Source organism: Haemaphysalis longicornis, unplaced genomic scaffold (genome assembly GCF_048455015.1).
Source record: "Haemaphysalis longicornis isolate Haplotype H1 unplaced genomic scaffold, Haemaphysalis longicornis Haplotype H1 scaffold_5, whole genome shotgun sequence".
NCBI classification, from domain to species: domain Eukaryota; kingdom Metazoa; phylum Arthropoda; class Arachnida; order Ixodida; family Ixodidae; genus Haemaphysalis; species Haemaphysalis longicornis.
In genome coordinates, this window is record NW_027526385.1 from 44703502 (window position 1) to 44775590 (window position 72089).

The 72089-nt window shown below is 47.1% G+C and overlaps 1 protein-coding gene and 1 long non-coding RNA gene across 2 annotated transcripts; both read right to left on the reverse strand.

Annotated features, from left to right (window-relative positions):
- Window positions 1-21242: 21242 nt before the first annotated feature.
- On the reverse strand, window positions 21243-33883 carry LOC144139203 (uncharacterized). Its single transcript, XR_013316097.1, has 3 exons — window positions 33762-33883; window positions 22989-23233; window positions 21243-21414 (listed from the first exon to the last, which is right to left on the reverse strand). It is a non-coding gene; the product is annotated as an uncharacterized LOC144139203 (long non-coding RNA).
- Window positions 33884-39859: 5976 nt separating this feature from the next.
- Window positions 39860-49308, reverse strand: LOC144139667 (deoxyribonuclease-2-beta-like). The gene is made up of 4 exons (XM_077671958.1): window positions 49138-49308; window positions 44406-44478; window positions 42063-42242; window positions 39860-39915 (listed from the first exon to the last, which is right to left on the reverse strand). Exons 1-4 carry the CDS (start codon window positions 49261-49263, stop codon window positions 39860-39862), a joined length of 435 nt encoding a protein of 144 aa, XP_077528084.1. The 5' UTR covers window positions 49264-49308.
- Window positions 49309-72089: the final 22781 nt, after the last annotated feature.

Here is a 72089-nt window from a genome sequence, read left to right on the forward strand (position 1 = left end):
GGTCATTGCGACGCGATTAATTGCCCTGCGTGACATGGCGTAGCGGAGCTTTCACTCTACAACCTAGGCGAACGCACCGGCATGAAAAAAGGAAGTGTAGCGACAGACAAGAGAGCACGCCGGCTAAGCCATACGGAGGCGCTTCTCCAGCTACATGCAAAGCCTACAGTTTGGTTGCCAGTTTACCACATCCTGTGGCCCCAACGGAATCCCTGTCGGCCTTGACGAGCACAGTTGAGAGCGAGCACTTGCGTTGGAAAGCCTGGTTCGCAGTGGCGGTCCCAAGGGGGGGGGGGGCGAAGGGGGCGATCGCCCCCCCCAAAGAGGTCCTCAGCTTCTTATTTTTTTTTCGAAGCATTCCACTTGCGCGAGGTTAAGTGCCACTTGCGACGTCGCAAATGTGTTGCGACCGTCAGCAATACGGGCTCGAGTCAGCCGTTGCACCGCCTACGGGGAGTCAAAAACCACTGTGTCGCTAAGTGATTTGTGCGCAAGCGGGTTACACCACATACGAGCACACGCCAGCATTGTTGTCACCTCCTCCGCAGAACTGGCGCAAGGAGAGAAGCGGTTCTTATTCGCCACCACAAAAAAAAAAAAAAAAAAAAATCAAATCGCCCCCCCTCAAAAAAAAAAAAAAAATCGCCCCCCCCAAAACCAATCTCTGGGACCGCTACTGCTGGTTCGGGACAGCTGGATCACACCGGCACTGTCACGACGATCCGAGCAAGGACCGCCCGCGGGCGGCACGGGCTTGCTTGTTGGCTCTGGTTCGACATTCAAAGCCGTGTGCATAGAAATATCGTCCTCACTCATTGTGTCAGCGTCAGGGTGTACTACGGCTTGGCGCTTGGGAAGCGGCTTGTTGTGAAGGAGCGTTGAGTGGTGCGGCAAGGGTGCGGTTCTTCCAAGAGCAGTATATTGTCTTTGTTGTTGTTGCTCCTTCCCGATCGGCGCATACCCACGAGGGGGATTTGTGATCGACTACGAAATATGCTTTGTGAGCGTAGACTTTGTGAAAGATGCTAGGCGGAAATTTGTAATTCGTTGAGAAACCTAACGGTATATGTCGATAGAATCTCCCAGAACGGAAGCTGAGGTCTGCTGATGTTTCGCTCCGATCACCCACATGATGATTTCAAGACTGCCGTCGCGGCCCCAAGTGCCGGTGACACACGAGCGTTGACTTGTAACTACATTGATAAGCACGCACACAGGTTTATCTCAGACTGGCAGAGTATCTGGAGTGCTCGGGCGTTGCCACACTATCCATCGGCGAGACCACCTTTGTATTGCATTGCTTGTGTGCGTGTTTCAAAGAATGTACGTTTGTATGAGCGTGTGTGCGTGATTTTGTGTCTATGAGTGCGTATTTGTTGATGTAGACGTGCGTGCGCGTCTGAGTAGCGTATGCTTCTCGCTGTGTGTGTTTCAGTACAGCCCCACTTACGCACGAACTCGTTCGGTTCCCCTTTTTCGCAGCTTCTAGGTACACGCATTTGGCTGGAAACATTTATTTCAACACGATTTGCACTAGCCTTACCCCAGAGACCTTGGTTAAGTAGTACACCCCAGAGAGAGAGAGAAAGACTTTATTTATGGCCAGCAGGGAGTGGGAGGTCGGGATGCGCAGAGCCTCCACATCCCACCCACGTTCACGACGTCTTCGGGACTAGGCCCCGCCGGCGTCACCACTGCTCCATCGATGCTCCTGTTGCACCTCCACCCGCACCCCTCAACGGTCAATCTCCAGCAGCTCATCTGGCACTGTCCCAAATTCACGCGATTCAGACCCTTCAACCCCCTCGGAAATGCCTCAACCTAATACATCGTCTGTTATACATTGGACCCTTCCACGGTCACTCTTTCTGCACACTATTCTATATTAAGCAGTCTCGTGCAAGCAGGTTCGAGCCGTGAGGCTGCTGTCTTCACCCCACATGGCCTATCACATATCCCCAAAGGGCCTACGTACCAATCTCACACTTTTGGATTATACTACAAAAGACTTAAAAATTTCCCAATCCGCATACACCTCTACCATATAGTCCCATTTCCCGGTTGATCTGCAGTCGTCTTACCCGAATAAAATCTAGCTCCCTCTATTTTAGCACAGAACTTTGCCGTAGCTCGCGCGCACCGGGCAACCGCGAAGCTCTTTGCGTTGATTCGTTACACTCATCATTCGCAAATAACCATGTGTCATTTTCGATAAGAAAAAGAGAAATGACGACCTAATGCCCTGACAGGCATTATTTTTTGTTTGCCGCGAACATGAACTGCGACTCTGCTGCCCAGTATCCTTTCGTTAAAATGTCATGGGCACCAACGTAGTAACATCACGGCTCTCGCGATGATCAATCTCGTTGTCCGAAGAGCTAGCGCACGCTGCACTTAATACGTATGGTTTGACACACAAGTGATGTGCCAGAACGTACCGCCCACGCAAAACCTCCGGTGTAATAGAAACAACCGCGTGTTCCCCTGCAACTTGAGTGCATTTCCTTCGTTCTTTTTTCAGGGGGAACAGACACACACATTTCCCTGTATGCTCAATCGCAATCAAAACGAATATAATGACCTGTTTAGTTAAACTGCGCCAAGTAATTTGCTCTATCCGACTAATTCACACGCAGTACACACAAGTATTTCAAACACACTTTTTTTTTACCTGCGGTAACTCCTTTATGCTTGATCGGAGTAATACAAAAATTGGCTCCAATCTTCTCTGTGAAGGTGGTTTTAAAGCAAAGCTTTAAGCGGCACCCACAACAATTGCCCATGCGACGTCACTTGAATTCCCACACGGGGCTCTACAACGAGTGAAACCAGAGATTCTGCCTGCCGTTACCTGGAATTCGCCAGGGCGGCGTCCCGAACGCAGAAGCGTCGGCAACGGCCGGGCTAGAGCGGCGGGCGCCACCGCCGTTGACCGGACGTGAGTCGGCATAAAGAAAAACGGCGAGGAGTGTTATTCGAAGGGTGAGACAGCGGAACCTAACCATCCCGATGTGCTAGCTCTGGGCTACATCATCGCGCGACACAAGCGCGGACACGGAAACAATTCGGCATGTGAGCTTAGCGATTCCCATTTATGCCGATTTAAACTAGTTAGGTTAGTAGGATTGAGAATTGCGAGATAGCTGAGGGAACTTTTATAATCTCTGTTTATAAGAACCAGTTGCTCCTTTCGCCTTTTGTAATACCTGTTAAAACAGAACCAAATTAGTATTCACCAATTTAGAAACCGGAGTACCATTTGTGACATGTGTGCGCAAAAGGTAGTTTGTTTAGCGGCCAGATGTCTTGATGCGGTTTCTAAATTTTGTTTTTGTGCCCTTCAAACCAATCTTTACCGTAACTTTGCCGTACGACCACTTAATTCCGTCGTGTCCGGGTTACCCAGAAGGTGCTATCGAACAATTTAATCAAGCCGTGCGAAGGAAGCGCGCAATGGGCGCGAAGATGTGTCTAAACAGGCCCAGAACAACTGTCGCTAAATCTGACGATAAAGCCTGGTCACGCCGATGCGCCCGTCGAGGTGAGTGCGCGGGGAACGCTGCGTAAATTGGCCGCGCCATCTACATTGTGCTCCGTCAGTGAGAACCACCTTTCCCTCCGCAGTCGCGTTGGTAGTTTCTTGTCCCGCACGGCACGAAAGAACCGTTGGCTGGTAGAGGTAGAAAGCTTTTCTTCCAAATTCCTGCAGGAAGAGTCGTGTTCCATAGAGTAGGTGGAAGGCTCATGAGGAATTCTTTAAGTGTAAGAACTCTCGACTTTGGACTCGTCTTAGCCGTGATCAAAGTTATTTTTTTTATTCAAGTGTTTGGTGAAAGGCCAATTTTCTGGTCCAAAAATATTACCGAAAGAACGCAAACGTTGCTTGTGATTTTTTCGGTTAACATTTCCCATTAAACTTGACGTTATTCCTCAATTCTTCATTTTGAAAGTTCATTCAAGTTGAAATTTCCCGCGCAGAAGTGGCTATGAATTTGGACAAGGTCGGAGCCTCGGCCCGGTGACAACGCTTCGACCCTTTTCCTGGCTAAAGCCAGTTTACTTTTTGAAACGTTGGCACCGGACTGACGCCCCTACCCTGTTCAAAGTTTTGTCTCTTGTTTGCTTATCTTCCGAGTTTCATCTTCCTGCACACACGCACGCACGCACGCACACACACATGGTTAGAAACGAGTGGACCATTCAAGGAATACAAAAAGGAAAGCGGGAAGGCCAGAACACCAAGGAAAGCACAGGGGAATGGTTCGACCGGTTCTCCTAATTAGCATATGATAGTGAAATTCCCATTTTTAGCTTAATCAAAGGAAAGTATATAAAAAAAACTACCACCTCCCCACGCGGGAACCCCTGTGTAGATGCGACGCATAGGGGGTTCCCGTTGCAGCGTTGGACAGCGGAGGAACGGCGCAGGAACGATGGAGCGGAGCGGCGCAGGCACCGCGTTTTATAGCGCGCATAACCGTGAGGGGACGCGCCGGCGCCAGTGTGTCTGCCGCAGCTATGACGCAACACAATCTAACACAATCCACTTTAATCCAATCCAACCCAAATTCAATCCAATCCAATCCAAATCAAGCCAAGCCAAGTCAAGCCAAGCCAATCGAATCGAATCCAATCCAATGCGCCTCGCGAGAGAGTGTTCGCTATCGGAGAGGAGAGGGGGTGAGCGGCGGAGAGCGCAGCTGGCGCGGCGAGGAGAATGGGGGAGGGGTGGACGCCGACAACGCCGGATGCATGCAGGGACAAGGCGAGTGAATGAGATGCGTTCGCATCTAACACGCAACCACAGTGGCGACTGAACCCATTCCTTCCGATTACATGTCGGATGCCTAACCAACTCGGCCATCTGGGCGACTGTGTTTTCCGCCACTTCCTGGGGTACAAGTGCATCCTGTGCCTGAGGGTGCACCCACTTTATTCCTGTACATCTAAACTAAAAAAATTGGCCGCGTATCTGCTGCTTTCGTTGCAAATGTCGTCAAAACACGATAGTCTTTGTACACATTGGCAAGGAAATGTCCCTTTTTGCTTTCCCGCTCACCTCTCATGCTGATTATGTTATGTCGAGCTCATCCCAAGGTAAACACACTAAAGGTTTTCTCAATGCGATTTGCATTTACCGCCTTCCACTGCTGCAGGCGGGGTTCCACGATGCCAGCGCAGCAGTACGGCGGAGACGCGCGTGAATCGAGGCGGCCGACCTCAAGGTTTATAGATCCGCGTTGCCGTGCTCCATGTGCGTTCCAAGCAGAACGTGAAACCTAGCTAGTGGAACCTTCTTTGCTGTTGCCCCGTGATTTCTCTTATGACGCCAGGAAGTGGCGCGGGCAACAGAACACCAGGCGGCGGCTTTCTGCAGTAGATGTAGAATATCATTTGCTATCGAAAAACCAAGCATCTAGGAATTTTTTTAATCAAGAAACACTGCAAATATCACTTACGTATTGATTTTATGCCTCATATTTGCGTAATGACATGTTCTTATTCAACAAAGTTGACAAGTATGAACATATAAACCGGGCTTAGACGTTTACATTTGGCTGTGAGCATATAAGACTATTGCGCAGCAAGCATTTTACTTTCGCCGGGTGGCTGAATCGAGTTACAGACAGACAGACGGACAGACAGACATATAGACAGACCAAAATTTCTGGGTTTAAAGTAGCCCAAGAAAGACTATCGTCTTTAAAAAAGAAGCCTATTTGTCGTCAAGCACGAGCCGAAAGGTATTCAATACGAGTATCCTTTCACTCAAAGCGTCACTGTGTGGCTTCCTCATTTGCGGCATAAATGATATCGGAGGAAGCGGCAGCGAAATATTCCCACTTTAATCATTTACTTCAAGCAAAGCCCGTTCCTCGTCAACAAAATTTGAAAGCCCTACGAATGGAGTGAAACTTCAGTTGCAACCAAAGGTAATATGTGGCCTCCTAGCTTTGTCCCTTCAAAGAAGTCAAGGTGGTCTAAACCAACCCGTAGTCTTCCATTACCATCTGCCCTGTAGTCATGGTGTAGCTTTGCCACACAAAAGTGCCATTTGAGCTTTTTATTTTAGAGGAATTCACGTGGAAATGGCTTTATTTTAACACGAAAGTGTTTGATTCTGGAATTCACGAAGGGGGGCAGAGAGAGAGAGAGAGAGAGAGAGAGAGAGAGAGAGAGAGAGAGAGAGAGAGAGAGAGAGAGAGAGAGAGAGAGAGAGAGAGAGAGAGCATCATTTTTATTGAGAGCCTGCAAACGGTAGGGCGACCCTATCATGGGGGCCGAGTTACCGCGACGCGGCCTGGATGTCGTCACGTCCGCGCCGGGTACTGTCCGCGGGTTGAGGAAGGCTTGCGCCCGAGCCAACCCCGACCTAACCAGGGAGGAAGCGTCCACGTTCAGACAGCTGCAGACAAATTCACTGATGACCCCGGTCGTTATGAATCACATACAGCCAGAACTCTATACGGACGACACGTGCGTGTTGTGTAACAATGTTAGGGCCTCGACCGCCCACTTACTGTGGGACTGCTAAGTGCGACCTAACGAGGCGGCAACCAGGACACACCTACCGCCGTGGATCCAAGAAGCAGTGCGCAGTTGTGATAAAGACACTCAACTATCAGCCGTCCAGCAGGTCCTGGCGGCCCTCGAAAAGCAGCACCGGAGCGAAAGCTGCGGGGCGACGCCCTCCCTTACGGGGCAGCGGCGTCCAACCCCGTAGCGAGTAGCGAAGGGGTGGTCCGAGTAGGGGTGACGTCGGGATCGACGAGTGGCTACGTCCGGGCGCAGTGCACACACAGTGTCTGTTGCAGGCATTCAACAAAGTCTTTCTTCCTTCCTTCCTTGCGCCCTCCCCCGCTGAGTTCCCCGGTCGCTGTCTATCGAGGGCCGCCGCGACCTACTAGACGGCCTGAAGTTGGTTGTCTTTCTCAAAACATTATTCACTCTGCGCTTTCCGAACTCCAAACGACACCCTCTGCACTGATTCGTTAGTTGTTTTTCAATGCGCTCCTAAGGCCAAACGGCCTACCATCCTCTGGTTCCCTTCAACACCTACTAGATTATCTCTTTTTAAGCAGAGTACTGTATTCCGAATGTGAGACCCGGAACCATTATTCCTGTCCACATTCCTCTCACTACTTCATATTTGCTGTACTGCCACAGAGCTAGATGCTTTATTATCGCTGCGTTTCGCTTTCCTTTACCCTGAAGTTGCTCCTCGTGAGTTCTTAAGTAGTTATCCCCTTCATTTATCCACACTCACAAATAGTTATATCTCTTGACTGTGGGTAATCCGTCATGCTGGATTGACACTGCGTCAGTGCTAGTGTCATTGAAAACCATTATTCCCGAGTTTTCTGGGCTGAAATTTAACCCGAGGTCAGTGGCTTCCTGACCGCTAATATTTATGAACCGTTGAATATCGATCTGGGTATCAGCTAAAACTCTGGCTATCACCTATCAACTGGCTACCAGCTGGTTATCAGGCAATCCGGCTATCAGCTATCAGCATGATGATGATGATTAGAGGCCCTCCCTTTGTATCGGGACGTGGGTTGTTACCAACCGACTTGCTTGTGTTATTCTACTTATTTGCCCTACCCTTAACTACCCTAATTTGTTAGCCCCCTCCCCCCCAGCCAGTTTTAAACTCCCATTGCTTCCCCCCCCCCCCTTCCTGCCCCTGCACACCTGTTTACCCCCCCCCCCCCCACCTCGTTTTTGTCTAAACTCTAATTTGTTATATTACTCTTCCTACGTTCCACTCTCTTCCCCACTTTTCTTCCACCACCCCTCCAGCCGCCTCGTCGTCACCTGTATAGCCCTGGAGTAAAGGCACCCCCTCATGCCAAATCCCAAAGCCTCCATCAACGTCGTTTCTGTTTTAAGGACGGTCGCAGGTGTGCGCTGCAAACTGAGGGCAGACCCAGAAGCTCCGCGTCAGCACCAGTTTATTCCAAGAACAGTTCTAGAAATCTCCTCGCGCTTCCCTTTCACGCGCCTTGCCCGCGATGTAGCTGCGGATGCCACGTGACCTTGGAGGTTGACCGCACAACATCTTCCTTCGAAATAAACGAGTGAGGGAGGTTCAAGCCGTATACTTCTTCGGTCGAGGGAGGTTCAGGCCATATACTTCTGCGGTCGAATTGCACAGCGTGTGCACAGCGGCAATGTCTATGCGATAAATATTGGCACCTTGTTATACTTACCTCCCCAATTGTTCCATTTTGTAGTGCAGCTCCTTGTGCTTCATGGGTTGACCCATGCTCAGCTTGAGGGACAGGAACAAGGTGTGTTTGATTCCTGCGCACAGCTCCATCTTTCGTGTCGACGATGTACGATCGGGGCTCGGGTGCAGCCTGTACGCTTTTCACTGGCGTTCCTTGCCCTGTTCGAACTTTTGGAGAGCACGAAAGTCGGCAGCCAAAAAAACAAACACACAAAGGCGAAGAAAGCGATGCAAATGCAATGTTGCAGCGAAGAAATTGTAAATAAGTATCGCCAGGCTTTCGCTTTCAAAGCATGTAACCAGCTTGACTGAAGGAGGGAGTTTGAATATAGGCTAAGTTATCGCGGATCGCAGTAAATTTGAACTGTTGACTGACAGGGCCTTTTGATGTAGCCCGAAGCTACATCGAAAGGCTGAGCCCGATCATAGAGGTGCCGTTTAGGTTGTGGGAAGACTATATGTGCCGTACATGTGTCTATTGCGGTTGATAAAAATGGAATTTGTGAAGAACGCTTCTAGTGTTGAAAAAAATTACTGCTTCATAAAAACAAAGACCAATCTCACGCATTGTGGGGATCTACGTGAAGCCAAGCTCCGATTGCATACCGTTCAGAATTCATCCCTCACAAAGCGGTTTTCGAAGTGCAGTACACTCCCGTTAATGCAAAGTCCACGTGGACATCAAAACACTTCGAAATTAAGAGATCTTCCAATTAAGGAAAAAGCACAAGAACAGCAGTGCTTAAAGTCCAGAACTCCACTCCCTTCTTGAGTTACTTCACAATCTCTGTAAGTCACCAAGTTAATCGTACGACCCACCGCAATGGTTCGGCGGCTAAGGAGCTGTGCTACGAGGCCCCATTACCCAGGTTTGATCCTGGCCACGGTGGCTGCTTTTCTCATGGAGGCGAAAAGCGAAAACGCCCGTTTGTCGAGATTGAGGCGCACGCTAAGGATCCCCAGGAGGTCAAAATTAATCCGGAACCCTCCATTTCGGCGCCCCTAATAGCCCAGGTGCACCTTCGGCGCGTTGAACCTCCAAAATTAGAAAGCAAAAAAATTAACAGTGGCTTAGCTCGGCTATGATAGGATATACGTAGCGTGAACTAAGGTCCAGCTGGTTATTCTTAGCTTTCCTGGTTGTCTGGGATTAGCTTGATAATGATGCGTACTGCTGCTTCAATGACACACACGCGGTATAAGCATTATGTGACACGCGTATATTCATCAAGCGGCTCCAGCGCAGCGTCACCAATCACCCCAGAGCTAAGCTGGTTCCACAGGCGCACGCCGGTGTTGCTGCGACGCACGAGCCATCGGTTCCACACCGGCCACCGTTCGCATGATCATCAAGTAGACCGGGCCGCACACGTGCGGAACGGATGTCGGCGAACACGCTGGGCGCGTGGGGTGTGTGAGAGACACCGGGCAGGGAGCAATGTTCTGTGGGCCGTGTGACGTCACTACTCCTCGCGCATGCGCAGCACGGCTCTCCAGGAGCCACGCGCACTGCTCAACCTCGGCCAGTGTAGCTCACGCTACAAAATTGAAGCCAAGCGTACGACATGGGTTGCCATGATGGCTGGGACTTTTCACTGAAGTAAAAGCCTGAAGCGTCCTAAACCCAAACTATCCACACGGAGCTGTGGACAACAAAGAAGGTGCAGCAGTTTGGGTGGCCTGCCGCTGTATGAACTGTGCGCTGCCTCACATGCGATGGCGCCGACATAGTACACGGCACGGCGCTGTTTTGGTGCTGGAAAATTTTGAATTCATCGAGGAGTGACGGTCACATGGATAGTTTTTATTCGAAATGACTTCCAATAAAACGATAAAATGGATTCTAGCCTCAAATTATCCAGCGATTTCTTCCGTTGAATTGCGTATAAGATTGCCGGGACCACCGCATCACTTCTAATTCTAATGAAGCAAATTCTAATTAAGCGAGCTCGAATAATTGAGAGGCGACTGTATATCCGTGCCGACGAACAAGACGCACTGGTCTCGAAAGGACACGAGACGTTCTTCTGACTAACACTTGTGACCACGCTGTTCGTCTCCTACGGCGTCGCAAACGTGGCCAGCACACTGTTTAGACCTTATATCAAAGCACTGTCTTTACTTTTGCTTTGACCGGTGAATACAAGCGACCGTGGCGACCGCTTTTGTCGGCGCCGCGAATAAATTCCGTCGGTGGCCGAAGCGTTCGGTGGCGCTTCCGTTGGAGCCGCCAAACATCACGAGGCGCTTTCTTGACCTTGGCTGAGCTTGAAGGTTAGAGGGACGCCACCAGGTTTTTCCTGAGTTCGTAGCTAGAGTATTAACCTTCACTAAAATGGTCCACTCACCCTCACGTGCCGCTGTGGAATAAAAAGCTACAAGTGAGTTCGTGTTATTGAGATCGAGAACACGAAAGTCTGGGTTCTGCAAGCTGGAAAAACAGTTGGCAAGCTAGGCGTTCAAGCCGCGCAAAAAAATCACGGTTGATGTGTGCTTTTACGCTACGCTTTAATTGGGTGTGGCGTGTTAAAACCGCATATACGAAGGTTACCCCAGATCAGTTTGGACTTCGTGAGATTGATCATTGCAACAGCCCTGATGGGGTCACGTTGTTGTCGAGGACATTTTAGAGAAAAGATAGCCAAGAAATGGGTGCAGCCAACGAAAGCGTGTAGTGCAGAAATAGAATAAGAGCTTGTTTTGTGATCTTAAGGAAAATACCGTAGGTCGTTGCACAAGGAGTCCGGGCTTTTTTTTAGAAATATGACGAGCTGTGAGTTAAGAAATAAGCCGAAATCGCACGAGTTTATTTTGTCCGAGTTACTGATGCTGTCTTGAAACATGTAAGCACACGCACGCACGCACAAACACGTGCGCGATGATGCCAAGTTTTTCAGTTTACAGTGTTATGCTATGAATAAAAAGCAAGCACCAATGCTTCCGAACCATGCTTACAATGAATGACTGGGGCACTAAATGGAGGTTTGGTGTGTCAAGGAAAGTATGTGAAAGTTCCATGAACTATGTCAAAATAAAGGTCTCAGCGTTAACATGTCAAAATTCTCAATTTCAGACGTCATGAAGTTGATATTTTACAGTTACAAGGGTTTTTTTTTTTTTCGAAACTGCAGAAACTGAATTCTGCTCTGCAAAATCTGTCAAGAATATTAACCGTAAAGCAATTCTTTTTTTGCAGGAGAATACACTGCAGGTTGGAATAAAGCCTCGGAGTTAACAGACGTCATAAATTTGGGCCTTAGGAAATCAGCTATATGTTTTCCTATCAATCAAAGCGAATGAAATCAGTTCATTTCAACACAAAGCGTTTATTTCATATGTTATTCTATAAGAAAATATAAAGATTTTTTTAAGAAAGGAAAATCTTTGGTTTGCGAATGTCAACAAGACGTTTGCTGAAAACAGGACAAAGCACACAACTAGAGTCGAACTAATTGGTATGTATTCAATAAATGCACAGCTCGTGATTGCAGTAATGACTTTCAGGTCACCAGGTATTGAAATTGAAAATAAGTTTTATTATAACCAACATAGCCGGGCGGAGAATCACTGCACTGCCTCTGTAATTTGTGCTGCCAAAAAGAGCGCAAGGTTTCTTTTACAAGACAATACACTCAAGAAAAAAATGGCGGATCCACACAAAGATGGCAACCGACGTAAAGCGAAACTTTGTACATGTGCTTGTACACTGCATTTTTCTTTACAGTGGGCGTCGATTTCCTCGTCGTCGGGAACGTCGCGCGGAGGAATCGTAGTCACGTGGTCGGCCTCGACCATCACGTTTGAGATTCGTGGTTTGCACAGCAAAAACGCTCCTGCTGGTCAGCACTCTAGACGCCACCAGCTCCAAGTGCAGAGAACGTGATGCACGCATTCACGGGGGCATCCGCGACGTCAGTCACTTAAGTGACTGGCAAAATTGGCTTTTTTTTTCGTGCATGGAACTTTTCCGGAGCCATGGCTTGGGAAGTCTGGCGCCGCGTGCGCGATAGTCGGAGTCCAGCGTTATCTGGTGTAATATAAAACCCAGCGGCACGTCCCTCCAAAAAGCAGCAGCAGCAGCAGCAGCAGCAGCAGCAGCAGCAGCAGCTTCCGAAAAACATAGAGAAGAGCGCAAGAAATCTGTGCTTTAAAAAAGGCAGAACTCTGCAGAGCTATGAAAAAACGAATCAAATATAACACATTTTTCTCAAGGTATATAGAACTGCTCGGTGTGCCCCCCAAAACTACGCGTCGCAACGCATAGCGGAGTGCTATCGTGGCATGTTGCGTTTAAATTCCATGGTGTACGCTGCTTCGAGAATGCTACTCGGAATAACAAGAGTGCGTAAACCTGATTACATGGTGCATGACCGCGCACAGAAAAACGGACCAGAGAAGAGAACATACACGACGCAGTTTTCAACTAAATTTATTATCAGAAAAAGTACACATGTGTAGGCTCTGTCACATGAGTCGTAGGGACACACATGCGCACGGGGACTCTGCATACACGTTACACGTACGCCGCTAGTAGGTTAATCTCCTTATCTAGTAAGACCAGGGATGGGTTGCATACACAGTCATCTTTTTGAGAAGAAACATGGAAGGCTTCCACCAACTCTCTTGGCACCTGTATCTTGTGAGAATATAAAATATCTGTGTTATTGATGTGCAACCACATTCTGCGCAATGGAGGGCTAAGCGAGTGAAGGGACGCGCTTGGATGCTCCACGAATGCTCTCTTAATCTGATGTTAACGCGTCTAGTTTGACCCACATCGCACGTCATCGGAAAACGGTACACGACGTTTTTCTTGTATTCGACAAATTGCCGCGAATGTCGTACTATACATTTTTGTGTACCTTGGGGCTATTGTTTAAACTTAGTTCGAACAAGTGAGCATGCACTACCGAGCTTATTCTTCGCCGAAAACACCACCTTCACACCAAATCTCGCTGCCACTTTCTTAAACCGATGTGATAACCCGTGCACGTACGGAATTACCGTTAATGCACCTCACGCATTAAGTTCACTTTCTTTTAACACGAAAGTGTTTTATGCCGGAGTCCACCAAGATCTAACTTTATTAAACGGGCTCACGAACTGAAACCCTTCCCGTTCCACCGAGGTATAACGGGTACCAAGATCTAACTGACGTCATATCCGTCACGGAAATGACATTGCCAGAAAAACTTCGATTAACGCGGCGCCGCAGAGATTCGAGCCACAAACGCATTCGCCGCTACGGGAGGTACGAAACACGTTCCCGACTTCGGTATGAACAGACGCGTGAATAGGTCGGCAAACGGGCCTGATAGCCTTCCTTTCAGATGGTGCTGCCATCTAGGAGAAGCGAAGCAAGTAGTGCATCATGACGCTAATGAGCACCAACAGCTGCGCTTCGATGCAAGCGCCTACGTGTACGGGGGACGCGCAGCGTAAGCTGCGGAGAAGCCGACTTGCGGATGTCGCGCTCGTGACGCGGTCCGCTGCTCCTTTCGCTGCAGCGGACCGCGTGTTCACCAAACGATTGGCTGACAACCCGTTTGGTTTCGTTCGCACGGACGGTTTGCGAGCGCCTGTGGTTTGAGTCGGATTTACGCAATGCTCCGACGCGTGTAATCCAGTGTCTAACGTTGATGTACCTAACGGTGCCATAGCGACGAAATATAAAAAGTGACATGGAAGTTCACATTAATGCACAATAAACATTCAAGTGCTCCAGTGAAGGCACATTTCACTTTCGTACTTACCGGTTCCTATGGAAGAGGGAACAACCATAATTTTTTATCAGTTCCACTGCCCCCCAAAATGACAGCTTTTTGCACTTTCTTTCTCGCCACGGGTAACACCGCCTCAGAAAAGCATGTCCTCTTGATTCGCGATACCTGCTCATTGAAGGACTGTCCCCCTCCATGTGAGCAAGATTTTAGTACTGGCGACTTCAAGCAGGCCACTACAATATCCTGCTTGGCTATTTTGGGGTGGTCTGAAGCAAAACTAAGGAGTGGCTTCTCTGAACGCGGTGGAAACATCCAACAGGCACGATCCTTTTCAAAAGTGAGTTTCAAGTCCAGGTATTGCAAGCGGTTATCAGCCGGACCTGGGAGGGGAATTTCAAGCCATTCCCTCGTGTTTAACCCGAAAAAATTGGGCTTTGAATTGAATTGAGCGAGAGCAGCACCTGCCTTGATCGCAATATTTGTGGGTTCTGTGGATAAGAAACAGGTAAGGGACATCCAAGATTTCACTATCAAAGTTTTCAGGTACGCAGACGGTTATTTGCTGTTGACAACTGGCCCCAACTTAACAACGGTTAAAAAAAAAGAATAAGGCTTAAAATTCGGTGGCGTAGAGGTGGCGTAGAAGTAAAACATCCAGCGGTGGCGCAGAGGTATAACATCCGCCTCGCGTGCAGAATGTCCGTGGTTTGAAACCCGGTGCCGCGCCATTCCCACCGGATAAAAAAATCCACGTTGATGGAAATTTCAGAAGTAGGCTTGGGGTGCGGCCTGATCCCGGCGGCCATTGCCGGTAACACATCGCCTCACCAGAGCAGGATTGGCCACCCTGGTGTAGTAATAACCACAACGTCCCATGATTGCGCCAATCAACACTAAACCCTCAGTCCCTAGCTGCTGCGAAGCAAATGACTACGGTTGTGGTCAGACTGGTGACGCAGCAGTAGGGGCTAAAAATCCATGGAACAGGACAGGCCCCCATTGCATTCTGATCCTGACTGCATTTAACAGAACTTTATCTGCGAGGCGAGTCTACAGCTGTTGTTCAAGCAATTAGGGGGAATTAAGTGGAGTGTAATAAGGCTTAGGGAGTTGTTTGAAGGAAAGTTTGACATCCACCTGAATGCAGCCAAACGGCTACAAAGGAAAGCTATACAGGTTTCTCAGAAACTTCGCAGTTGAAGAAAAATACGAATTTTTCTTCAACTGCGAAGTTTCTGAGAAAGTTTCTGAGAAAGCTGTAAAGCTTTCCTTTGGAGCCGTTTGGTTGCATTCAGGTGGATGTCAAACTTTCCTTCAAAGAAACTTACTCCACCTTGGGGTTTTCCCCTAAATCTGGCTGATTACAAGGCTTAGTGAGGTTAGGAGGACAGGTGAAGCCTTTAGAGTCCTGAAAAATGGACACGACCTATGTTAGCGTGGTCTAGTGGACAGAAGAGAAGTAAGAGAGGGGACTCTAGTCAATAAAAGCATAGCTGGAAACTTAGACAAATACTATAGCATTAACGAAAGGGTATCCGGTCTTGTAATTAGGCCTAATAAGAGGTACAAATTCCAAGTGGTACAGGGCTACGCGCCTAGATACAGCCATGACGACCAGCTAGTTCAAAGCTTCTGCGAACATCTAGAATTGGCAATAGCTAAAGTAAAGACAGAGTATACCATGGTTATGGGATACCAGTTGCTGAGTGCAACTTTTAACCCTATTTTACGCCATAACGTGTGCGTTTATGGCAACAAATAAACAAACAAACAATGCTAAAGTAGGCAAGAAGCAGGCTGTAGACAAGGCAGTCTGGAATTATGGTCTTGGTTGTAGGAATAACGAAGGGGACTTATTCGCAGAGATCGCAGAACGGAATAAGCTGCGCATCCTGAATGCCTTTTTCCGCAAACGGCAGAGCCGGGAGTGGACGTGCTCTGCCGTTTGGGAGGAGCATGAAAATGAAATCGACTGAATACAATGCGATGACCCTGGCGTGATGCAGGATGTGGAAGTGCTCGGAAGGGTGAGGTGTAGTGACCACAGGATTGTAAGATCTCGAATTACACAAGCTATGATGAGGGACCGTGACAAGCTAGTAGAACAGAAGCCGATCAATTAGCTAACAGTAAGACGGAAAGTTGAAGAATTCAGGATCGCACTGCAAAACCGATATTCAGTTCTGACCGAGGAAGCAGAGTTTACGATACAGGAAGCGAGCGACAGTCTCACACGCATTATCACGGAGTGTGCAATAGAAGTCTAGAAGTCAGAGGTATTATCGCTAGACAGGATACTGTCCTGCTCTTTAGTCGTTTAGTCCTGCTCTTTTCCTGCTCTTTAGTCCACAGTGAGCTATAGCCAATGACGTAGCTTTCTGCTCTTTTACTTCCCTGTCGTAAAAAATGTCAGAGAATAACAAGGGCACGCTTACTTGACGACGTACTCGCGCGTTAAATAAAAAACAACAACACCACTGATTTACGCATGTTGTTCGTAGTATCATTTTGTCACCCCAATAACTATAATGCTAGAAGAACCGCTGACCTGATGTCCCAGAAAACACGAATCTATCGAGTGAGCTGACGGGTAGTTGCTACGCTAGCAGTGGCTATTCTAATAGTCGTTGATTTCTTTCGCATATATTCTTTTTTTTGGAACGAACGACCTGACACTTGATAAATACGAACCAACGCATTTTTGCTAAAAGTTTGAGTAAGGTCATTGCCCAGACTGCCATCAAATGCGAAAAAAGCTCCGTTGCAAGGCTCCATGCCTGGATCTCTGTTTAGCTTCCAGCTTCGATTTGAGGATAACAGATGTGGTCCTCTCGACTTTGTCCCTGCGCTGAAGTATTTACCAGCAACGTTTAATTACGGTTTAGTTAGAACGAGTAGGTAGCTGCTTTGTGTGTGGTCAGACCGTAAAATAGCTGATCGGTTCATACCTTTGGCGACATAGGTAAGGCTGCGAGTCGAACGTCACAGAGGGGTTTCAGTGCAACCAAATCCACGAAGGGGAGAGAGAGAGAGAGAGAGAGAGAGAGAGAGAGAGAGAGAGAGAGAGAGAGAGAGAGAGAGAGACTAAACATGTTTATTGTTTCTTATTAAAGAGTCTTTAGGGTGGCCTCCTCATTCCAGGAGTCCGTTGGGAGAGCGCCTTGGCCAGCTCTTCCCACGAAGGGGCGACCCTGTTCAGCTACAAATAAAGCTGTCGAATGTATATTTAGGCTTAGCAGCATGTCCAGTCCATTGCGTCATTATACAGACGAGGACGAAGGTTAATTTCGGCATCCACTTGGCCAGTTCCTTGCGTGCAGGAAGTTGACAATGGAAATAATCTTCCAGATTTAAACTCTCTTGACCGTCTGTTGTGCCCATAGCGAAGAAAGAAATCGATGAAGATAGTGTCATCGGAGCTTCCGCATAACCTACGCGTGGCTCTGGCGAGACATAGAGCGTGGGCTTTGGCATCACCTACGCGAATAGGTTACACCAACCTCGCATCACGCATGCGCTAGGGGACTATGACGAATTCACGCTGCTGGGGTGTTGGCGTGATACAGCTTCAACTCCTACGCCTCACCTGTGTGAGTTCCAGCCCCTTTCCGCCCTTTCCTGCCATTCCTCTGCTGCTACGCAATTTCGCGTGCGTTGCGCAGAGAGCGAAGACGCCGAGATCTCCTGTGAGCGTCCACAATGCATCTGACATTGCAAAATGTTTTAAATATAAATGTTTATTACTACAGGTACAAACCCATAAATCACCTCGTTCCTCGTAGGGTCAATCCGACCTTCAGATTCAGCCAAGGTCAAGCCAGAGACTTATGCGCTTCCGCAGGGAAAGTGCCTCAGATGTGATAAGAGGAAAGAGTAAGGGAGTGTGCCGCCAGAAGATATTACTAGGAGGCGCTGTCCGCATTCAAGTTCACTCCGCGTTCGCGCCTAGCGGTGTCTATGTTTTGTATTGCGGTGCAATTGTGTGCGCGTTTGCTGTGCGCTATTACAGCGAGAACCGAGCTATCGCTCGACACACTTTGTGTACCCGCTTTAAACCAGGCATTTTTGTTTTCTTGATAAGGCAGCAAACGGGTGACGGCGCGTCGGTTTTAAACGACGAGGAATCCGCAGCAATTATCGCTCGTGGAAAATATTTTACATTGCCCCAACTATTCATTAGTGCATCACGGTCGCCTGGTAAATACGTGCAGCAGATGGCTATGTAGTACGGCATCCAAGCTAACGGCTTGCCAGTTTTAGATTATACCAGAATCAAACCTATTTCTTTCAGTTACCCCGAACTTGATATCTTGCTAAAATAAAACTAAAATCAGCTTGGCAGAGGGCCTCCAATTCGGGTGTGATCTTTTTGCCCTTCCCATCTCTGTTCTTCATATCCCCTCCCTTTCCTTACCATCTTATCTCTCTCTCTTGTTTTCATTCTTCATATGAATCCTATCTCATTCACCGCATGAAAAAAACAACTTCAGAAAACGTCTCCAGCTGCCTGCGTTTGTCTACTAATTGGAGGAACTTCGCCGTGTGCTTCGTGGAGCTTTTGTAAGCAGTCACTGTTGAATAATGATACTTTCTGAGAACGAAGCCTACCATTCAAAAACTGTTTTCCTGGGTTCCTGGCAAAGGCTCCTTTTCTTCATACCTTATCCCCCTCGTTACAAAAATGTTTCGGGCACTGCATTGTATTATATTTTTGAAAATATTTCTAAACAAAAACTAAGAAAAAGATACGCCCACATATTCGAAAAATAAATTACACCCCAAGCTTCCGGGGAACGAAAATCTTGACTATGCCTCCGAGTAGATTTACTTAAAAACACCTTACAGGCCCCTATTGCAGGGGCATTGAGTAAGGGGGTAACAAAGAGTATGTGTCGCGACAGAATTGTAAGATAAGAGCAAATTTCGAATGAACAAAAAATCGGAGCAACAAGTAACCCGGTATATGTGAGTAAAAATAAAAAGAAGATAACGTACAAAAAAGGTCATTTGATGTTGCACATGGGAACATTGCAGGTGGAAAGAAATAGTGATTTGCGGAATACAACTCAGTAGAAAATATCTTGTACACACGCAGCCAGACTTTTTCTATAGCACAGCGCACAAAGCAAGTTGTTCTCGTTTTGAAAACTCAGGATTGTAAAGGGCGATAAAAAAAGCGATGTTATCTCGTACTTATACCTTACAAAAATTCAAGTGGTCACAAAGTGTGAAGCTGTAAAAAAAGCGCATGCTGCTCTACCAAATGACACAGACCCTTATCTGTAAGTGGGAGGAAATGAAATAATAACATATAATTATAAACACATTGGAGCGACACAGGAGGTGGGGCAAAAAGTTGTAAAAAACCGTCTAGAGTTTCTATGACGAAAAGAAAGAGTGCAGAAGTTGCCGGAATTTTTCGGGGTCTGATTGAGATGCGATGTCCTTCGGGAGGTCGTCCCACACGCGGATGACGCGAGGAAGAGGAGATGAGTTGAAGGCGTAGGTTGACCCGTATAATCGCGTGATAGTTTCTATGCAACCTGCGAGATGTAATGGTAGGTACATCGAGTTGAAGTGGGAATGGTTTAGGGAGAGAAAGAATGCATTTAATGGCAAAAGCGAGGTTAGCAGAGCCATATCGCTTAGCATGCTACACCATATGAAGGAACGAAAACATGAGGGTCTGTGAACTGAAATAAATAAATAAACAAATAAATAAATAAATAAATAAATAAATAAATAAATAAATAAATAAATAAATAAATAAATAAATAAACGAGTTTATTCCTGTAAGCATTCTTATGGAAGACGCATAGAAGAGAAACATCCCCCCGCCCAGTACTCAGTGGTTGAAGAGAAAGACAGAGCTTAATTTCCGTTACGCTGCTATGGTAGTCATACATTCGCGAAATAAATCGGGCTGCCCAATTTTGAATCGCTTCAAGCATGTTGATTAGCGAACAGTAAGGCAAAACTCATTAAAATGTCTCAAAGCCCACAATCATTACCCCTCCCTAGAAAACAAACCGAAGACCGCCACCAAAATAGCAGACAGCGTTCAGCGAGACTCTACACGAGACCTTACCTTCACTACACACATAAAGAAATCACCATGGGCGGTAGCAGACGTTAATTTCGGCAATGATCACTTTATCACACAAGCAGTAAGTCCAATCATATTAAAACGTTCAAAGCACAAATGGATTACCCCTAACTAGAAAACGAACCGAACCAGGATAGGAAACAGGATAGACAGAAAACAGGAAACAGACGGTCCCCGCAACCAGGATGGGAAACAGCATACAACCCGACTCTAAACAAGACCTTACATTTACTACAATGTTACCAGTTAGAAGACAATATTATGAGTTTGGAGACGGGGAAGAATGATCTCGCAGTTATTCATGTCCGTTCCGGACGAATCAAAACCTCGGCCCCAGGCCGATGCGCTGTTTCCAGCAGAGAGCATACAAATACACAGCCGTTCAGAGCGACGTCTCCTCCTTCAGACATTTTTGCCGATGCTACCCAGTCTTAAAAACTAGAATATCGTCAGGCAGCACTCCAGCCATATGGCTGCAGCGCTGAGCTTGTGCAGGGATTTATACGCACTTCCCAACACTCCCGGGAGGATTTCCACATCTCACCTCCAAATAGATTCCACAAGCGCGACCACCCTCCCCCTCAGGGATTTATACGCCCCTCCATCCCCCCAACACCCCTCCAGGAAATGTTCGACACCCCCGAAATCGAAATTCAGGATAAACTTCTGAGCTAGAGTTCCGTCGGACGGCACTTCAGACACTTCTAAGATGGAAATCTGGCTGGTGATCGCGAGAATTCGTCTCGCAACGCTAAGGAGGTCCTTGTAAATACACCCCTATTGTGTCTGTTTTCTGTTACAGTATTTATTCCCTGGTGCAGATTTGCCCAGGTGAATTTCGGCGTGTAAAACCTCAAAATTTGATTACTGAAGAGTGACCGTGCAACAACAACCACTTTAGTAAAAATAGCATCCAACTCTGTTGCGAACTCTCATGAGACTCAATCCTGCCATTATCATGTAAATATCGGTCGTCGGCGTCAAAGCAACGTGCTCCGTGTTGCCCAAGGTGACGCTGAAACAACACAGCATTCCACTCGGCAAAGCCTATAATCTAAATGCTGCGCTCACTAACAACATGAAAGCATCAATATTTTAAGCGTTGTTTACTGGCACTTCAATAAACACGATCGACTGAAAAAATAGAGGAACACACGTGAACATATGTGAACACGTGCACTTATGGTTGACTACTTTTGTAGGCTTTTATTTGGCGATCTTTAGCCAGTCAAATGGAGCTATTCGGCCCTACTGCCGCAAGTGGTTCTTTTAGCGATGCTTCTTCTGAACAAATTAGCCAAATGCCTGCTGATCAAGCAAGTTACTTCACCGCCTCGCTTGAATTGAGAGACCTGAAATAAGGTGAGGAACACACGCATGTCATTACACGATTATTAAGGTTATCTTTTTAGATGTGATGCAAATCTCGGAAAAAGAAATTACTACTGATCAAACCTTCTACAGCTACTTATATCGGTAGTTTACATTGTGTAAATTCTGTGGCGGTAATGGTGAAGGGCAATGCCCTTACGTGTGAGCGTACTGTCGCAGTCGAACCCAATGGGCTGAGGTGTTTCTGTATCATGCTAGTAGAGAACCCACGTTTCATCATTTTGTTAATACTTCCTTATTAAGCTCTTCGTTATCAAATTAGCCACTCCTCGTTGGAAGTACAAGACGCTATATTTGGAGCAGTCATGCATGTTCTGGATTACGGTATCGTACTGTATAGCATGCATTTCTACAACATACCCAGTCCAATGTTTTTCCTCCAGTTTTTTGTTTCCCTTCTAATTCATTCTTTTGTCAGATTCGCTGCCTTTTCCACCTTCGCTGAGCCTGACAGTTAAACAGAAGAATTAATGGAGAAAAATTTAGTGGAGTCCTGTAATGATCATAAGGACACCATCCGAACCAATCCGGGATTTTTAAATTTAGCTATTGAAACAAATTACAGTCGACTACCGTTAATACGAAGTCTATTATCTGCTGTTTTCTCTCTACTATTTCTTATCTTTACTGCTATTTTTACCAACTACTAGTTGCATGTTTTCAAAACTGTTTCGTGGGTTTCTCACGTTTTTTCATTTATTTTGTGTATTACTGTCATTCTTTTTATGAATATCTTGATGTAGAATTTCTGTTGTGGGGCTCGTTGAGTGCAACATCGATGCCACTTTGAACCCCGTTTGTTTAGTCCTTTTTTTTTTTTTTTGCTATGGTCTCGCCCCAGTGAACGATAATAAAAGCGCCCGCATTGATATGCTGCTTCCGTTTTACAAGAAGACTGTAGTTGATTTGTGGTATCTCTTTTTACTTGTTCTCGTTTGTTCTCCGCCTATGTTTTATTTATTTGATGTCGACCACTCTAATTATGTGCGGTTTGTTATCTGCTTGTTCGTTGAATATTTTTATTTTATTAGTCGTGCGTCAGCTCCATCGCTGTTACCGGGCCCGTAATAAAGATTATTGATTGATTGACTGGTTGATTCATATCGTATTACTACTACTGAAGCCTCAACACAATTTATACACGTTACCCGCACTAAAAATACAAGATAACCAGACCATCCGTTAAGGCACTCAAAGAACGCAATTTTATAAACATTTTCGAGTTATCTTGTATAGCGCTATAACATACAATTTCCCGCAGCACCAAACCGGGAAAATAGGGGGCGCGTCCATTTGCCAGTACATTAGTGGCCTTTTGAGCACCCACTGTACGCGTTGGTGTATAGATATCGTTGTACATGTCAGTACGTCCCGCACGAGGCATCCCGCTTTGCCGAATAGATAACATTTTAATTACTAACTTCGCCAGCACTTCCTTCACGGAACGTATTCGGTTTAAAGGAGCAGAAATATTTCTTCGAATAATTGCGCATATTTTTTGCGGCGCCAATGCAACAAATTATTACATTCTTACCATGCGGTTTAGTGAAGAGAAACAGAAGAGTCCGTTGTGCCGGGCGACGTACCACTTGCTGTGGTCTTCCCGGCTCACAAAGCGGTTTTTTCTGCCGTCCGTAGAGTCGACGGTTATCTCATCCACGTCGTTGACTTCATAGCGATCACCACACTGTGAATCCAGTACTCCACCGGCCCCATTTCTCCAGGTCTGAACATCGATGCTGTCATTGGTGCGTCTAACCATCTCTTCGCTGTAAACGTCTGCACGAATAAATGCGCTCATCGTGAACATATAAAAACAGGATACAACTACTGTGAATAAACATGACGCAGTTTGACACTTGCTAAGAGCGTTTATGGATAATTCAACGCTAAAATGCGCTAAGTAAGAGCGCAGATTGTGAACCAGGGTGACATGTGTTGCGCACGCACATAAGCAAATATATATATATATATATATATATATATATATATATATATATTTACACATATATATTTATACATATATATGTATATGTATATATATATATATATATATATATATATATATATATATATATATATATATATATCTACGTCGTTGAGCTGAATATATGCTAGGAGCGGAATATATCTATATATATATATTGAGAGGCAATGCCAGGAGACTTGGCGGACGACGTTTATTCAGCGAGCGGTACCCTGGCCAGGACAGGATCAATCACGATGGCGATGATCGCGCGTCCGAGAAAGACGACGAGCGATGAGATGATGATGGACGCACCCAATGCAGCGACGACGACGAAACACGAAGGCGGTATTGGCCAGTCATAATACTGAGCTATGGCCTGATGACGGGACGTTTAAGATTTGCGCTTACAATATTATCCCCCCTCCGCGGAAGCGGCCATCCTGGCCGTCACAGTCAGGTAGAGGAAGCCCGTCGAATAAAAGGCTTGATTCGGGAAACATGAACGATCTCAGTTCCACGGCACCGGCGGTCACTGACACCGGAAGTAGGGGTTACGCGGTAGTTAACTGGTGAGGTCTGCGCGAGGATTGTGTAGGGGCCAATGAAGCGGGGAAGGAACTTCTCGCATAACCCAGGGGCACGAAGAGGGGTGCACAGTAGGACTTCTTCCCCAAGTTGGTAGGAGACAGAACGATGGCTCTCATCGTAGCGGGACTTGCGGCTGTTTTGGCAGGCTGCTGTGTTCATACGGGCAAGGCTGCGGCAGTGCGCAAGTCAGGAAACAAACTGGTCGGGCAGGCTTGCAGTAGAAGATCCGGGTGCAGAAAGGAACGATGTGTCAAGTACCGAAGAAGGGGAACGGCCGTAGACAAGGAAGAAAGGAGAGAATCCTGTGGTTTGTTGTACAGCGGTGTTGTAGGCGTAGGTGACAAAAGGTAAGATGGTGTCCCAGTTGGTGTGGTCCGGTCGAATGTAAAAGGAAATCATGTCGGAAAGAGTACGGTGGAAGCGCTCAGTGATGCCATTTGTCTGCGGGTGGTAACTGGACGTAGTCTTGTGAACGGTTTCAGCGGCACGAAGAACTTCGGAAAGAAGAGTAAAGAGAAACGTTCTTCCGCGGTCACTAAGCAGAACGCGAGGTGGACCATGGCGCAGGAAGATTGCTTGCAAGAAGAAATCCGCAACCACTGAAGCGCAACCCGTGCGAATAGCCGCTGTTTCGGCATAGCGGGTCAGGTGGTCAACCGCGGTGACAACCCACCGATTACCGGCTGGGGTGGCTGGAAGGGGTCCGTACAGATCGATCCCTACAACTTCGAATGGAGTCGAAGGACAGGGAAGGGGTTGTAGCGTCCCAGCTGGACTCGAGGTGGGTTGTTTACGGCGTTGACACGGTTCACAGGATGAAACGTATTTGGCAACACTTGTTGAAAGCCCAGGCCAAAAGAAGCGGCTTTTTATGCGATCGTATGTCTTTATGTAGGCAAGATGACCAGCGGTAGCATCGTCGTGAAAAGTTCGTAATATCTCTTGCCGAAGGGAACGCGGAACCACAGGGACCCATTTGTCGCCAGTAGGATGATAGTTGACGTGGTAAAGGCAGCCGCCATTCATGAGTTTAAATTTGTTCAGTTGTCGACGTGAACGGCTGTTGAGAGGTTGGGTTGAACCGTCTAGAAGGTCGATAAATTTGCGGCAGTACGTGTCAGCTCGTTGTAAGGAGAGAAGATTAGAAGATAACGCCGAGCTGACGGGCTCGGTGGAGGCAATAGTAATAGCTGGCTCTGACGGAGGTGGCGCTTGACAACTTTCCTCTGTTGACAACAGCGGACAGCGTGAAAGTGCATCGGCATCGGAGTGCTTTTTGCCGGATTTGTACACCACGTCAAAATCGTACTCTTGCAGCTTAAGTTCCAGCGGCCAAGGCGTCCGGTTACATTCTTGAGAGAGGATAGCCAGCAGAGTGCATGGTGATCCGTTACAACGGTGAAGTGACGACCATACAAGTATGGTAGAAACTTTTGAACGGACCAAACTACAGCCAGGCACTCCTGCTCGGTTATTGCGTAGTTCCGCTCGGCTGGCGTTAATGTCCGGCTGGCGTAGGCAACCACCTGCTCCAAAGATGTTGCATTGCGTTGGAGGAGCACAGCACCAATACCATGTCCACTGGCGTCGGTGTGGAGTATCGTCGGAGCGTTCTCATTAAAATGGCTAAGTACGGGTGCAGAAGTAAGAGCCTTTTTGAGCTCCAGGAACGCTGATTCACATTCGTTAGACCAGGTAAACGGTGTGCCAGTAGCTAAGAGCTTGTTTAAGGGTGAAGCTATTGCAGAAAAGTTCCGAATGAATCGACGGAAGTATGAAGCCAATCCAAGAAAACTTCGAAGTTCTTTCTGACGAAGGGGTCGCGGAAAATTTATTACGGCTCTCGTTTTATCCGGATCGGGGCGAATGCCATCTTTGCTCACAACGTGCCCCAATACTTTGATGGATGTGGTTGCAAAGTGGCATTTTTTTGCATTGAGTTGGAGACCGGCCTCGCTCAGACAAGTTAATACTTGGTCCAGGCGTTGAGGGTGCTCGGCAAATGAGGACGAAAAGATAACAAGGTCGTCCAGGTAACAGAGACACGTTTTCCATTTAAAGCCACGAAGGACATTGTCTATCGTTCTTTCAAATGTAGCGGGAGCATTGCAAAGCCCGAATGGCATTACGTTAAATTCGTAGAGGCCATCGGGTGTTGCGAAAGCTGTCTTCTCTTTGTCAGCTTCGTGCATGGGGATCTGCCAGTATCCCGATCGAAGATCGAGACTAGAAAAGAATTCTGCCCCTTGCAAGGTGTCGAGCGCGTCGTCGATGCGCGGCATCGGATAAACATCCTTGCGAGTGATCTTGTTGAGGGCCCTGTAATCCACACAAAACCTCACGGAACCGTCTTTCTTCTGAACTAGCACCACAGGTGATGACCAGGAGCTAGCCGAGGGACGAATAATATTTCTCTTCAACATGTCGTCCACGTTTTCTTGATTAATTTTACGTTCTTTAGGTGAAACGCGGTACGGGCGCCGACGGACGACACAGGAACCATCCGTTTCGATACGATGAGTGGCCAGAGAAGTCTGCCCCAGAAGAGAAGAGTTCGTGTCAAATAAAGCTTTGTGCTTTTCCAGTAGGGTCAATAGGGTGTTCGTTTGCTCAGTTGAAAGGTCGGGATTGATATTCGCACCAATAGGGACAGCCGGTGGTTTAAGATCAGCAGAATTATCCACTGTTGCAAAAGACTCAAGAGCACAAACGTCTATGGCATCACCGGGGGGCACAGAAGCAATAGCGGCGTGCTGGGGTACCAAGAGGGTCTCCGACGTCAAATTGATAGCGGCGAGATAGGCAGATCCACGAGAAAAACGGACAAGGCACGGCGGTATTAACAGTCCTTTAACAAAGAATTTTCCCGTTGGTGTAATGAACACGTCGCCGTCAACAATTTGGTCTGATGACACAGAAAGAACAGCTTCTTGGCCAGGGAAAAGTGTACAGTCAGAGGTCGTCACCAAACGTAGATCTGACCCGCTATCGACACTTGCGAGCTCTGTTCTTGCGATATCAATCATTGGCTGACCACAGGAGATGATAGCAGATGCCGAACGTAAAAAGTCCCAACCCAGAATTACTTGATAGACGCACGAAGAGAGGACTGCAAACTGAACGTGGTGACGACTGTCATTGATGAGTATGCGCGCAGTACAATATCCTGAAGGCCGAATCATATCCCCGTTCGCACTACGCAAAGCTGGGCCCGAATAAGGAGTCCTCACCTTTTTTAGTCGAGAGCACAAACGTTCATGAATGATAGATATGCTGGCACCCGTGTCTACCAATGCGTCAACAGGAATTCCCTCAACAATGACAGTCAAAGTGTTCCATGGCCGGTCCGGGGGTCTTACATTTTCCCTTTGTGTTGCAGTTTCGCCCCCCAAAACTGCAGGACCTAGTTTTCCGGCGCGTGGCTGGTATCACGCAAGACTGGTCGCAGAGGCGACACAGCCCGACGGTGTGGTGATGGTGACCGGCGTCGTTCGTTTCGGGAGTTGCGAGGAAAGTCAGCGGGGCCAGGTGGAGAGGGAGAACGACGTGGCGGCGACGTATACCGCTGTTGGCGGAAGCCGTAGCTAAAACGCATGTTATCGCGCTCGTAGGTGTCGTAGCCACGTCGCTCGTCCTGTTGACGCCGGCGGCAAAACCGGGAGATGTGGCCACGTATACCGCAGTAATAACACACCGGTCGGCCCACAGCTATGTCTTGTCGGGGTGGTCGCCATGCTTGGTAGGAAGAACGGGGACCCAGAGCCGTAGGAATGGCCGCCACATAGTTGGTCGCAGGTTGAGCCAGGATCGGGGTCAGCGGCATGGATGGTCGCCGAGCAACCTCTGAGTAAGATGGAACCGCCAGAGGAGTCGGAGGGTCGGGAGGAGTGAGGCCTGGCATAGCGGCAAGTTCCTCTTTAACAATTTCCCGTAGGCCGGCTGCAGAAGGCTGAACATAGGCACCAGGAGCACAAGGAGAATGGTAATCACGGAGCTCTTCACGGATGATAGCCCGTATCAGCGCCCGCAGGTTGTCATCTCTGGGGTACTGCGGCGTGATGACCTCCTGCTGCAGACGGATAGACTGCAGTTCGTCCAGCCTTTGGCAGGTCGTGGTTACATCAGCGACAGTCGGCGGGTTTTGAAGAGCGAGAGCCGTGAACGCAAATTGATTGATACCCTTCATGATGTGACGAACGCGGTCTCCCTCCGACATGTCGCTGTTAACGCGGCGGCACAACGCAAGAACACCCTGAATGTACGAGGTGTAAGTCTCGTGAGCCTGCTGGACACGGCTTTCCAGCTTCTTTGCGGCTTCAGAGCGAGCAGCGGAAGAGCCGAAAATATGGCGCAGTTGCGTCGTGAAGTCCGGCCAGTCACTGATACGGCGCTCATCGTCCAAAAACCATGTCTTGGCTGCTTTGTCCAGGGACCACGAGACGTTTTGAAGCTTCGCGTGGTCGTCCCACCTGTTAAAAGCGCTGACGCGTGCGAAGGTATCAAGCCACTCCTCGACGTCTTCACCCGGAAGGCCATTGAACATCGGCGGGTCCCGCTGGTGGCTGGTTACGAAGTAAGGTGGGAAGGCGGCTGAACCCGCACCGCTGGTTCGGCTGCCGGTTCCGCTGGAAGGTTCCGCTGTCATAGGCATGGTGTCTTGCGGTAAGCGACGACCCGAACGGAGCTCCAGGGGTGCACTCAGAGATGGAGGGCAAGGGATCAAACCGCACGCTCCACCACTTGAGAGGCAATGCCAGGAGACTTGGCGGACGACGTTTATTCAGCGAGCGGTACCCTGGCCAGGACAGGATCAACCACGATGGCGTTGATCGCGCGTCCGAGAAAGACGACGAGCGATGAGATGATGATGGACGCACCCAATGCAGCGACGACGACGAAACACGATTGATTGATTGAGTCTTTTTATTGGATCAAGGAGGGCATTTGCCGTAGAGTGGGGAGAGGGATGGAGGGAAGGGGATTACTAATCAAGGTCCATATTCAAACAGGGGATTCGTGTTATGGGGGCCTGGAGGTCTTCACCGGGGTCGGCCCCAGTTAGACTACTCGCGCCAGACCACTCTTAACTGCAAAAGCGGCAATTGTTCGTAATAACGATGCGTCTAATCCAGTATGTGCTTCATGTGGTAGGGTGCCGGGATTAATGTTTGTTAAACTTTCTGGGCGATGTTTGGCAAAGTGTGGGCATGTCCACACTAGGTGGTGGAGATTTGATTTGACGTCAGTGTTGCAGTAGGGGCATCGTGGGTATGTGTTGGGGCATCTTGTCCATTTCTGGGTAATGTGAGGAGTGTAGGCGGCATCCGCGCATAACTTGTTAATGAATACTTCCTCGGATCTGCTGCAGGAGACAATGTTGGCAAGATACCCAGGGGGTGTAAGCTGTTGGTAACGTTGTCTTTTACGTTTCTTTAGCCGGACAAGTAGGAGGGCTGGAGGAGTGGGTGTGGATGCTGAAAGGGGAACCAGTGGAGGCGTAAAGTTCAAACACTCCTGTGCCGCCTCGTGGGCGGACTGGTTCCCTGGGCCGGTTTCCTCGTGGCCTGGAGTCCAGTCAATTCTGATGTGCACGTTGTGGCTTTTGAGGAGTTCTTTGAGTGAGATTATAGAGTTGCCGAGCGGGTTGAGGGAGAGTGGCTTGCGAAGTTCTTGAATTGCTTCGAACGAGTCCGTTAGAATCCGTATTTTGGCTGGTGGTCCGGTATTGAGGTCATAGCAGATATGATTAAGGGCACCATTGATGGCATGGAGTTCACCTTCCAGTGCAGTTGCACCATCGTGTCTGAGGGAGAGTTGACCTCCAAGGGATGGGTTTTCAGGACAGGTCCATGCTACGCCAATATGCGAAGTTGCCACACTGGCGTCGGTATAGATGTCGATCTCATTGGGAAGTTTGGACTTCTCCAAGTGAAGGCTACGTTTAGATCTTGTTGCCGTTCTAGAGCGGGGAATAGGTTTGGTGAGATTGCCGGTGATGTTTTCCGAGATTGTCCAGGGTGCTAAAGGGATGGGAAGGTCGATGACCGGTATAGGCTTCTGCTCGACGAAACAGGAAGGCGGTATTGGCCAGTCATAATACTGAGCTATGGCCTGATGACGGGACGTTTAAGATTTGCGCTTACAATATATATATATATATATATATATATATATATATATATATATATATAGATATATATATATATATATATATATATATATATATATATATATATATAGAGAGAGAGATATTGTCACGTGTACAAGAAGTTGAAAGAGGACGACGAGGAAGGGAACGCCTCCAGCCACCTCTCTTCAGCGCGTGTCGACGAACTGTCGACGACGACAAGGAGGAGGAGAGTGTCTCGGGCAGTTGTGCGCGAGAGCACGTGGGGCGAGCAGGGCGAGCTCGAACGCCTGTTTAGCGCGTGGTGTGCGGGAGCAAGGGACTGCTTCGCGGAGTTGCTAGGAGGCACAAGTTTGCCTTATTAAATTACCTTCACTCACCCGGACTACTTATATATATATATATATATATATATATATATATATATATATATATATATATATATATATATATATATATATATATTTATATTTATATATGTAATGTGTGTGTGTGTGATGGTCTAGTTACTCCCCTCCTCTCCTCTGCTTTCTTATAGGCTACCTGGCACGAGAGGGCCCATGTTCTGAAAATGTTCGTACTGATGGTAGCGTGAGAGAGTTACCGTTTTTCAACTGCTCCTGACCAGTCTTAGAAGTTAAAGTTACCACCTGAAGGTAGAAAAAAGATTTCCTTTACCTCGATTTGTAGAAGCGTTACTCGCCACCAAGCTTTGGATACATTCACATGAAGATAAATTCATAAGTGGCAGATCCCACAGTCGCCTTACGACCTGAATTGATAAAGTACCCCACTCGTTAATTTAAAGCTGTGGGTTCCTGTCTTACATCGGGCGCATGTTTTACATCAGAGCTGTATATGGCTACGGTACGGCGGATTTTTGATCACGCTTAAACTCGGTAATAGCCAAAGGCGGTCGTCCCCACCAGTACACGGCATGTCAAGTAAGGGGGGGGGGAGCGCATTTAATTGAACGAGCGAACAGACAGGCAGAGAAATCCACCATCGTCGTCAACTCTCCCAGTACATGGCGGAAAGAACACGCAACGGCCGACGTGTAAAAGATAAATCGAAGCTATTAGAAAGCACTAAGCCGAAGCGAAGTGCGAAGCAAAGCATCTCAAGCGAAAAGACAACGAAGCCCTTCCACAACGCGATGCAGAAGTAAAGTGTCTCAGGTGTTCACTTGGGCATCAATGCTTTCGCATTCGAAACCCTTATTGAGACCATGCAACAGGCTTTGAGCAGTGCACGTAAGCCTGCGCGACGTTTAGATTACACTGTCAGGAAAACTTGAGTCAAATATTATACGTGCGTGTGAAGCGGTAAGCTCGCAAATCTCTGTGAAAGGTGAGGGAAAACCAACCCCAGTATTTTCAATTTCTCTAATTATGCATCAATGCAATTACGTCATTACAACTGTGGCTGTCGTATTGGCTGTTGCTGGTCAACGTCACGGTTTATTTCTGCACTTCCGGTGACGATCCACCGTCATCGGCGCGCTGCACCATGCAACCTCTTCTATGCCTGAACCTAGACGTACAGTTTTAGCGTTTTCGGTCACTCGAGTGAGCGCGGAGTTGAAGTAACGAACTCAATACTCACTTTCAACCAAACCACTCGACAACAAGCATTCATTGCTTTAAAGACGCTCTGCCAGCCTGAGTACGCGCTTGCGAGTTGTATATTTTGCGCTTGCGAAATATATATGTACTCCACGTTGCGGAGAAAAAGAGAAAACTCCCCGGCCTGTGATATACCGAAGACCGCTGAAGAGAACATCACGCCCCACACACCTTTCCGGGAGAGAGCACGCAGCCTTTGTCACGGAGTCAGAGGTCGTGTTAGGAGGGAACGATTGTGGGAGATTTAAAATCTCGCGTAGCTACGGTGATATTAAACAGATTATTTTATTTCGTGGTGGAAAAGATCGCTGAACAATAAACTTATCGCAAACTTCATACCGAATAGTCGGGGGTAATGGCTGCGGGGTTCCCTTTACGGAGTTCTTAGGTGTCCTCAGAGTTTGTTCTTCTTGTCTCTTTCTTGTAGTACGTGCAAGCTTTCTAGAAGCAGAATGTCTAGATAAACCAAGAGGCGCCTCGCAAAATAATACAGCAGCCCTGAGGAATTACGCTTCTTTTTACTAATGTATGGAAATAGCAAGAAAAAAGTAGCAATAAATTAGGAAAATTTTAAAATGTTTAAAATCAAAAAGAATGTGTTGTGACGCAAGGTAAAAGAATTTTGAATTTGACAGAGAATGCGCAGTCTGAATATATGCGAACGTAGTATAATTAATGAAGCTTGTTCTAAGCTAGTAGCTGTAGAGTGTCGCAAATTAATTTCTGTTGCATGGTCACAGGCTCCAGTCTGCCTTTTTTTATACTAGACAGCCATAGAGAGATGGAACGCCAACTTCAAAATATGAGCCAAAAAAGAAAACCTGGAGATAATGGTTCGTAGAAGAGAAATACCAGGAACCATTTGACTTTTAGCGCTTATATCACCCCACTTCTTCAGTTCAACTGAGATGCCCAATGGGTTTGCTGAGTTTCCAATAAACCGAATATTTTGTTTGTTCTGGTGGGAATCGTTTTCGCGCTTCACTTTATGTCTGACACCGACGCCTTGCTTGGAAACCTCATATTCGCCATCTGTACAAATACACCGCTACAACAAAGAAAAGAAATTCCGCCTAAAAAACCTCACCCCGGCCGGGTCCATCGCTGCTCTACCTAAACTCCCACGAGCTTTTGAGGTATTCCTAAACAAGTACCTAGCCATAAAAGGCAAGCCATGCACCCGTAAACGTGCCCGAATGGTACGGCGCCTTCCACCACACTACACTACCATTGTCCTACCAAAGCTGACCTGCGCCATCTAATTTGATTTTGCCGCGAATTAGCTCGATATAGAAATTTCTCTTTGCCCCATTCGTTTCCACGATACCCACAAATCCTTATTCCGTGGACACTCCAAACCTTCACCTAATCGCATTATCAAGCGGTCTCACTCAAACAGTATAGAACGACGTGTATGCTCCCCTCTTCCTATAACGACACCCAAAAGATCACCGCACACTTCACCTTAGAGTACACATTATCTTCTGGAGCCCACTTCGTCTTACACCATCCTCTAATCCCCTACCATTAACAGGCCTCACAAACGAAGACATTTCGCACTCTCCCTCCCTTCTTTACGACTGTATTCTGCTTTTAGACCGTTTTTAGTGGCACAAAAAGATGTAATTTTGACAACATCGTGAAAACATCGTAGGAATGCTGCTCATTTAGGTGCAAAGCATATTGCTCCGACAGATGCAAGTGAATAAACGTAGAGGAGCTAAAGCATGCGCAATATGTCTAAACATTGACGAGCATATTTGAACACAGCATGTTTGATCACATTCTGCTTGTACATGCACAACATATATATGAGCATGCTGTGCATATACAAGCATGATGCAACTGTGATGAAGCATGATGCAACTGTCACCACTGCCAAACGTGTGTGCGCAGTGTTGCAATTTTCGTCAGCTGGAGATTTTTCTTATCGCGGTGCAGCGGCGCCACCTTTGATGTAAAATGTTAATCAAACCCCTTAGTTGTGTTTAACATTACCTTTAAGCCAGTAGGGAGGCTTTGCCACAGCCAATACCAAATTATTTCCCTTGGTTCGTAGAAAGTTCACTGCTAAATCCTTGGCGCCTCGCAGGATCTTCCCGTGGAGTATGTCCCAAAATGATGGAAATTCCTGCGCCCATTTGGCGGTGTTGTTTTGATACACGTTTGCAGATTGAACTTTAAGGTGGTACGCTGAAACGCAGAAAGAAAGTTGGCACTTCGGTTACAAGTTATGATATATTTGTACACTGAACATTGTATCGAACGTAAGTAGCCTTTCTATGTTTAATTTTTTATTTATTCTTGCGCAAAAAAACACGTTCACGCAAAGGGAGCCGGGAAAAAAGCCGTATAACAGCTTGCCTAGCCACAGCCCCCCGGTGCGATACGCGGCAAGCGGCATTGGCCTATATTAACAAAAATCAACACAAACGGAAAACGCAAGGTTTATGCAATATCTACAGTGAGACAATAAACAGTACTGAGATGCACAGTAAACAAGGTTTGCAAAAAATAGGAGCCTACAAATACAGTTGCGAGAAAGAGGAAAATATTTATCCTTGTAACAATATCATGGGTTCAGCATAATGCTGCTGCGCATGTGATTAAATGGAATCATAGAAATTTCTTGAAAAGTGTTGTGTTTTGTTTAATGGCACATAAGTAATTAAGGCTATCATGCACCAAACAAAAGGTTTGGTTTTTTTGAGGATAATAAAGAATTGCTTTATCTCGTTATAGTTTGTTTAGAAGTGTTGCTTCTTTTAAAAAAACTAAAGACAAACTTTTAACAGCATCCTCTCCTAGGAGTAGGCTGGGGTGAAATGGAATTTGTTCGCTGCAGAACAGCCTAAAATGTTTTTCCTCAAGTCCTGAAATTTTGCACATGAGAGTAAGATGTGATTTACCGTAAGTTCTTGGTCACAATCATCACATCACGGTTTGTCTTGTTTCATAAGAAGAAGCTTATGTGTAAGATTTGTGTGGGCAATGCGGACACGACATAAAATCACTTCTTTAAGGCGTTATTCATGTCTGCTTGATTCCCACTCTGCTATCATGGGTTTAACCAGGTGGACTTTGTTGTTGGTGTTCTTATCCCATGAGGACTGCCAAGTTTCTCTCAGTTTCTCCGTATGAATTTCTTGCAGTCGCTGTGAGGAATCTGTACTTTCTCTATTGATTCGTTACACGCCTTTGCGGCACACGCATCGGCTCTTTCATTTGCCTTGATTCCAACATGGCTGGGGACCTAGCACAACTTAATTTCCCGTCCTTGGGCTGTGACTGTTACTAAATTGTGTATTATGTCTCCTATTAGAGGTTGAGCTGTATTTTTGAAATGTACTGTTGTGACTGCGCTGGGAGAGTCTGTATGTATAATACTGGGATTAATTTTATTCTTCATTATCCTTTGTACTCCCACAGCAATGGCATAACATTCCGCTGTGTAAACGGAAGCGCACTGGGGTGGCCTGATCACTTTTTCCCATTTCCCTTGCACTACTGCACTCCCGACATAGCATGATGGTTTGGAACCGTCTGTAAAATGCTGTGTAATATTTGTATTTTTCGTGTAGTGCCAAACATTTCTATAAAATATGTTCTCGTGGAGTGTGCCTTTTTTGAAGGCGTGTTAGTGTGAAGTCACATGTAAGAAAACTATACCAAGGTGGTCGTAGGTTCTGTCTATGGGCAATTTGAGGCAATGTGTCCAGCATACTGAGTTCTTGGCATCTTTCTTCGAACCGAATAAGCAATGGTCTGATAGGTTAAGGTTCATTATTAAACAGGGTCCTAGACGGGCATTTTGTAACTATGGGGTAACACAGTATTTCAGCAGTGAACGGATCTTTAGTATGTATGAGCATGTCAGCATTGCTCTTCTATCTGTGAGTGGTGGTTCATTTGTTTTGACGTGGAGGTTGTTTACGGGTGATGTCCTATCGCCCCAGACGAGAGACGTAAAACTAAATTGTGAACTGGGTCCAATCGTTTCAACTAGGACTGTCTCGCGGAGCCATACACAATGCTATCATAGTCTAAGCAGGACTGTACAACAGAGCGGTAAATTTGTAAAAGGTAGCCCTGTCGAAACCCCAGTATTTGCGTGACAGGAACTTAAGTATGTTTAGACCTCGCGAAGCTTTCTTTTAAAGCATATTGATGTGTGGCAGGAAAGTGAGGTTTTTGTCGAACATTATGCCTAGAAATTTGTGTTCCTTTTGTATGGGTAAGTCGATTTCCTTGAGGTGTAGGGTCCGATTGGTCTGTAAGCATCGTTTGAGAGAGAAGAGAATAGCCACTGTTTTGTGTGGTGAAAACTGGAAACCATTTCTGTCTGCCGATGTTGCTAGTCCATTTATAGTCAACTGCACTTGCCTCTCGCATGTTGCTACATTGAAAGATGTGCAAGCTATTTGAAGATCGTCAACATAGACAGAATACATAATCGACTTTGGAATTATTTTGCATATGAAGTTCATTTTTACAACAGTGTTGTGCCTAGAATACACTCCTGAGGGACCCCGTTCTTCTGTACAAAGGTTCTCGACAGGGTTGAGCCCAGGAGTACTTGAAATTAACGGTTGGCCTTAAGACCACGGATGCCTAACTCTACTAAACCGCGCATTATTCCAAATCTCCTTTGTAGTGTCGTAGGCCTTCTCAAGATCGAAAAAGACCGCAAGGCAGTGTTGTTTGTGTATAAATGCTTCTCGTACGGTATTTCCTAGGCGTACAAGATGGTCAGTTGTTCAGCATGCTTTTTTGAAAACACACTGATGAACATCAAGAAGTTTGATTGTAGAACAAAGCTTATACGTTTTAGCTAGACAGCTGGTAAGGGTTATTGCTTTGTAACTACTAAGGGAGGTTGGTGGCTTTCTAGGTTTTAGGAATGCTACAATGAATCCTTTTTTTCAAGCTTCCGGTATTTTTCCAACTACCCAAATTTTGTCAAAAATTTTAATTTCTTGAACATTATTTCGTAAAGACGGCAATCCGTATCGCAACATTTGTGCAGCATAATTCGTACGGCATTTTTTTATTTTCCAGATTTCAGGATTGTTGGTAGAATATATCGAAGAGAGCTTTTCTAAACCAGCTAGAATAATTAGTAAGCCGTTATTTACTACAGCTTGTTTGTAGCATCGGCCAAGTTTGTTACTGTAAGTAGAATCCATTCAAGACCTCAAAATTGCGGCCTTGAAAATACCCTCACAATTAAACTTTTCGGGTAAACGTTCAGATATTGTTTGCAGCTTGCGTTCGTTGTAAGAAAGACATTTTACTACGCATAAATATTTTAAGGGTGTCTATATGTTAAGTACTTCCAGGCCCAGGTTGGCATTATCACTTCGTTGTGTGAAATATCTGAGGTTATCGCTTTATTGCTTCAAGAAACTAATGAGCTGAAATGGTATACGTGTCACGTACATGCCCTTAGCATCTTCCAAGAGCCAGGGCAGGTACTTCATTAAAGCTTGCCACAACCCTTCGCAGAAGGGGTATTCAATATCCTGGTATGACTAAGGTAGCGTTATTATAGTTCACCCCAACGCGCGCAGGCATGTCCATCAATTCTATGTGCTCTATTTTTCTTAGTGTTGTGTAACTCGTGGTGAACACATTAAACAAGAAATTCTAACGGCAAAAAAAAAATCCTCTTATAAGTTGCTCAAAATGTGCATGGAAGATCTTGGCAATGCCATCAATCGTATCTGGGCATTGACAGTATTGCAATAAGCGAAAAAATTCCCGCCAGAGAATGAGGCGGCTCATGCAGGTGCCCGCGACATCATTTTCCGGGAATTCCTTTCGAAGGTGGACTCCTCAGCTCCACTCCTTTTCGTCGAACCCGTTTCTTCTTGGTACGCTGAAATTCTTTAAGATACCGACGCATCCGCCTCCACTATCCTCCACTTCACCCGTACCTTAACGACCACGACGCCCGCCTTTGGAGCAGACTCCACACCTTAACTCTCCTTAACACCACATCTCTCCCAACCAATACCCTGTTGTAAATCAGCCATCCCACCGCTGCCACCGATGTTGGGACTCGCATCCCCTGCGCCGTCACCAAGCATGCAGCGGCATGACGGCCACCGGTCGTTCACCCGAGGCATGATTGGGCCGAGCCGCCGCGACGGAAAAGGAGAGGCGACTCTGCAGCGATGCAAGTTGAGGCCTGTCGGCCGCGGGCGGTTTGGTCTGGTTTGGGTCGAGGCGTGAATCGGCCCCGTGTGTCGGCGCGTCGCCCCGTGCAACGGATTTGGGCCGGGCGCTCTGGCACAACAACCCCTACAACTGCCCTTCTTGCCCGACTCCCTGCATCTCGTGCCACCTTTTATGGGAGCCCCTGCCTTCTTCGTCCCCGGAGAAGTGGGCTGCGAAGTGACCAGCTCGCGGCCTGAAGTTAAAGACATTTGATCCCACGGGATCGAGCAGGGGAAACAGCTGGCGAATTTGTGGGCTGAGAAAGGACCACCCACCTTTCTGTGTTTTAAGTACAATAGACTTTCTTAAGTTACTTGAACCCGAAAATTTCGGTCTTTCTGTCCGTTTTTCTCTGTCTGTCTGTCCTTCGATTCAGTCTTCCGGCCAAACGGAAAAATAATTCTTGAACGACAAGTTTATGAGCCTAAACCTTTCCGAACCACTAAATCTGGAAATACCCTCCATACTTTTATACATTGTGGAGCAAAAAGAAAACATTAGGAATGCTTCAGGCAAAACATAAACGCACAACTAAAACATTCAGTTTTCATAATATCGAAAATAAATGATGCTCTAAGCTGGCAACAGCACATAAAAAATGCGCATTGAAAACAATATTTTGATACAAAAATGCAAAAACAGCTCGCGCGAGCCTGCATTGTGGCAATGTTTCAAGTTCAAAGGTTCCGGTAGATGGCGCTAGCAGTAGAATGAGAGAAAATTGAATTGCGTCAAGCAAATTTCCACCGTGTTTATCGAAGGCGGAGTGATACAGGAGGGGAAGAGCATTAGATGTGGGCGGAGAAGAGAAGAGAAACGTTTGCGTGGTAGGGGCGGCAGAAATGTATCGTCTTTCGACGACATTTGCAGCAAAATGAGCAGATACGCGGTCAATTTTTTTATTTATTTTTACTCAGCTGAAGCAACCATTTTATCCCGTTATGCCTGAATTGACCTCACTGCGTGAAGAACATTTTTCCGGAGCAATCGGTCGTTTCTCCTGTGGCACGACTGCGTGTACTACGAAGCTATATGCTCGGCAAGATGTCTTCGGGCCCTGGGCGTCGCATGTATGCATATATGTTTGACTACTTAACAGTTAGATGCGTCTACGTGTCAGCAAACAGCGGTGACACGACTATACAGTGTGACTCGTGGTTTTCTACAGGGTGGGGTCCTCAGTTCGGCGATCTTCAACATCACTATGATGGGCATAGAGAAGTGTTTGACGCAGTTTGTTTAAATCTCTTTGTACGTGGATGATATTTCCATATGGAGCTGTACGTAAGAGGCGTGTGCAGGGCCAGAGACTTCAACGGGCAATAAATTTTACTGCTCCGTTTCGAAGTACCCCAGGTCTGGAAATATCAGCTGGCAAGTGCGGTGCCATCGCTTTCACGAGGCGTGATGTATCAAATTATGGGCTCACCATTGGAGGCTCCACGTTTCCCGATGTTCCGCGCCACAAATTCTTGACTTCAATTCTCGACATGTCTCTGGCTAGACCAAAACACGTCGCCATATAAACTACAAACTTTCTTCCTTCGCCAACATCTTCCGCATGCTATCTGGTAACGCCGGCGGGAGTGCAGTCCCGTCCCTTCTTCGGCTGAAAGATGGGATGTGCGTTGGATTGTTATGCTACAGCCTACCTCCACCTGTCGCAACCTCAAACGTAAATAAAAAAGTTCTGCAAAGTATGCAAGCACAAGGCATGACGGTGCGTATTCGAGTTCCGAAGACCACACCCACTCTGGGAACGCTAGTGGTTCCTTGGCGCTGCCTGTTGCGCGCCAAGGAGCCCTTGGTATGCAGGAGCTCCTTCGCGCGCGACTGCGCTTCTAGCACGGCAGCAAGGTCACCCCTTAGCACTCAGCTCAGTCTCTAAAGTGTGAGACCTTCTGCTGCTGTGCTACCAGCACCCACCCTGCCTCTGCAAATTACAACTGGAGTGCCCGGCAATACCTGCAAACAGGATATCACGCACCTCTGCTTTAAAGTTCTTCGCCTTAGAACTGATCTCCCAAAAACACAGACCACGCACGCATCTATACACGGATGGATCTGTGGCAGCCACCCCATCTGCAATAAGTATCTGCTTTCCGTCATCCCGTACCGTCTTCAGTGCAACGCTTAGCCACAGGCCAGCATCCACGGTTACCGAACTCGCTTCGCGCTGCTCTCGCCTACATCATCGAACAACCAGCTCGTCAGCGGGCAATCTTCACGGATTTTCGGGCAGCAACTTAACATCGTACCTGAAAGATCTTGTTTTCGACATTATTACCTGCACCTACAAGCTCTTACGGCACACCATCATGTAGAGCGTCAGTGGATATCTGCCCACTGGGGTATAACTGAGAGCGTTGAGGCGGACACTGCAGCATCGATCACGCATGATCCAGACGAACAGTGTTATCTATACCGTTCTCTAGACAAGATGCTTCAGCTCTTGCCGCAATGATTGTTTGGAGTTTTCAGCGATATACATGAGCTACTGCGCCGCAAAATTACTCGCCGATTCACTCCATAGACCCGCACGGGAACTTCAGGATTCCTCACGGGCTGACCAAGCATGGCGAAGCGGTTCTTCACTGCTTGTCGCCGTATGTCTCTTACACAAGTCATTTTTGATTTAAGCTTCAACAAGCAACTTCCCCCCTCTGCACTCTTTGTGACGTGCGCGAGGACTTGAATCACGTAATATGTGAACGTGCGCGGTATACAGCCTCTAGCACGTCCTTCTTAGTGTCCCTGGGCAGGGCCGCCTTCTAGAAGACCCACACTAAGTGACGTGTTGGCCCCTGGTCTAACTCTACACGAGCATCCCTAGCGAAAAAAGCTCTAAAGACTTTCCTGAAAAGTACAAGACCTAATCAGACTTTCTGAATAAGGCTTCATAAGAGAGCGCGTCATCGTAATCATAGTCATCATCATCACTTTTTCAACCTCATTCTTTCTCGTACATCTGGTGTAGCAACCTGGGTGCATTTGCCAGGCTAACCTCACCATAACCTTTAAAGACATATCTCTCTCTTTCTCTCTTTTTCTCTCTCTATCTCTCTCTCTCTTTCTCTGAAGGAGTGCAAAGCGCCACCACGGGAACGCTTTTTGCCTTTCGTCGTGTTGGGAAGACCGGGATGTCCGCATTATGCGCGCAACCGGCAAATACTAACCGATAAAATATTCATAGCTAGGGAAACGTAAATGTGTTTTTGCAGAGTCCGATCTGCACCTTTGTTTTCTGGCGGGGAAAAGAGGCCGACTATTTGTGTGGGTGTATGAAAGGGTAATTGCCGCGTTAGAGTGTGCAAGTCGCAACGCTCTGATCGGTTGAGTTACACTAGCCCGAGGTCATTCGAGGTATCACCAAGTATAAATGGGGAAGCACGCCATTAAGTCAAGCCTGGATGTACTGCTAAAAGGTACGGCATATGCGCGCAATTCAGCATGGGCCTGGGTCTGTGACCTGTCTGATGAGGGAGTGACAGCTTCTTTTGTAATGCTCACACGAAACATCGCCTTCGAACTTCCGTGGCAATCACTTCTGACGTGACCACCTAAAAGAGGTGTGCATGGTTAGACAAACTACAGCGACTACACGTCATTTAAATCGTCTGAAAGTAGCTGCCCTATAATTATAGTTAACGCTTTCATCGGCTACCATACGCGGATGCACTGCAGAAAATTGTGCGAAGTAAGAAATAATTAAACCGCGTTAAAGAGTTCTCAATAGAGCCATGCACGAAAGTACAGTTCATAACACTAAACGTAACTGGTGAAGCGTTTTCACATTATAACGAAAGTCATGGCCGTTTTCAACAACCGTCTGATCCCCGCTGCAACCCTTCACCTGCACCTGGATTGAAAATCGAATCATATAAAATCCCGCCAGAAAAACATAGTATAAACAAAGCCAGAAATCCCAAGACCAATACAAAGCCGTAGTTTTCTCAGAAAAGCTGCACTTTTACAAACAATTGTTACTTTGATGTTGACTTGACTTGGTTGACCAGGAATAACATTGCTTCAAAGGGTGTATCATATACATGCACAATGGTGGTACAATTGTAACTGTACCGATGACATCCACAGTTTCAACGGGAAATGAAAGGCATAAAAACAGCTGGCCGTTTTCTCTTCCACTGTCCGGATACTTGTAGCCATTTTTCACGTCGCTAATGAACCTCGGCACGCTGTGTTGAAGCCACACTGTGCCACCATGTCTCTTTTTGTTATTCATACCAGCCATCAGAACACCTGTGGGAGAAAGGGCGCAAAAGTTAAATGTGTACATCTTCAGAAAGTGCTTCGATAATTTCGCGTACACCACTAAGATCAAATAGACTACATTGAAATAAGCCCTTCAACTAAAATTTTGTTTAAAAAAGTATAACAATTATAATATTTTAATTCCACTCCCAGCTCTCTAAGAAAAGCTAAGAAAACCACAGCGTTTTGACAAACTTTATCACCGAGCAATTTTAGTAATAAATCAAAATAAAATTTTTGTGGTAAAATGTTCTCAACATTATAGCTCTGATTATGCCACTGGATACCCCCTCGAATCCCGCCAGCTCCGACGGAGCCTCTTTTAGGGAGTCCATCGGGTACTTCGCCGCCTCAGCCGACTTTCTATGATCTGCTAAACTAAACAATTAACTGGTAGGTGGTGGCCCAGAGAATAGAGCGTGACGTCGAAGCGATGTGAACGTCCCGCCGTTCGCAGTCCAAATTTTCGTTTGGGAACGTGGTTGTGAGCCAATCTTAAACGCCTACGTGCAGTCTGAGACACGAGAAGTTACGCCTGCCGTAAGCACTGATCGTTCTTTTTTGAGGCGAAAGCTCTAGACGTCTCATCAAACATGAAAATTGGTCATAGTCGTCGTCAATACGACGCTACCAAAACGTCCGCCATTCTAAAGAGTAAATAAATAATAAAAACTCATTTGGATTCGTGTGGTAGTCTTACCCGTGTCGCCTGAGCGCGATCCAAGTACGCTAACCACTGCGCTAACTTGGGGCCCGACCGGTGGGGGAACAATAATTAGCCTGATGTGTGCCGCGTGACTGGGGAACGTAACGGTACGTGAGTAGGACAGCTGCACGTGGAGAAGAGGTCTGACTGTGGGGAAGCTTATTTCAGCTGTTAATCGGAGGAGGATATGCGCTCCGACAGACGAGGCCGCCCATGACGGCGCTCGAGGACTCAAGATCCGAGCGGGCCCTAGCCTTCTCCTCTATCATGAAGCCAGATCCGCCAGGGATAGACCGACAACGTCCCACGATATCGCCACTTAGTACCGACTCGACCGCCGTAAATATCGCCCTGCACACCTAGGGTGCACTCACTCGCATGAACGTTCCTGGCGACTTCTGCAAACCCACACTCCCCCCATGCAGGGTGGTACTTCACCGCATGCATTCATCCCTGTACCCATTCTCTGACTGCCTCGCGTGTGGTATCCGTGCAACAGTGGCCCACACCATCTGGGGCTGCCCTCTTGACCCTTTCCCTTCATTAATCTCTGGGTAGCTGTGACCCGGGTGTCCAAACCTCACTCGTGGACAGAGCCGGCTGCCACCCCGCTCCTTTACCCCATTTTCGCTCAATAAGTCTCTCTCTCTCCCTCTCTCACTCTCCCTCTCTCACCCTCTCCGACAGATGAACTCCAACTTTGACGTTCGCGAATAGTTTTTGTCATGACTCTCCGCATTCTGTATATATATTAGCACATCGGTTCTCCACGTACTTCCCTAAATGTGCAGCTGCGCAATTTTATTTCATGCGTAGAGTCGCCAAGCAGTTCCAACGGAGAGAGAGAATGGCCTTTGATGGTTCTGGTGAGGTTAGCCTGGCAAAGGCGCCTAGCATGCCAACGAGAACGCATCCATCCGTGTAGAAATCCTTTCCGCCTTCATCCAGATAAATTGTGGCCGCGAAGTATTTGGGTATTTTGGCTCCATCGGATTCCCGAAAAGGTCAACTTGCAAGAAACACGCTATTTACACTAAACGTTTTCTGCAAACCATACTCTCTTTAAATACCAACTGCCCGTATTCCGTTTCCGAATCTAAGTTTGTGTACATACGAACGTGCACGGGATATATGAACGTGCATATATGAACGTTTACGGAAAGAAGGTTTAGCGCAGTAAATACAAAGACGGCCAACGGAGAGGACGGCCGCTTGTCCTGCCCGTTCCCGTCCTGTCCGTTCCCAGTCCTTGTCTTTACTGCACTAAACCTTTTTTTCCGTAACAATGAACCGACTCGCCGAAAAACACGTTTTATTCATATAAACCTTTTTTTTCTCATTGCCAATAATCGCTGTTTCCGAAGAATCCCACCGTAGCTTGACATAGCAATTTCGGGCTCCAAAATTTTTAAAATAAAAGTGGTTTCCTAAGTATTCGCACGTACCTTTGGAATGACCCTTTTTCGTCTTATTTAACGGCGGTGGAAGTTGGTCGTTGTACGCCACAAAAGCGACATCCTGGAATAAGCACAGGAGTGACGTTAAATTGGGATGCGTGTTTTCATTCTGCCACGTTCCTCTCCTAACAGGTCTAGGTATACCGCTTCACTACAAAGTCGAACGAAACAGAAGACAAGCTTCTCATCCCCTGCCTCTGCCCAATCTGGTCTCAATGTACTGTCTGTGTATTGTACGGTCTTGTTCGGTTCTTTTTGTACGACGAGAAAATTGATAGAACAGCGAAACGCGAACGCAGGATACAACATACACGCTAGACTAGCTACTGACATAAACTTAAAGTAAGCGCATACTTCGAACAACTTAAGTTAACGCTTGCGCAATGCTCTTAGCAAGAGAAGAAGTGCAAACGGAACCTTTTCCGTTCCTACTTTCAGCCCCACGCATTCATTAAGAGCAAATTGAGAGCGAGAGAGAGAGAGAGAGAGAGAGAGAGAGAGAGAGAGAGAGAGAGAGAGAGAGAGAGAGAGAGAGAGAGAGAGAGAGAGAGAGACGGTTATGTGAGCCGCTGATGAAGTGGGAGTGGTTTCCTAGTCCGGGAATCCCTGAGGTGAGCAGAAAGCCTCCGCTCTGAATTCCAGGAGTTGCTGGAGGTCCAGCCGCTGGTCACCAGGTTCTCCCACACCTCGGGGGTAAAACAAAAGGATCGGAGATTAGGAAGCTTGGGATTGTGCTTACACAGTATTATATTATGAAGTAGAGTTCCGAGTCCTGGACGGAACTGGCATTCAGTAGAGAACTCAACGGCATTCAACTTGGAAACATACAATTCAGGCGAACTGGGTGAGGAAAGGTATCAGGGTGTGGGCGAGGAAAGTGTTGTCTGTCGGACCAGTAATATTGCGTGATCTCTTGATAGGTTACGAGCGGGATTGACGATGTGGTCATCTCGGAAGCCCGGAGAGAGAGGGCACAGGCTTGCTGATGAGCAAAGTGGCTGCCCGTCAGTGAGGAATGGCAGGAGTCCAGATGATGTTGACTTCCCAGCGGGGTTGATGAGGCGAGAGTAACTTTAAAGTAGAAGGGGCCACCCTCCGGGCTAAGAAGCGACTGCAGGCAGATTGAGAATCCAAGATATTGATTGGGTGCTTGATATGTATGTGAAAGGGCTAGCTAAATCGTCAGCAACCGAGGTTGACAGGTTGACAAGGGATGAGGGCACCCTTTGTGGTGACTGTAGGTACTTTGTGCTGACAATTAGGGTTACTGGCATCCGTATAGGCGACATGTGTTTTTCCATAAATATTCTTATGCGCTTGGCTTCGGGCTTGTCGGTGGCCGGAATGGAGGTGTCAGGGTGCATATTTTTGGGTAGGAAGCGAGCCCGGGTGTGACTTCTGCGAAGGTCAGGGAGGGGCTGAGAGACAGTAGATTACGGATATGTGATATATAGACTGTATAATGGTACTAGTCCTGCAGGTGTTTATGTTGAACGGAGTCGGCTTGATAGGTGGCCTTCGATAAGCTCTGGTACCGTATTGTGGAGGCCAAGTTGTAGGAGACGGGTCGTTTATGTGTTCATGGGTATATTTGTACTTGTTTAAAGCTTTGTGAATTAACCTATCAATGGTTTCCGTGTCACTTTTGGTGAGGGTAAGGTAATATGTCACATACGTTACTCGTGAAATCAGGAGAGCTTGAACCAGTCGGATGAGATCTTTCTCCTTCATGCCCCGGCAGCGAACGGGTCGAAGCATGTTGGAGACTTGGTGAAACGACTCTAAGAGTTTTAATAATGCTTGATCATTACGTGTGTTGGTCTAGAGGATAAGGCCTAAATCCCAAGTGATGAGCCGGCCCGTATGGTATGGCCGTCGAGGGGGATACGGATGGGCTCCGAGGGAGAAGCTGGGGGATGTTTACGAACGATGAAAAGTTCTGTTTTTTGTGGTGAGCATTGAAGCCTCACTGATGAGGTATATCTGTTAACGGCATCGGTGGCCTGTTGAAGGGAGTCTTGAATGTTTGTCATGGAGTCAATGTCTGTTCATATTGTGATGTCATCGGCGTAAAGCGCTTGATGTACGTGCGGGATGGCGTCAAGTTGATCGGGTAAGTCCGGGAGGGCCAGATTGAGAAGTATATATTGGGGAGAGCACGGAACCTTCAGGTGTGCCCCGATCACCCAGTGAAACACACTGGGACTGCACGTCTCGTGCCCGGATAATACCCTGGAGTTGAATTCGGAAGTCAGTATGAGTACGTGCCGTCGCCGCAGCTTGTCTGATTTAGACGTGATAGTATGGATTAATGCGAGACATTGCCAAATGCCCCTTTCAAATCTAAAGCAGGAACGGCTCACGGGGGTAACGGGTTGGAGCTAGGACCTCTGCTTTAATTCGAAGTAGGATATCCTGGGTACTCAGATGCTTCCTAAACCCGTTTATGGTGTTGGGAATGAGGTCCTTCTTTTCAAGGAAGGTTTGGAGGCGCTTTAGTGATAATCGTCCAACCAATTCACCCACACAGGAGGTGAGAGAAGTAGGCCGCAGGTTATCAAGGCGAGGGGAGTGATGTGCCTTGAGTATGAACCGGATCTCAGCCACTTTCCACTGGGAGGGAGTTGGTTGGCCTGCGCTCCTGTATGAATTGATGTGCTGGAGCAGATAATCGAAGAGAGTCGTCATCCAGGTTGGCAAGAAGCCGGTAAGTGGCTTGGTCTTGTCCGGGAGCGCTATCTTTGTTGCACTCAGAAAGAGTTTCTTCCAGTCCATACAGCTAGAAGTCCTTATCCAGGTCATCAACCGAGGTTTGTCAACCCTGTGTACGGGGGTGAGTCGAAGTGGCGGGAAGTGTTTTGATTTTTCGCCGTGAGCACTTGTATGAGGTTGTGGGCCGATTCGTTGGATGACTGTAGCGTGCGGGTAATAGGGCATTGGGTTTCACTCGTGCTAGAAAGTGGGCCAATGAGAATTTTTATCGCTCAAAAAAATAGAGAAACCACTGATGCAGTTTCATTTTCTTTGTCGACTGGTGGGAAACATTCAGGAATTCCCATCTCGGTTTTTTTCTTCGGTGTACAAGCCTTACTGTACCAGTGGAAAAATGAACCGCAATGGGTTTTCCTACAGCAGTGGCGGTCGTTGGGCACCTACGCGCAAAACTTCAACGGCAAAACTCATAAGTGCAGGTATTTTATGTAACCGGGTAAAAATGGAAGGTCGAAGGGCTTATAGGGATCCAAAGCCAAAGGATATTAAACAAATCGAAGCATTTTCTTGTGCGAAATATGGCTAAAACACGACGCTTCCCGCCACCAACCTTAGTCAAATTTCCTTCGCTTAGCATCATCATCATCATCATTATTTTGCAAAATGCATTATGTAAAGTTGGTTTTACTGCAGTGCGGTGTTTTTAGTTTCTTTTTGTTTTTTTGTTTTTTGCCACAAACTACGTACCGCCATCAGAGAGGCATAGAACGCTCTGCTTTAAAAGGTTGCTGGGCTACATGGTATGTAAACAGTCTTTTCCGCTCCGTTTAAGCTGTCAGAACTTTGCACGAAAATAACAAATGGCGGGAAAAGCTTGCAACACCAAGCACGCTAAAAATGCAAGAATTGCATGGCCCCTTTGTACGTATACATGAGAATCGGAACTTCGTTGACCTGTGGCAATGTCTCTATAGACCCAACTAGCCAATACTTTAACGGACGTCACTGCAAGTATGCGCATTGCTTTTGAAAGATGTGATTGTTCTTAGAAGAAGCAGAATAAAGTACGAGAAATTTTTGAAGCGGGTCAATTGATTGATTGATTGATTGATTGATTGATTGATTGATTGATTGATTGATTGATTGATTGATTGATTGATTGATTGATTGATTGTAGGCTTTAACGTGTCGACGCAACGCAGGCGATGAGGCGCGCCGTAGTGGAGGGCTCCGGATTAATTTTGACCCCCTGGGCATCTTTAATGTGCGCCGAAATCTCGTACACACAGGCGTTTTGAAAGACGATAGTCTTAATTGGGCTACTTCAACCCAGAAATTTGGTCTGTCTGCATGTCTGTTTGTCTGTCTGTCTGTCTGTGACTCGATTCAGCCCCCCGGCCAAAGTAAAACAATGCCTGCGCAATACACCCTTTTCAGAAAAGTTGGCAACATAGCACCGCGTCCTCGAACCCGCGTCCTCGTGCTCAGCAGCACAACGCCTTAGCCACTGAGCCACCGTGGTGGGTCCGAAGCGGGTCACATCACTCAACACAAGGAACGGAACTGCATCAGAGCCCCTTCCATTTCTGTGAGCAATAATGAAATCGCTTGCCTGAAAAGCTAAATTTCAGTCCTAGAAGGCTTAAACGTTGCAAGGGCAAATGTATCTTTCTATTTTTTTTTCCTTCGTAAGAACATAGCGGACGTGCCTAGTGTGGTTGTTTGAAGGATGTCATGATTTTTAATGGTACGCCGATTACTCGTGCAGCGTGTGTGTTGTCTCATCTCTCATTACTGCTTCCACGTTGTTTTATTTTTTTTTCAAGGAATAATATGAACGAACTGATTGGATTAACTGTATTGAATTCACCTACCAATAGCCCTTCTCCCTACCTATGCTAGTATTTTATTTAAAATTTTAATCACCCTTAAAACAAGGTTTAAAACGTTTAGCGCAAATGACTTGACGCGTAAATAATAGCAGTGCCCACATGATACTTGTACTCACCTTGTCAGGTTTAGGGCCAAATATGGGCGCCAGCGTATTTTTGATGGGATTCCCGTGTTCCTCATCGATGCCGTTCGGAAGGATGTACCAGAGATTTGATACTGAGTGGCTGTCGTAATACGCCATTTCAGTGCCTTTAAGACCGCTCTTTGTTTTAGGAAGCTTGTAGACAATAAAACTGGACGATACATAAATGAACAGAAAGAAAAGTCTTTCATGCGAATTTCACTCACTCACTCATTAATACTATAACAAAGTAAGAAAATTACATAACACAATTAAAATGCAGCGGTATTTCATCGCAGGCTATCTTTCCTCTTAGTTATTTTTTGCAGGCAGCGTATAACACTCCCGAGAAATATTTGTGGCTACGCCACTGGGCCGGGGTTTTCTTTTCTAGACACACAGACACACACTGATGAGGGTTGTTGCAGGTCCGCAGCACATAAGCACGCGTGGATTGGGCGATGGTTGCTCACATGCCGTCCGCTACTCCAATTGTTCATGACACCTACTCTCGGAGGGATTGGACAATTACTCGTGATTCAATCTTGTGCCTCTTCACAGCAGTGCAATATATATATATATATATATATATATATATATATATATAAATATATATATATATATATATAATATATATATATATATATATATATATATATATATATATATATATATATATATATATATATATATATATATATATATATATATATAGTAAGGAAATGAGGGGCTCGTTGAGGAAAATACAGAAAGATAGGTCAGCAGTCTACGACGCCAAAGGAGGCATAGGGGTGTGGTTAGGCTCTTTTCTTTTTTACTACGGTTAATGAAGTGAACATTTTGTTTAAATATACCGAAGAAAGAAAGAAAAACACGCGCCCAGAGTGGGGACCGAACCCACGCCTTTCGATTACATGTCGAATGCCATTCGACATGTAATCGAAAGGCGTGGGTTCGGTCCCCACTCTGGGCGCGTGTTTTTCTTTCTTTCTTCTGTATATTTAAACAAAATGTTCACTTCATTAACCGTAGTAAAAAAGAAAAGAGCCTAACCACACCCCTATGCCTCCTTTGGCGTCGTAGACTGCTGACCTATCTTTCTAGATATATATATATACAGAAAGAAATCCCGGCAGTCTACGACGCCAAAGAAGGCATAGGGGAATGGCTAGACTATTTTTTTACCGTTAGTGATACATTATTTTTTTATTAATTACGTGAGAAAGAAAGAGAGAAAAAGACGCGCCCAGAGTGGGGACCGAACCCACGCATTTCGATTAGATCTCGAATGCCTTACCAATTCGGCTATCTGTGCGACTGTGTTCTCCTTCACTTTCTGGGGTATTTATATTTACTACAACTGTATCTGACGCTTGAGGGTGGTAGCCAGCGACACTCAGACTACACGGGGAGAAGGGGACCTTCTTTTCAACCCCCGGGGCGTGACGCGAACGTCTACAGCCTGTCGTAAGCGATTAACTGGCGGGATACCCTCTTATGCTACCTTGGCATCAAGGCTGCCAGAACCGTGGCCCTCACTAAGCTTTCGCACGATAATAGGGTTTGGAAATGAGGGGGTCGTTAGGAAATACAGAAAGAAATGCCGGCAGTCTACAACGCCAAAGAAGGCATAGGGAAATGGCTAGACTATTTTTTTACCGTTAGTGACGTTACATTATTTTTTTATTAATTACGTGAGAAAGAAAGAAAGAAACACACACACACACACATATATATATATATATATATATATATATATATATATATATATATATATATATATATATATATATATATATATATATATATATATATATATATATATATATATATATATATATATATATATATATATATATATATATATATATATACATATATATAGAGAGAGAGAGAGAGACAGAGAGAGCGAGAGAGATAGAGGGGGGGTGGGACTGTTGAGATAAGTCTCCTAGTACGTTCATCCGATGCGGTGCCGCAGGTCTCCAGCACAGGAAATGATGACGTGGATGGTTATGAGAACAGAACAGATGAGGTGCGACATGATGATAATAATGGCCGTGATAAGCAGACAAAGTGCAAGATGATTTAAAGGAGCCATGAAGAGAAAACACAAGTTTGGTTCATTCAAAAGATTGTCTCGTTAGAATCATACTGATACCACTTTTAACGTAAACTTCACTCAAATAAGCTACATAATTAGGAAAAACGGGAATGGTCATGCGACCCACCAGCTCATTTCCCGCAACAGAACCTATGATGTCACATGAGCTAAGCTCTGCGATTGGCGGAGGCTGGCAGAAGCAGACGCAAATTAGGTAGAGCTTACAAACTAGACGAACGAGCGATTTGCGCTTAAATTTAGGGCACATTCTTTACAAAGCAATAAGAATGATGGGACAAACAGTGGAAGTTACGAAAGCACATGTAAACATAGAAGTACTGATGCGTTCTGCTGTTCGTACTGCGCACAGCATGCTTGGTTTAGCTGCACAGCACTACGGGGCTTGGGGTTGTCTCAGACGACACTGGCCGATTGACGCAAGCAACGGTGTCTTACGTGACCCCATTTGTCGAGCGAGCACTGTTTCAGGGAACGAATATTTTTTCCCAGAACAAAAACAAGCCAGGTTTAAATGCGAGCAAAAACAAACCAAACGCTTGCCACGGTATGGTGGCGCCATCTAGGTTACGGAACGTAAAGAAACGCGGGAACAAACCAACACCGCTGCACAGGGTGGAGACAACCTTTGAACGGTCCCGTGCCGCCGCAATTGGGCCAACGGGCTCAACGCGCTATTCTTTCCGTTTCCCACGAGACCTAGCAACGCGAAACAGAAAATATGATTCAAACTTCTTCAGTAAACCGCGTTGCGGCGATAATTTCAGCGCGGTTTTGACACAATGACTTGCTTCGGCGGCGAGCGAGCAACCGAAAATGGCGGCGCCAGCGTATACGTGTCTCTACCCTGTACGGCGGATGCGTGAATGAAGGTACTCTGGGCTGCAGAGCGGTCGGTTCCTGTGATGTCATTTGGGACCACGAAAACGCACGATTGAGCGGGAAAATCAAAATTTTAACCTAAATTGTTTAATTTCTCAGTGAATAAAGCACCGTTTGTATCCGGACAAGCGCTGGGGGCACTATAAAACACGAAATCTTTCGAATAAAAACCAACTTGCATTTTCTCTTCATGGCTCCTTTAAGGACTATAGTACACAGGCATTTTTATGCGTAATCGAAATGGGTCCTATACTGTATCGCACAGGTTGTTGCTTACTATACCTGAGGAGGAAGAATTTTGTAACCGGACTCACCAATCAACGCTTTGTCCTGCAGCGTTCTTGCAGGCTATATGCGAATCCTTCTTTCCTTTAATCCTTACACTTCCACTCATTGGCTTTCTAGTCTCACCCCCGACGAATATCGAAGCCACTACGGCGACGAGAACTAACTTACCAGCGCCGCAATGCATAGCCTCCGTTGCCGAGCGCAAGGTCACTACAGATGAGAAAAAACTTTGGAAGAGAGTAACTGTGTGGTATAAATACCCCGCAATACACGTTTAAAGTACCTGTAATTGGCGTCATTTTTTTAGTTTCGTTGGTATCACAGGAACAGCTTTTTTCCAATAACTTTCCAAGGTAGGCGCTAGCCCACAGAGATGTGTTCAAATTGTATTTTCACCTACATTACAAAAGCCATGAAGAGAAAACAAAAGTTTGTTTTATTCGAAAGATTAGGTGTTTCATAGTACCCCAAGCGCTTTCCCAGAAGCAAATGATGCTTTATTCACTGAGAAATAAGGCAATTAAAGCCAAAATGTTAAATCTCCCGCTAAAATTGCACATTCCGTGACGTGAACAATGGCGTCATACGAGCCGGTCCATGAAAAAGATACTTAGTATGTCGACTCCATATAGCACCCACATGCGGGAGTCGACCGAGACGGCGGCCATTTTAAAAATACTAGTAAAACCTAGTGCACCCGCAGCCCTAGTCATGGAATCGCCTGATCCGGAGAATAAAACTCTCGCCGAGGAGCTCGGGCTTGCATTTAACAACCTCACACCACATGAACGCTCAATGCTTCTAAGTGCACGAGCGGCAAGAGTTGTGGGATACGCGGTGGACGGGAAAAAGCGACCATTCCGCGATAGCCATAACAGACGAACGCCCTGCCGTCGGCACCGCTGCCTCGTCAGCCCCGTCGCGACGGACGAATACAGACTGGTACGTATGTGCCGTATTTTTATTACGGTTAATAATAGTTCCATTTCAGTAGCAGTATCACTTATGCCAGTTGGCCGGTGTCGTGTATGGAAAGCCGCTCGCGCGAGCTCTCTGCTTCGACCAGAAAGATACGAGCGTCAATGCGCGGTGTTTACGGCATTTTTTCCCCCAAGGTCAGAGCGATTTGACGAAGTCGGCGACGAGCGCCAGCATGTCCCAGGAGTGAGCTAACGTAAGGGAGGAGGAGGAGGAGGATAAACATCTTTATTGAGGGAAAAGGTTGCGTGGACTCTTCAGGAGGTGAAGTCCTCAGTCCAGGACCCCATATGCCTTGCCAGCCGCTACAGCCCGCTCCACCAGCCGAAGCTGGTCGGACAGGCATGAGCTGGATAGGGCGCGCCTCCAGAGCTCGGGAGAGTTGTAAGGATTCGGCTTGGGGAGAGGGTGGGAGGGGCATCCACCAACCATGTGGAAGAGAGTACACTCTGCTCCACAGAAGGGGCAGCTAGGGGACGTAATTTCTTCGGAGTAGTGGCAGACTCTTTTTGGGTGGGGAAAGGTGTTTGTTTGCAAGGCACGGTAGTGGTGTGCCTGCTCGATAGAGAGGTGTCGGTGCGGTGGGGGAAGGGTGCGTCGGGCCAGGCGTAGATGTTGCGTCATTTCTGTATATGTCAGGAGGGGAGTAAATCTCTCCGAGGCGGTGTCTGCACTCCTCGTGCGGCGTGTCATTTCTCGCGCGAGGTCGTGCGCCATCTCGTTCCCATTCACTCCCAGATGGGCTGGAGTCCATATTATGTGGATCTGTCGCTGCGGCGGGTGGCGGAGTAGCATTGCGCGGGCCGCAGCGTGAACGGTTCCGGCCTGAAAGTGTCGGCAGGCCTGTTGGCTGTCCGTCACAACAGTAGTAGCCTGGGTAGAGCAGATGGCAAGTGCGATTGCCGCCTCTTCAGCTTCAGCTGGTGAAAGTGTTTTGACAGAGGCAGTGATAGCCTGTCCTCCTTGGGCGGGGCTTACTGCCAAGGCGAACGCTGGATAGGAGGAGTATGCTGCCGCGTCTGTGAAGACCGCGTCAGCATCTCGACTGTACTGTCGTGAGATGGCCTCCGCGCGAGCCTTGCGCCGTCCACTGTGGTGCTCAGGGTGCATATTACGCGGCAAGGGTTGTACTTTAATGAGTTCTTGAGTAGGTCGGGGGAGGGGCTCTAGAAGGGGGCCATTGTAGCCCGGTGTATTTATTCCCAGTCCTGAAAGGACCTGGCGGCCCGCGTTGGTTAGAGAAAGCCGTCGGTATTGTTGTAAAAGATGTCCTTCAACTAGTTCAGACGACGTATTGTGGATACCGAGTTGAAGATCACTTCCTCGGAAATGAAGCGAGCACACTCGTAGTTCCTTTAGCTCTCTTTCTCCTCCGTTTGCAAAGTTCACAAAACGTAGCCACTTGCTTCGCCGAGGTTCGTCGTTGGGCAGCACATGAAAGGAGATCTCCTCACCGGCGGGGATGTCGCACTCCCTCGACGATTTGCCCGTACTACATGGGCATTTCAAAACGCAGCAACGAAATTTCATTGTAAAGTACTCGAACAAACTGAAGTTTTCAGTGGTTGTAAACTAGAAACGAGCTCGTAACGACAGCAGCAAGCCAACACCATTCGAAACTTCTGCGACGACTGGCACTATCTCGTCGCTTCTTGCTGTTCCTTACTCCCCTCGTTTCTATTTTTACCTTTGCTGGTTGGCGATATGACGGCCAACCTCCTGTCAAGGGATTAAGATACCAAGCAAGGTCGCGGCAGTACGTGCTTGAACGGTTCGTTGGCCCCTAAGAGCCTCGAACGCCTTGAACCCGAAAATTCGTCTGCGCGACGGTGGCGATGGCGAGATGTCGAGTTCGGCCGGCGGTAGTTTCGTACGCATTGGCGCACACGCTTGCGTGTTCGTTCGGAACTTCAACCGTTTACTCCACCGTTCTTTGTCATAAAAAGAATGTGCAGTATGTTTCACGGGCATTTAGCTCGCTATGCAAACTGAAAGCCCTGCCTAACATGCGTTTGCTTTTGCCGGCCTCCGCCAATCGTAGAGCATTCTCGAGTGACATCATAGGTTCTGTTGCGGAAAATGAGCTGGTGGGTCGCATGGTCATTTCCTTTTTTCCTAATTATGTAGCTTATTTGAGCGAAGTTTGCGTTATAAGTGGTGTCGTTATGGTTCTAACGAGGCAATCTTTCGAATGAACCAAACTTGTGTTTTCTCTTCATAGCTCCTTTAAGCTGGACTTGGGAGAGGCGACTACTGACGTATAGTGTATTTAGCTGCCTGCAGCGACGCGTATCTCGCTACTTGATTCTTTGAACTGCTTAAAAGACATCCCGGCGTTATATATGGTGAACCTCGAGAACGATTATCGACCATTTTCGATAAATAAGCATAATTAAGAAGATCCTAATTTTTTACTTCTCCCATAGGGAAAGACGAATAATTGTGCAGTCCCCTCGAGTTTCACTGCCCTTTTCAGGCCTTTCCTTACTCTTACATTCGTGCACAGCAACAAGCAACAAATAGGAAAGGGTATCAACAAAAGAAGGTCATTCCTTGACCTTATTTACGACTTCTTGAAAAAAAAAAAAAAACCGTTGCGCGATGCGATGTTGGTTGTGCGGAAGAAAGTTCTGACGCAGTAGCCCTTGTGTCCACGTGAAACTTGAAATTAAAGTGACTTGAAGTTACAACTAAATTTCTTACATTCCTTCACCTCGATGTGGGCGAGCTGATGTAAAAAAGAAAGAAAAAGCCACACAAAATGACAGGGACAGAAGAAAGCAAGTAGAATGGACGTTTCTTAAGCACGTCTCTCACAGTTTTACCATCACGAACATACGCCAACTTCTCCAGATATATTTTGTCTACAGTTCATTCCATAGGCTCTGTCTCTTGAAACTGTAAAAATAACGGCGCACTTCGCGCCCACCAAAATTTCTACCAAGTTTATTTAGACCAAGGTAACATCAAGATGTGTACAGCGCAAACGACAACTTGGAAAAGAAACACCACGGGACGAAGCGCTGGATGAGCCTATAGCAACAAGCCCAACTCGCAGTTCTTCGTAACATCAAGATAGCATAGTAGAATACGTGTCACTTCGTGACAGCAATATTGCTAACTTTTACCTTCTACCGAAGTGAAAAAAATTCACGCTCTCCACGAAGTGAATCATGACGAGTGGGCGATGCACTGGGGATCTTTCTTACCATAAATCACCCGTGAGCGTGCTTACTGCTGCTAAAACGATTTCCAATCCAATCCAATACTATATCAATTCAAGTGAATCCAATCCAGACCATTTCAATTCAATTCAATCCAAATCCAATTCAATCTAATCGAATCCAATCCAATGCTCCGCGCGCATGCACAGCATGGCTCTCTAGGAGCACTCTCTCTCGCTCTCTAGCCTTTTGTGAACCTTTTATTTTGTTCTTGTTAACCTTTTGTGAACCTTTTGTTCACAGATGTTTCGATTTACACGGTGCTGTGCGTCTCTCCCTCTCCCTCCCTCCACCATCTCTCACCTTTTGTGAACCTTTTGTTTTGTTCTTGTTAACCTTTTGTGAACCTTTTGTTCACAGATGTTTAGATTTACACGGTGCTGTGCCGTGAGCACGGACGCCGGACGGACAAGCCTCGGCCTTAAGGTGCTTCGCCCCTAAAAAGCCACAAGAACTGCCCGCGCTATGGCTTACTGCATATTACGCAAAACTCGACAGCATTTCAGTATGACTCTTTCTTTAACCGAAACCCCTTCTCCAAAATAATATTTTCGGTGACATAAATAGAGTCTACTGTTCATTATCTGAGATTGCTTGCCGACATGCAACCACCCTCCCCCCCCCCTCTTCCCCCCCCTCACAAACTAATTCTACACGGCATTTCTATTTCGTGGTTGTGATAGCTATATATACACCAAACTCATGAAGCAGTTCATTACCTATGCTAAATGAACGTTAAACTTCCTGCGTGTCTGTTCAACATTGCCTTTGATTTCTTCATATTCATATTTAACCTCATCACAGACTTTTAACAGCAGATCACTTAGGACAACACAAATCCGTCCGGCTGAGAACTAAAAACCCCCGAGTGCACCTGAGCGCGTGCCTCGCGGCGACCGTCCGGCGGCGTCCAGGCATGCGCGTGAGCTTACGCCCCGCTTTCGTCGTCGTCATCGTGTAGCGACCGACGCGCCACGGGTCCGCCACGCCGAAGACGATGACGACGAATCTTTCAGGCCATCCCTTCACAATGAACACATGGAGACGGCCACCGGACCAGCTCACGAAGAAGCGGAGGTCTACCAAGGCGAGGCACGCTACGCGGCTGTACGTCGGAAGACGATGAAGAAATGGATGACGATGACTGCTCCGGAATAAAACACTGCACATACTTTAATGGTCTTTGCTTTAGAGCGCCGTCCAAAACTGCTTTGCACTGCTGGGGTCCGGCTGCTCTCTTTCTCCTTGCATCCGCTGTCAGTGTGAGCAGAAGCTAGGTCGACCCCCAGCTCTGCTGTTTCGCCAGCCTTACACCACGAGTGCAAGCGGCGCCAATTTTTTTGAGTGGAGGTCTGTAAGCTTTTTGCATTTTCTCTACAGATTCAGTGAACTAAGCAATATCGCTATTAAATAAAAAGCGACTCAAACATGCCGTTTTAACCCGTATCCCTGATTTTCCCAGTCTATTTTCCTGAACACCACCCAACCCACCACTGATAGGTTGATAGGTCTGTTATCGCTAAGCTCTTTGACGTCGCGGTCATCGTGAATCAGAATTACGTTTGCATTTTCCCAGGCTGCACGTACCCCTAAGGCCACCTGCAGCAAAATTTCAACCTCTTGAAAACGTTATTTTAGTACACTCTGCATAAAAAGACCACTACATGGAAAATATGACTGCTGAAATACGCGTATCCACGGCGCGAACAACCATCGAAAAATTGGCCGCGTATCTGCTCCTTTAGCTACAAATGTCAACAAAAGACGATAGTCTTTGTCGACATTTGCAACGTAAATGGCTCCCTTCGTTTTCCCGCTCATCTCTCATGCTATTCCTCTTCCGTCGCGCTCCTCCCAAGGTAAACACGCTAAAAGTTTGCTCAAGTCAGTTTAAATTTACCGCGTTCTACTGCTCCAAGCCGGGTGCCTCGATGCCAGCGCTGCCGTACGGCGGAGACGCTCGTGAAAAGAGGCGCCCTATATCAACGTTCAGAACCACGTTTTCCTACTCCATGTGCGTTACAAGCAGGACGTGCATCCTCTTTAGTGGGACCTTTCGTAACTGTTGTCACTTGATTTCTTAAAATGCCGCCAGAAGCTATAGTGGCGTGGGCGACAGCGGGCGACAGAGTGATTTTTTTTCTAACAGTGAATGTAGTATTTCATTTCGCAAAAATCAAGCGTCTATGAATTTGTTTTTAAGAAGCAATGTAAATATCACTTGTGTATTCATTTTCTGCCTTACATTTGCGTAATATTTTGTTCTTGTTCAACAATGTTGAGAAGTATGAACATTGCCACCGGACTTCGACGTTTAGATTTGGCTGTGGGTATATAATACTATTGCGCTGCTTGTGTTTCACTTTGACCGGGCGGCTGAATCGCGTTAGAGACAGACAGACAGACCAATATTCCTGGGTTTAAGTAGCCCAAGAAAGACTATCATCTCTAAAATAGGATCTTTTGAAACCGAAATTGAGAAGAGCGCGGCTGTTGCGACCAAGCTGAAGTGACGTTCCAGCCGGGGAGCGAGCAGCTGCACGCGGCCAGCAGACTGAAGCAAACCTGCGTGCCAGCCAGCTCCTTTGGCTGGCCGTAGGAGAACGCACCTGGACGGCCGCTATGTCACGTTCGCTTCTTGGCTGCTTGAGCGATCCGCCGGCAGGTGCCGCGTCGCCCGCGACGGAGCTATTTTAAACGTCGCTAACTAATTAACACCGCATTGCACGGTGCTACCAGTCATGTCGCAGTTGGTTTGGTGGCACGTACTGTACGTTCAAATTAAATTTAGCCAAGGGAAATTTGAGTGCAGTTAGCTTTTAAAGGCATGAAGCATTCTTGACTGTCTTTATCCCACTACCTTTTTTGTGTCTCTTCGTGTGTTCGTCAAAAGTTTTTTTTTTCATATTATTGCTATTACTTCAACTATTTATTATTACTACAACTATTACTTACTATTACATCAACTATTATTACTATTGTTAAAGCATTTAACCGACATCACATATCAACCAACTTTCTGAAGTAGCAAGCCCGGTATTCTGCAGGGCTGACCTCCTTGGTTTCGTTAAAAAAAATCCTCTCCTGTTTCTGAAAATTATTTTGCAAAATTTTTGTAATATAAGGACTCCTCTCTCCGTTGAAGTATCCGCGGCTACTTCGCCCCATCCTGCCGTCTTTCCTTTAATAATCGTACCTCACCCAGTTACTAAAGGTACGTCGCAAACGAACTTCGTCTTTTTAGAACATTCCGGACCAAATGATGCTAGTGTACAACTCTATATAAAACCTTTCCGCTACCCTCATTTTACCGCTCTCACGTTTTATGTTCACATTTCATGGCTCCCTGTGTGATGACCGGCTTCAAAACTCGGAGCAGAAATGTGAGTGTTCGCATTTATCAAATGCCAGGTCATTCTTTTCGAAAAAAATATGTTATGGCACACAAAACAAACGAACTGTTAAACCTTCAAGTGTGGGTGAAACAAAACTGTCAGCTCACCGGCCAAGGTTGTGTTTTTTGTGACATCAAGACACCGACATCTTTAGCACTGGTTAGCGCGGTGATGAAAGGATACTGCGGGCAATGCATACGCCATTCCGTGACGTTGATTTCTATTACACAAAGCCAGTAAGTAATCAAATAAGCTTCTCTTTGTTACCCTCTGACATTCTTTACAAAGCGTAAGCGAGGCAGAAAAGCCGAAAGGTTCATTCGTCACTGCCAAGAAGCACAACGTGGACAAAAATGCATACGTTAAAGCAGAACACATTCGGTGCTCGAGCTTTCGAAAGGCTACTGGCGTCAGGCTTGCACGTCTCAAACGTGTGCGTCTACGGTAAAACAGAGAGAGAGAGAGAGAGAGAGAGAGAGAGAGAGAGAGAGAGAGAGAGAGAGAGAGAGAGAGAGAGAGAGAGAGAGAGAGAGAGATAAACTTTATTTTGAGGAAGTGCCTCGAGGAGAATCGAAGTCCGAATGGTGGCAGGTAACGGGCTGAAGGCCCGCCCCGTCCTGGACGTCTTCTCCTTGGCTTAGGTTGGTGGTCCCGTGGTGGCCATAGGCTGGCGCCTTCTGGCGACCTCTTCTGCCCTCTTCACCAGGCGGACCTGTAGGTCCGGGTCGGGGCTGCGAAGCGAGGCCTCCCACCTCTCCTCAGAGGGTATTTCGGGGAAGGGGTCCTGGGGGCATGCCCACATGATGTGGGCCAGGTTGGCATGGGCGCCACATAAGGGGCACGCCGAGGTTGGATAGAGGCTGGGGTGGACATGGGTCATGGTGGCCGGATTGGGAAAGACTCCCGTCTCGAGTTGGCGCCAGACGTGGCTTTGCTCTAATGTCAGGGATTTGTCCGCCCGAGGATAGATCCGGCGGGAGAGGAGGTAGTAGGTGGTAATATCGTGAAAACCGATCAGACGGTCCCGCGCGGACCGGGCTCCGTGGTAAGGATACGGGTTCGGCCCTGCCCGGATAGTAAATCATCGGGCTAGGTCATGGGCCGCCTCGTTTCCCTCGAGCCCAGAATGCGCGGGGGTCCAGATCAGTTGTACTGGGGATTGCGGGGGGTTCCTGAGCAAAATTTTGAGCGCCGTTGGGGATATACGACCAGCGGCAAAATTTTGGAGAGCAGTTTTAGAATCGGTAATGATCGTTGCGGGTGTGGGGGTGAGTGAAAGGGCGAGCGCTATTGCTGCCTCTTCCGCCGGTTCTGGGATGGGCGTCCGGACTGTTATAGAATCGAGAATGCTGGTGTTGGGGTAATTTTGTACGGCGATTGCGGTGAAAGCCTCCTTGTGTCTGTACTCTGCCGCGTCGACGTACACGACTTGCGGATCATACTTCTTGTGCAGGGCGTGGGCTCGTTGTTTCCTGCGCTCGGAGTGGTACGTGGGGTGCATGTTGCGGGGAAGCGGTTTGGCTACAATATGAGAGTGAATACTAGGGGGAACTGTTTTCGCGTCCTGATATAGTGTTTGATATCCTATTCCTAGTTTGCTGAGTATGTATCTACCTGTGGGTGTGCGAGCGAGGCGTTCGTACTGTCCCATTAGGTGGGCTTCAACTAGTTCGCTGGCCTTGCTGTAAAGGCCTAACCCTTCCAGTTTGGCAGTGGACGTGCCTGGGGGAAGACGTAATGCTGCCTTGTAGGCGCGTCTAATGAGGACATCAATTTTGTTGGTTTCGGCAGCTGTTAGTTTAAGGTATGGAATCGAGTAAAGTATTCTGCTCACGACGAAGGCTTGGATTAGGCGAACCCTGTTCTGCTCGGTCAAACCCGAGTTCCTATTGGTGACCCTTTTGAGCAAACCAATGGTTTGGTTTATGTGCCGTTCTATTGTTTGGATAAATTTGTGATTTAGTCTAGTGGATTGTATGTGCAGCCCTAGGATTTTGACGGCCGGGACCTCCTGGATCTCTCTACCTTCAATATGGAGTTTGATGCTGGAGTAAAGCCGTTTTTTCTAGTTCGGGGGAATAACTAGTAGCTCAGACTTTGCCGGAGAGCAGGCCAAACCCGCTCTCCTGGCCTCCTCCACCACTACCTCTATGCCTCTTTGCAGTGTTTCTTCAATGTTCCCATCACTCCCCTGGTTCATCCAGAGGGTAATATCGTCTGCGTAGAGACTGTGGTACAGGTGGGGGATCCGTGCTAATTTCTTCGGCATGTCTATGATTGCAAGGTTAAAGAGTAATGGTGACAGTACGGCTCCTTGCGGAGTGCCACGACTGCCTAGCGGGAATGTATCTGAGACAAGGCTGTCTAGATGTATGGCGGCTGTCCGGTTTGACAAAAAGTCCCTGATGTAATTGTAGGTTCTCTCACCCGGATTGATCGATCCCAGACCCGACATTATGGCCTCGTGCGAGACGTTGTCAAATGCTTTTGTCAGGTCCAGGGCCACTATCACCGATGTGTCTAGGCCGGTGGATGGTTTGATAATTTGTTCTGATAGCTGTATGAGTATATCTTGAGTTGAAAGACCAGTTCTGAAGCCAATCATTGTGTGGGGGAATTGTTCCGTGTCGTTCATGTGTGTTGTGAGCCGGGCTAGGATTACGTGTTCCATGAGTTTTGCTAAGCACGACGTGAGGGAAATGGGGCGGAGGTGTTCGATTGTAAGTGGTTTATTTGGCTTGGGGATTAGAATGACCTTGGCATGCTTCCACGATTCCGGAATTCGCCCCGTTCTCCAGCATGTGTTGAGAAAAGCAGTGATTGCGGTGATTGAGGAATCGTCCAAGTTTCGTAACGCCCGGTTCGAAATATGGTCAGGACCTGGGGCCGAATTGGACCTAAGTTTGCGAATCGCCAATCGTACCTCGGCTTCAGTTATGTCCCTGTCCATCTCGCTGTTTGGGTGACCCATGTACGAGGGTAGTTCGATCTTGGGTCCTATGGGGAGGTACATGTCTTTGATTTCTGCTATGAGTTCATCGTCAGAGCCTGAGTATGTGTGGATGATTTTGGTTATGCGGTTTCTCTGTTCTGTCTTGTTCTGATCAGGGTCGAGGAGGTGTCTAATTATCTGCCACGTCTTCTTCATTCCAAAGTTTCCTTGCATCTGGTCGCAGATCTGGCCCCATTGGGAGTGCGAGAGAGTGACCGCGTGCGCTTCAATCTCCGTCTGCAGACGGGACAGTTTTAGCCGCAATTTGCGATTGCTTTTATTTCTGCGCCATCGTTTTTGGATTCCTCGGTACGCCTCCCAAAGGTGATTGAGACGGGAGTCTACGATATCGGAAGGAATAAGCGGATCGAGGTCCTTCGTGACTGCTTTTATGTCTGCAAGTAGCTGTTGTGTCCATTCGTTTATGTCCCCAATGTATTCCGGGCTTGCGCACTCATCCGCATGGTTGCCGTTGCATTCTCGGATCGTTCTAAAAACAAGAGCAGTCAAGAAAGTACTGATATCGTTGTCGGGGAAGGGAACCTCGAACGCAGTTGCCTAGCTAGGGACGCTGGACGCGAAATCGCCGATTTTGCGAACTCAAAAGGCGCAGGTGTCCTTCCTGCACAGCATTAAAAATAAAAAGCCTATTTCCATGGAGTAAAAACAACACTTTATTGAAAATAAGACATGAGATATTTCACTTTATTAAAATCTATTGACGTTGGAAAGTTTACCGCGCTGCATTAATTTTGGCCACTTGGTGATCGCAAGAAATCATGATCTCTGCGGAGAACCCCGAAAAGCATCCTTGTCGTGATTTCGACCGTGTTAGGGTCTGCGCACTTTAAATAATTATCGTGGAAAAAGCCAGTATTGAGCACCAGTACTTAACACTACATCGTTTTATGTGCAGTTCCATGTTTGGCTACAATTTGTAGCACAAGTTCCAAGTTTAGTATCGGTACACCTTTCGTGTGAGGCACCATGCTCCAGTTTTTTTCTTTAGTTATGCCTAATGAATTAGAAACACAGGATTTAAGATATTGTTTCCCGCGGGGGTATAGGTGTGTAATATCACTCGAAAAAAAAATGGCAGCATCTCCACCCCGTGGATGATGGCAAGGGTGCGGAGTACGGGGACTCGAAATGACATCCAAGTTGCGCCCCGAGGGACATCCGATTTGCGCCCCGACCTTCATTCGATTTGAGCCGTGAGTTTCACCTTGATTATTCCCTAAATGAAACTGCAACTCACGGCTCAATTCGAGTTTCGCTAGATTTTCTCTTGATGGCGGTGTGCGCACGGATGTACGCGGACGGACATTGGGAGGTCCTACGGTACTCCGCCCCTTTACGAGCGAGGGAGTAATCCGTTTGACTCTCGGGTACTAACTCATGGTCGTAGCCCAATGGGTAAGACGACTGACACTAACTCTGTCTGATCCAGCAGACACAGGCTTGAATCCTACCGGTGTCTGTGTGATTTTTTGCGATTGTAAATGCTATGCGCACGAACGCGGACGGAGATTGTGCGGTCCTAAGGTGATCCGCACCTAAAAAATAAGCTTGTGTAGTCGGCATAGATAATGCAATTTGTCAACCTGCTTATGTAACAGATGCACATTCATATGGTTATTAAACAGCAACGGCCCCAGCAGACTGCCCTGTGGTGCCCCATATATAATTTGAATGATATCACAGGAGGAGTGGTTGATAGTGACGCATTTAAATCGAGAGCCTGGAAATCATGTCAGAAAACTCCAAGGACACCTAAATACTTCTGTGATTTTAGAAAGCTCTCGCTTTCCGAACTCACAACAGGAACACCGCAAAAACCTAACAAGAAATCCTGTCGTACGACAAAAAACGTTGTAGTGACAACAAAAGTCCTGTCGTCACCACAAAGCCATCTGTTGTTACGACACGCGTTGGCGTAACGACAAAGTCAATTTTCTCAACGACAAACATTCCTGTACTCACAACAGAACTACCCTTCTCGCCATTCTTCGTAATGGGCAATAACATTCATCCTTGACCAGGAAGAATTTTTCTTCAACTGCGAAGTTTCTGAGAAAGCTAAATAGATTTCCTTTGAAGCCGTACGGCTGCATTGGGGTGAAAGTCAAACTTTTCTTCGCAGAAACTTACTCAACCTTGGTGATTTCCCCTAAATCTGGTCGATTAATAACATTCAAACCGTGTGCAACTAGTGATGGACCATCAGGATCACGACAAAACAGGAATTCGGCATGACCGAACATCAAAATGAGGACAGAAATACGACACACGACCGAACAACAGACTGCCGAAACGACAAGAATGCGACAAGACGACAGTACGACACGCGAAAATACGACAGAAGAACACAATTTTTTCTTGTCGTCATTCACCCCCTCAGCGGCGTTCCATTGGACATTATGAACGCCGCTGAATGGTTTTTTTTAGTTTTGCGCCGCAAGTAAGGTTTTAAAGTTAAGCTTCTTCTGTTATTCTCGTGGCGCCATGTTCTGTCACGTGGCACGTACTCTTCTACATTTTTTTACGTTTCCAATCCACAGTTTCGGGAATTTTCTGAAGCTGTAGGCTAAGTTTTGAGGGGTGAGGCGAACCGGCCGTTTGCGCCACCCATGGATTTGCGGGCTTGACATTGGAAGTTTCCTATTACTCGAAGTCCGGAGTCGTTTCGCCAGCGACACCGCTTATACTTCACATCACGAGCGCGGTGCTCGGGATATTCCGCTCTTCTCTGCTGTTTAGGCGCGGCGGCTTCTGCGCAATGCTCGGGATTGGATCGTAGCCATCGCACATGTTCTCGAGCAGCGACACGACGGACTCCGCGCTGCGCTTCTTCCTCGGGAGTTACATACTTCTTCGGCCGACTGGCGTTTTGCGGTAGTGTAAAGCGCGAGACACATGCACGACTAGAGCATGCGATTGGCATGCGACTAATCGCTACGACTGTCGCAACGACTAGTCGTACGCCTGCAAGAGAAATCCGAGAGAGAAATGTGCAAGAGAAATACGAGCAGGAAAAGAAAACATGTTACAACTTGAAGTGAAAATGAATTGTACTAACTACGTTATACATTGCAGTTTTATATGTTCAGTACAGCAGTGTGGGAACATGTAGCACTCATGATTCCGCTCGTCCCTGCTGTTGGTACCGCAACATGTGTCTTCCAGGCGGAGAGCGCACGGGTCGGTTGCGGCAGCGGCAGAGAGCAGCTCCCCACAAAATTCTCGGAACTGCCACTGGCGCCTCCTCAGGTCTTCGAAAGGAACTTTCTCAGTGATGACACCTTCGGGCTCTCATTGACTGTGGACGCACGACGGTCGCAGTGATGGCACGACTGCATCTGGCTTGCCAGTCGCACATCGTGAGCCTCCTCCGACCAGCGTACGACGCCAAAATCGGTCCTAACGACCAGTCGTAATGATCAGTCGCATACGAATCGCGTGCTCTAGTCGTGCATGTGTCTCGCGATGTGCTCGGCGCGGAGTCACGAGGCGCTCTTTCTCGGAGACGCGGCGACACAGTGACGTCATAACTAGGCGAGGCTTGGCTCCGCCTACGCAGCTGCGCGCAGGTCGTGCCGAGCGCTTCGCGCCAAAGTTTTTTTCTTACTAGTTTTTTGCTAACGCCGCCGGACCAAGCTCAAGCCTAAACAGCTCCGCTGTAGAAAGCTTTACTTGAAAACTAAAGCAGATATTAGAAAAGCTTAAAGAAACGAGAAATACGACATTTCCCTTCCGGTAGACATGGTCGGTGCGCCCCCGCAATAACGCATCGCAACGCATAGCGTAATGCTACCACGGCACGTTGTCGCTCCCGGCGTTTGCACTCCACCGTGGTGGCTGCGTCAAACTATTACACCAAAAAATCGGCCGCGTATCTGCTCCTTTCGTTGCAAATGTCGACAAAAGACGATATCGACTTTTGGCAAGTAAATGCCTCCTTTCGCCTTCCCGCTCACCTCTCATTTTGTTCCTCTTGCGTCGCGCTTTTCCCAAGGTAAAGACGCCAAAGGTTTGCTTAAATCATTTTAAATTTACCGCGTTCCACTGCTCCAGGCCGGGTGTCTCGATGCCAACGCTGACGTACGGCGAAGACGCGCGTGAATCGAGGCGCCCTACTTCAACGTTAATAGAACCGCGTTTCCCTACTCCACGTGCGTTGCAAGAAGGACAAGGAACCTATCTAGTGGAACCATTCGTAACTGTTGCTGGTTGATTTCTTAAGCAGGCGACGGCGGAGTGAATTTTTTTTCTGCAGTTGATGAAGTATTTAATTTCGCAAAAATCAAGCATGTATGATTTTTTATAAAGGAACACTGCAAATATCACTTCTGTTTTAATATGTGGTCTTATACTTGCGTAATGTCTTGATCTCCTTCAACAATGTTGACAAGTAAGAACATTACACCGGGCTTAGATAGGTACATTTAGCTGTGACTATATAAGACTATTGCGCAAGCATTGTTTTACTTTGTCCGGGTGGCTGAATCGAGTCACAGACAGACAAACAGACAGGCATACAGACAGACCAACATTTCTGGGTTTAAATAGCCCAAGAAAGACTATCGTCTTTAATAACCATAATGCGTAGAATTTGATCGCAGTCGCCAGCCGCGCTGGCTCAGTGGCTGAGGCGTTGTGCTGCTGAGCCGCTGCGGTGGCTGTTTTTCAGAACAGGGGTGACGGAAAGCGAAAACACTCGTGTGTCGAGATTTCGGTGCACGCTAAGGATCCTCAGATGGTCGAAACCAATCCGGAGCCCTGGCCGAGGTGTAACTGAAGTTTTCATTTAAATTCTTATTTGATCGCAGTCGGGCCATGCAGTGCATTCTGGGGTCTGCCGATATCCACACACCCATCTGTTAACTCAAGGCTGTTATTGCAGTGCTTTACTCGTAATTTAAATAAAACGAACCGTTTATAAGTTATACAAGCCATCTATAATACCGCTCTAACTGTTGCCAGCCTCAAGCAGTGAGCACTGTAGGAAACATTGAATTAACGCTATGAGCGCCAAAAATTAAACGAAGGACGAAAGAGAGTGGGTACACGGACAAGCGCTGACTTCCAACAGATGATTTATTTCGGAAAACATAAATATATAAATGTTCACACATTATCCGGGTTGCGCGAAAAACATGGGAACCAGACAGGCACTGCGCATAACAGAGATAACTACCGTATATATACAAAAACAGCAAAAAAAGGCGTGATTGAGCGCGTGGGGAGCACTGCCGCGGAAAACAGCTAACACAATTCTTTCTCTGAGAGGCGGAGGGACGGCATACTGATGCATGCGTCGCCAAGACATACTATTTCGGCGGCTTCTGCTATCTCTCTTGTTAATTTATTGATGCCCCTAAAAACGATCCGACACTCATTGTACAGAGGTGCACAGTCCTTACGAAGGCCACAGTCCTTGCAATGGGAGCTCAAGTGTCCGGTGTGGGCTCTATAACCATTCCTAAACGGTTCACGAAGGCGGACGTTAAGGCACCTTGAAGTCTGGCCGACGCTCTTTTTTCCGCGGGAGAGTGGAATGACGTAGACGACGTTCTCAACGCAAGGCACAAACTTACTTTATGTTTTATCGGACAAGTCAGCGCTTGTCTGTGTAGCCACTCTCTTTCGTCCTTTGTCTAATTGCTCGCGCTGTAAACATTAATTCAATGGAGTACCAACGAAGCTCTCACGTTAAGTAGGAAACATATCCTAGATTTACTTCACGAAAGCTAAACCAGTAATTTGTTAGGGGAACTCTTGGAAACGGAGCCATTGTTCAAGGAAGTAGCACTTCTGCATTACAGTTATAACTTTTGGTTTCCTGTCGACTGGACTAGCAAATGACCGTTATAGTATGTATTATAAATAATCAATCTATTAGATTCGCAAAGTTAAAATAATCATAACTGCTTAGTCCGGCTTGCGCCCGTGACATTGAAAGACTTACGCCTACTGGGACTCTTTCGCTGTTTCTAGCCGCAGTTTTGAAATCACTAAAATATTTATTTAAGCTCCTTGTCGGTTTCATTAAATCCAGTGGCATTATCTCCCAAATCGCCTAGTTCACTTTAGGGGTACGTGAAAAAATGACATATTACGTAAAAAAACTATCTCCAACGATGGGATTTGGAATCATACATGCATCGACAGTGCTGCTATGTCTTCACTCGGCAAAACGCGAGAGTGATTCCAGGAAACGTCTGTTCACTCTTACAAAACATCAAAAGCTTGCACTGGCATAAGCTAACGCGCAGCATCATTTCTCGTATCTCTGCATTAATTACAAAAATCTAATTGTTCTCAACACCATACAAGTAAACAAAAGACATTTCCGAGGCTTTGCATTATCTTGAACCCCTAAAAATTGTTGCAAAATAGAACCATGCACGAAACGTGTTAGGGAATCAACAGAAATATTACCGAATCACCAGGTTACCGACCCGTCGCCGAGGGTGAAACGGCCAGTCTTCTTATTTTATTTTTCTTTAGGGCGATGATCTTTCTGGGGTTTTATAAGCGATAAAATTTCAGTCTTTCCCTGTCAATCAATAAAGCCGCATCGCCAAGGCGAAAGAGGTTTTAAAAATGACATGTTTCAGGGAAGACTTTGAAAGGTCAGTGAAGGCAAATAGAAAGTTGGCTCAGGCGAAAGTTCAACTGCCCCGAAGCCCTCTCAGTGTATATTCCGCGGAGAAAAAATGCTTTAACTACCGGTTGAAATTACCGGTTGAACAATGCATTTCATTCCTCGCGCCATGTCGTGACGTTTCGCGTGACATTAACGGAGTCCGGAAGCGAGAGAGACAGCGGTGTGGTCTAGCAGGAAAGCTAAAACCTACCGAGTGAACCATCGCGGCCGCAGGAGCCCCTAGTCGCGCAGTCGGCGCATACGAAAAAACAACTTCTCCGCCCCCCACTTTTGTTAGCTACCACTCTCTGTGCGTCAATCTCTGTGCCGCACGGGACGTGAAATGGCGGATAGACAATGTGATTGTGCCTCGCAGCCTACAAAACGTCTAGCGGGCAGCGCAACCGCAGCGAGAACGACGACGGGGGGCTTTTTTTACTTGCATTCTCGTCACGGATAGTCGAGATTTAGTCGTTCCCATGCATTAGGCTTAACAGCTTGTCGCCATCTATTAGTTGAACGTGTAGCAGCGCGTGACGCTAAATTTTTGCGGCCTGCTACGCAGGCACCGCGATGTGACTTATAGTAGAACATTTCGTCAGTTTTCCGTTCCGATATGGTAACGCTTATTGCGCCGTCTGTTGGATGTTTTTCGAAGCGAGTTGCCGCTAAGCCCATCTCCCACAACTGTGCCTAGAGCTTTTACGAGCGCCCAAACCACTACTAACAAACGCCTTGGCGCCAGTATGGAATGAAAAATGGACATAACATGATACAAATATCATTTTGTACGCACTGTAGTGGAAGCACAGCAGCACACAATGCCCTGAATCAAAAGACCCGGTTTGACGCACACATTGTATTCAACTTCAAGACAATCAAGAAATAGATTCGAACAAACACGTTTTCACGGCATGTGCTTTGAGGCCGAAGCGCGAAATCAACAGGCGATGGATTAACTCCTGTTCGTCGTAAGTGTAGCACCCGCTTCTTGCGATTCACGGGAGCGAACAAGTCACTTCACTCCGAAGCAATCAAACGAGGTTTTTAAATGCAGAGCATTTCTTTAACTCACGATGTCACCCGGCGTTGTCGGCGTTGGCGTGCATCGGCGTCCGCAACAGCCGTTCCAGGCGTGCCCTCTCCCCCACTCCTCCTCTCCCGCATCACGCTACCCTCCTCGCTCTCAACAACAGGTCCGCACCCCTCCCCCTACACTATATAAAAAAATAATACTTACCGGCGCCTGGTTTCGATCCCACGACCCTGCGGGCGGAACGCAAGGTACATGGTGCTCTACCCACTGCGCCACAAAGCCGACACAGAATGGAAGGCTACGAACGCGCCTTATATCCTTGACTCATTCAAACTACGTCAAGAAGCTGCTGATACAACGCATTCACTACCTGTGGGCGGAACGCGAGGTACATGGTGCTCTTCCCACTGCGCCACAAAACCGACACAGAATGAAAGGCTACGAACGCGCCTTATATCCTTGACTCATTCAAACTACGTCAAGAAGCTGCTGATACAACGCATTCACTACCACCAACTCCCCAAACTTTAAACGTTAACGCAATACACCCACCCCTTATGCGACGCATTTACTCGAGTCCCCCTCGCGGGGAGATGGGCCCTTTTAAAAAAATCACTCACACTCTACATACCCGGTGCAGGGTTGAATCGTCGTTAGTGATAATTCCAACACAGCAAGCACAGAACACCCGCAGGAGCACACCGTCGCATTTCATCGCGAAGAGAACGCCACCAAAACAGACGCACAGCGTCGGCCGCCGGCCTGGGTGCAAAACTTCGTTAGGGCAGACAGCGCTACGTGATGGAGCAAAAAACTTGTTCTATCAGATGCAAATTACTGTCCACAGAAGAGCGGAACCATGGCAGGCCGACGCGCTACTCGCATCCGTGATGTATACAAGAAGATAACCACAGAACAGGGAGGATAGATAACAGGAATGTAGCGAGGCCGAACCAGCGCCGCGGCTTGGCAGCTTGCGAATGTCGGCACGGCTTGAATTATGCCTGTACATTTATAATTGTTTATGACTTACGAAAGTTAACGTGCAAAGAAATATTTTACGTGTTTCTTTGCGATCTTGTGTGCGCGGTTCCCGTTCTGTTGTTCGTCACGTGACTTGGCATATTAGCTCAGTGGCCGTTTGCGTCATCTCTGCTGGGCGACTGATAGCTTCATCTTGTGAATATTTACGCGATTGCTTTCAAGATACTGCCCCAGAGACTGATATATTCGTTTTCTGAGGATGCCAATATATCTGTTTAGACCAACTTCGATTTTGTCCTCGGTGTTCCATGAAGTAATTTTGAAAAAAAGAAACACAGGCTTTATGGTGTAACATTAGTTTACTTCCTCGAAGTGATCATGGGTCGTGGCTGGCGC

Coding starts and splice junctions, on each gene's coding strand:
- LOC144139667 (XM_077671958.1), bottom strand. CDS start 49,263: ATGGCGTATTACGACAGCCACTCAGTATCAAATCTCTGGTACATCCTT. Junction 44,479..49,137: donor TTGGCCCTAAACCTGACAAG/GTGAGTACAAGT, acceptor TGCTTATTCCAG/GATGTCGCTTTTGTGGCGTA. Junction 42,243..44,405: donor GAAAAAGGGTCATTCCAAAG/GTACGTGCGAAT, acceptor TTTCTCCCACAG/GTGTTCTGATGGCTGGTATG.